This window comes from Macrobrachium rosenbergii, chromosome 28, assembly GCF_040412425.1.
Source record: "Macrobrachium rosenbergii isolate ZJJX-2024 chromosome 28, ASM4041242v1, whole genome shotgun sequence".
Lineage (NCBI taxonomy): Eukaryota > Metazoa > Arthropoda > Malacostraca > Decapoda > Palaemonidae > Macrobrachium > Macrobrachium rosenbergii.
In genome coordinates this window covers 27,451,587-27,523,675 of record NC_089768.1, presented here as the reverse complement: position 1 = coordinate 27,523,675, position 72,089 = coordinate 27,451,587, and the positions used below count along the sequence as shown (strand labels likewise).

Sequence of the window (72,089 nt, the reverse complement as noted above, 5' to 3'; positions counted from 1 at the left end):
AAATTCTGAGGCATGTCATATAGATTAATATTACAAATTGGATATCCAGAAGCAGCACGTTGGACCAAAATTTGACTCTTAAATGACTCTCATTATTAGTAATTTCTCAAGTTTCTGAAAATGTTTAGTAAGAATTGGCTGCTTTATTCATAAATTATGCAGATGAAATAAGCTACTCTATGTATATCATTCAGATCACAGATCAAAGAAGGTTTTTATAACCAGCAACACTGGTCATGTTTTCAAACAAATTTTGTTTTGTACATTTCTGTTTTACTGTAAGTTTCTTTTATAACATCCAGACCATATCTATAGGAGGAGACATACAGTTTTCATTGGCTCAGTACCAGATTACAGTTCTAGTTCATTCAGAAATAATTCTATACTGCAAGTCATCCACACTTCATTGTTTAAGATATTGTTATTGTATTCTCCTAATGATGGTCGAAAGATGTGAAAATTTAAGTTTGTATTTAAACAGTAATTACAGTACCATTAAAAATTCATATAAAAAATATTTTCAAAGTACAGTATTTTCAATTGCTATTTCTTCTGTTTTGAAAATTTATTATTTGGAATTTAAATATATATATATTTATTATGTATAAGTCATATTAAGGGTTTTGTCTCTGCCTTGAATACTCTGGCTCATGCAAAATCCTCAAACCAGGTTCATTACATTATCAGTTTTTGATAGGGTTTCTGTAACACAATCAGAAACATAAAGACAAAATGATTAGTGGAGGGAAGCATAAATGGCATCGTGATAACTGAATACGGTAGTTTGTAACTGTCGAGCGTGTGACTAAACTTAAAAATATATATCAAAAACACTTCTTAGAATTCATTTAAACTAATGTTGCCAGTGAATAATTTGATAACTTTGAGCCTCAGTTCCTGAAGTCAATTACTGTACTGTGCTACTCACACTGCATTAAAATAGTTTTTTTTCTCACTTATTTTCTTTATTGAGTATTCAGTTAGCTTTGACTGTACAGTAAATGATGATGATAAAATCACCTATACATGTTACTCTGGAAGTACAAAGTTACTAAAATGGATAACTTTTACCAAATATTGAAGTATATAATTATTGATTGGTTTATCAAATCATGATATATGGCATCACAATATTTTACTGTCAAAGCGCTATAGTATAGTATTAAAAAGTAACTTCTCTCAGTAATTGTAAATGCTGCTGGTGGTTACAGAAAAACAAGCTTTAGGGTAGCTGAGGACTCAGAACAGTAACATGTGACAAAAGCATTTTGTTTACTATTAGTTTGTCTCATACAAGGATTTTCAGGCATTTTTTTTTATTTTTGAAAACACAGAGCATCTCATCATCACCCATTCAAATTTTTCTATCATTTTACAGATAATTTTGTGAAACAATCCACCAACTAACATGCCAGATGAATATTGGACATAAAATACTACCTCTCAAAACAATAAATTTCTTGTAAACAAAGCAAAAAGAATATAGGAAACTTACTAAGTGTTACCAAAGAATGAAAAATCGATGGAAAATTTCACATGATAGTAAGGGTGACAATGATGTCTGATTACTGCATTAGGTTTTAATATTGCAAATAGGTTACTTTTCATACTTTATTCCTTCACCTAAATGGGCAAACTTCAAGATGATATGCATTTCATTATATATGAAATTCAATATGCGGTAATTGTTTAGATGGCCATTTATATATTCCCATCTCATTGATACAGTGCATAAGTTTACATGAAAATTTCTGGAAAGCTAAACTTCACCAGTTAGTCACAGAAACTTGTACTGTTAAATGTTCTGTACAGTACACCATATGAAAACTATCTAAATTGAGTCACAAATATTTCAATAGCTATAGAGCTTCTTCTCTCCTTTTGAATAAGACTGCAATATGAGCAAAAATATATTTACAGGCTTTGAGGAAGATAAAAATAATTACTCTGTCACACGGCGTAGTGATGTCTATCAGCTACCAATTGGTGAGTAATATGACAATGAATTACGACTGTGCACTGCTAGAACCTGTTTGCTTTTCAAAATCACTTTTAGCACTTTTTTTAAAACATGAATTGAAAGTCTTTGCAAGAGGTTTGTGAGTACAGGTATATCACACACAAGGGAGTTCAGTGATGAAGATCCTATCTGAAAAAATTAGGATGAATAAGCAAAACTCTTTCAAAACTTGTTTTTGAAAATTTTTGCTACCTTATTGTGGAAATATTTATTAAAAATTCATTGAAATAGTGTTTCAGATACAATTAACTGCTCAAACTCACCTATGACAGCATTTCTAATCATGAAAAACTATTCCAAGCTTACTTAATGCAGGTACTACTACCTGTGTTCAAAAATATACACTTCAATACTAGGTATGAAAAAATATGCATTTCATTTCTTAGGCGCCATCTTCTGATTATACTGCCACTACACACACACACACACACACACACACACAATGTATTCATTTTTTTATGATTAATATATAATGGATGTTTAATATGAAGCTACTAACTTTCAACTGACAATATAATAATCTCACTTAATTACCACTGCCCAGAACACATAGAGAGGAAATGTTGCTAAAGTTACTGCTGTGCATACTATCAATGGGTAAATGTTTTCATAAGTGTGTATTAATACTCCTCACAAAACAGTCATGGTGCATTCAATGTTATTACTAAGTAAATGACAAAGGTATATTGTACTGTGATAATTTTCATGTTTTTAAATATAACGTACTTTGGCAATCACAGATGAATACACTAGAACACTGACTGGGCAAAAAAATTTTTTTTATAAAAACTTAGTATACATAGCTTTTCAAACTTTTGGGGTTACTGCACAATATACGAAAAGGGCAACAATGGTAATAAAATACCAAGTCAGTATAGTCACCCATCATCCCTAACTTTTACTCTTACAACAAATTTGCTTCAGATAAGGTATTGAACAGAAAATAAATAAATCTGTTATCTGTGATAACAGCCATTTGTGATGTGTCAAACTTGTAATACTGCAATGTTTATAGTACTGTTATAGAAAAAAAATCAACTTGATACATACAACAACAGAAACAATTTTGCACTAGACTGACATTTTGCAAAGGATATTATAATATGTATACCATAGTAACTTATCACTAATGATATTAGAGCTACTTGAAGAAGGGGAGCTAAAATTCTGTGGATTAAAGCAAAGAATTATCTTCCTCTGATTTTTAACACCTGAGAATTAGCTGATATATATTACTAGGCTGATCAAGCTCATATATAGGTATGCATATCACTGTGTGTGTGTGTGTGTGTGTGTATTTTATATATATATATATATATATATATATATATATATATATATATATATATATATATATATATATATATATTATATATATATATATATATATATATATATATATATATATATATATATATATATATATATATATATATATATATATATATATATATATATATATATATATATATATATATATATATATATATATATATATATATTATATACAGTATATGTGTGTAAATGATATGGCAGTTCTATTTAAATTTAAATGATACTAGACCATGGAAATGGTGACATTAAATGAAATACTAGCAAACTCTGAGAAAATATGTCTGTATTTAATCTAACTTTTGTGAATTCATGCTTTTAAGAGTTCTCGGTGGAATCTGACAACTGTGATATTGCATAAACACAGTTCTTTTAAACTACTGGCACAAACTGGCTTTTTCTTTTGTGATGCACCAAACACACTGAATCTGTGTGGTGATGATGTTTTGCTTGGTTGTTTTGCACTGGTTGTGGAAGTTAAAACCCGCTCATATTTGGCACACCCAATACAGCTGAATACAAGTCTCTCTAGCACTGAACTGGCTTCAGGTTTCTAACCATATTTTTTGATACTGTATTCATATACAGTAATATGCAAATTTTTTCTGATAGCACATAAAGCATGTAATGAATGTAATGATTAGGGATTTGTAGAGCTAACAGGAGCACATTTGAAAACTCATGATTCCATTTCCACCTAGATTTACAAGTAACCAAGTGAAAAAGTCAGCAGTGCCAAACCAAATAGTATTACACCCCTGATAACCAACTTCCAATAATCAGTAAATTCAGTACGATATCAACTGTGTACCGTACCTTATGGAAACAAAGACAGAAATTTTTTTATGTCAGCCATCAAGTGAAAATCCTAAGATACAAGTTCCTTACTACATTTCATGAGATTCTTACAACGCTTTCAAATAAGTCAGAAATTCATACTTCCTAAGCAAAAAGCTGATTCACTGAGCTTGTAGGAACTTATATTTCTGCCTCAGTTGTCTCTTGAACTACGTTATTATAATCTCATAATGGTGCTGCTAACCACTGGAACTAAAGCAACAGCAACATTACAACCTTTGATTTGATTTGATTTATGAAAGTTTGGTCTGAAGACCTGGCATTTTAATAGTTTGGTTATTCAGTGACGTAATGAGATTGGATAAAATATAAAATTATAAAATTAATTACTATTAACTAAGCAGCTGATAAAAATAATTAAGTATGGAAAAATGTTAATTCCCCTTTTACAAAGTCCATGACATTATTTACATCAATGTCATTATGTAAAACTTCTGCAGAATCTGAAATACTTAGCATAGCCCACCAATATGTGCTTCACAGTAAAGAGAAGATCACAAAAATCACACATTGGTGGTCCATCACCCTGAACCTATGGCTTAAATGAGTATGACCTATCCTCAGTCTACTCAACCTAGCCTTTGGCCTGTTATGAAGATGCCAAAAGCCCACAGATGATTTTCTAATATTTTAAGTTCTTGTCAGAGAAAAAATTTCATTTATTTTTCCCTCTGTGTTTATGGCTGTACTGACCATTTCATATTAGTATAAGGAATAACATCTGCCTGTTCGTTATATCTGGTGCCAACTGGGTTGGCAACCAACAAAATTCGATCAATTTGCAATAGAATGCTAGCCAGCAGAGCCATCCATGGATTTTATAAATAGTTGGATTACAAGGGCTAAATTGCCTGCAGGCAGGAAGAGCACTGTAGGAATCCGAATAAAACGTGAAAATTTGTTCATAGTGGCTTTGTTTTCCAAGCTCCACAAATTTTATTATCACTGTCAATTCAGCTGTAGAAGTTGAAACATTACTGGATAATATAGCTCTAAGAGACTCATCATTATAGACAAAGGCAATGCCAGAACCATTTTGGGTCTTCAATCTACCTATGCAGAATTTGGAGTACCTGTGAATTTCATTAAGGGTTACGAAACTCCTGTAATGATTAACCATCATTGTAGCAAAGTTTGAACATTGTATATTTATAATCTACTGTCCCTTCAAGGAACAATGTTCCACCTTTTCACTGATAATTATATAGAAGGGTTTACTTGGTTTAAGGGTTCCAAAATGACTTGATACTCTCCAAGCACATATTCACTAGGTTAGATGATGAGCTGTTTGGCCGTTCACTGATAAATATATGGACATTTACATAAACACTTTGATATATGGATACAGTATTGTATTTTACAACCTAAAATTATTCCAAACTTTGCATCATCACTTCATTTTACATTACAGTACTCCACATCTGTTAAACCTTCACCATTAAATAAGTTGAACAAAATTTACATTATATAAAGATGTAAATATTCTATTAGTGTTCAAGAGCTTTCGCATTCAGTGTGTCTCTTCAGCTTATGATTCTTAAGCTGAAGAGAAACTTTTGTAAAAAGTGCTACAGCTCTTTGGGACTAGCAATATATGGACATCTACATATAAGGATCCTTTTTTAGTTGCTTATATCTACCAAATTTATTTTATTGTTAGATATTATAGCTTAATGAAATCATTTTAATTTTGTGAACTTAATTTATGAAACCAGTGATTCTTAACTTTCAAGCTTCAAGAAAAATGATACAGTTTGAGGTACATAAAGCTGGCAACATTAGATGGTGTTCTTGAAAGGTGAATAAACTTTTAGATAGAGGCTATCACAGATAAGTAAAACTCTTTTATAAACATATCCTACATACACACCAGGTACTAGTCCTCAAAAGTCACAGTTATATTTAGGATATCTTTAAAACTGGCAAAGTTACTCTGATAGCTTTCCCATTCTGCATGCTAACCCACATTGTAAATAATGAAACAACATAAGCAAGGTGCATTTTAAGTAGTTTACAACAGGTTTTGTTATTCTTTGGATCATTTCTGTCCAATTCATTAATTCATTTTTTTGGGGGGAGGAGCATTTATTGAACTTTCTGGACTAAATTTTCAGATGTAGCAAATTTACTATACCTCGGTATGTGGTCTATGGGAACTACCTGGAGGTTATTGTATATAAATATGTACATATACTTAATGGCTGTACAAAAGGGAATATTGACACGTAGTTGCGTATGCATTTGCATAAATGCAGGTAAATAGTTCAGTGAGGCAAAACTTATTTCAAGTTTTCCAATCTAATTTTAAATACTGTACTTATATTATTTTATTTTGTTTCTGGGATAAAATTCTATTATGAAAATCAGAGAGAGAGAGAGAGAGAGAGAGAGAGAGAGAGAGAGAGAGTCTTATTACAGCAACAAATAAGCATTTGTCTTAAACTTGGTATAAATTTTACCCCACTTCTAAAGTAGAAAATAACAATAAGAGAGAGAGAGAGAGAGAGAGAGAGAGAGAGAGAGAGAGAGAGAGAGAATTTTTTATGTTACTACAGTAAAAAAGCTCACATCAGTTTTTAGACATGACTTCTGAAGCGTGCAATGATAACTGTGTAAAATAAATACAGTTTCTGTGTAAATGGTGCAAAGGATGAATAGCTGTTGATGAATAAATATTAAAATATACATAATCTGATTACTATATATATTAAGGGATGCTGTGCATTTCAATTTCCACCAAATTAAGGGCAATTTCAATATTTCCAGGGAAATGTTTGTACCTGTCTGGCTTAATTCCGGAACCTCTCACATCTGAGGATGACTTCAGGCTCCTAGAACATGGAATTGGTTTTACCAATATTGTTGCCAGAACTACAAGAGGTTCAGCTGACTTAACAAGGAAGGAAATAAAAGAAGGTAAATATTTCTAAATGGCAAACTCCACTTCTGTTAAATGAGTCTTGTAATGGTATACAGATAACAAAAACTTTGTAAATTTCAAAGAACAAACCCTATCCAATTGAACACTTATCTGACTGCCAGTTTTTTAACTGAATGTTACAAAATTTTTGGAAATAAAGTTAAAATTTTAGTAATTCCATTATTAATTCATTAATTTCTTCAAATACATCAGGTGGACAGATACTTCTATCAAAACTTCAGCGATTCCAGCCCAGAATTGCAGTCTTTAACGGAAAAGGAATCTATGAAATCTTCTCTGGAAAGAAAGAATTTACTTTTGGAAGACAACCAGAAAAAATTGAAGGAACTCGCACTGTGAGTAAAATTATCTAAGAAAATTATAAAAAACCACTTGTATAATGTCTGCATAAGAGTCATCTAAAAAGAAATATACTTTGTTGAGAAGCCATGCAAACTGAGTGGTAGAATAATTACTGAATCCCATACAAGAGAAAATTTATTTGTTAACTTAAATGATTCATAGCCTAAGCAAAAAATCATTCATTTTCTAATTTCAAAGACAGCTATCCTTATTACCTACTGAATTAGAGTGAGATATGACTCATTTGTAAATTATAGTTTTAAGCTTTAGACTATGTTCCCACAAAATTATTTCTTGAAATCTTTGCAATTTGGAATACAGTTACAGTAATACTAAAATTCTTAGTAACATACAAAATTAGTGAATAGCAAGAAATCCAATTTAAACTAAGCCTTAAAAGGGAATACAATATGTATTGTACACCAGTATACTAAAAAAACTCAAGTATGTGATAGTGATAGCTATGATTATTATGTAATGCAATAAACTTGAATAAAACAAACCAAGAACCCATTTATGCAGTACTGTAGTTTAACATTCTGGTTCCTACACCCAGCCAATTCAATTTGATCTGCAGTACACAGACTTCTTAATATTAAACATTTTAACCTTTGCAAATGTCATACTGAAACTTTGCTGGAACTGGACTTGTGTTAAACATTTAAGAAAACATTAATATAGAACTACCTTTGGAAGGCTGAAAATATCTAGTACAGTATATGCTTGTGATTGGTCTCCTTTTTGTGCAAACATATAAATGTTTGAAAACATGCTTATGAGATTAATCTTTCCTCACAGACAGGCATGCAATCTTTTTTGCAACTGTTAAATCTATTAATAAACTTTTCAAAAGTAGAAATGCCTCATCAACTTTCACCGTTAACCATGGAATGATTTTGGAATGTTCAAGGAATACTAATACTGTAAAAACATTACTAAAACTGTCTTTGGACTATAAAAAGTTTAAATTCATGTGTTTACCAGTACTGTAGTAAGGTTAAAGCCTTCCAAAAAAAAAAATACTTATGTAATTGACAAGGAAAACCCTTTGAAAAATCTATTTTAATGATGAAGCTTCACAACAACATTCATAACAAACATAGTGTTTATAGAAGGAGATAGAAGGGTATATTCTAATACCTCATTATGCCACTTATGGTAATGATCACTTTCTTTCTTGCAGCATGTGTGGGTGATGCCATCATCATCGGCACGGTGTGCACAGCTTCCACGGGCACTAGATAAGGTACCCTTCTACACTGCTCTGCGGAAATTCCGAGACTTTATAAAAGGCAACCTTGACGAACTGAATGAGGAGGAAATTACTTTTGTTAATGGAAAAGCAAAGTCCTTCAAAACAGAAGGCTGTGAAAAGATGGAACTTGGCTGTGAAGGTCAACCTGGAGAATTGTGTCCTCCTCCAGACATGTGTCAACCAAGAGAACTTTGCCCCCCAAGAGACATGTGTCCACCACCACCAGACCACAGAGAATCTCCACATATTGGGGAAGAATTGCTTAGTATTAAGGAGGAACCAGATGTTTCGACCAAGCTCAGTGATGATATGGAAGAAGACGACCTTGGCAAAGAAATGCCTCGTACATTATATAACTTGAATGGGATGACAAGAGAACAGCTTGAAGGATTGGACTGTCCGACAATACCAATCAGAAAAAAGAGAGGCAGACCTAAAAAGACACCTGATGATCCAAATGCCCCTCCCCGTCCTCGGCCTCGGCCACAAAGCTTTGATCCACTTATGTGCAATGGTGAAGAGCCCATTAAGAAAAAGAGAGGGCGACCAAAGAAAGTACTTGAAGATGGTACAATACCACCTCCTAAGAAACCTGGTCGGAAACCAAGAGCACTAAAAGAAATGCTGCTGGCTCAGCAACAGCAGCAGCAGCAAGGAGGACCAGTGCATCAGCCCCATCAACCTCATCAAACTCATCCACATCATCCACAGCATCATTTACAACAGCAACAACTAAGTCAGCAACAACAGCTAAGTCAACAGCAACCACTGGGTCAGCAGCCATCGCTGACTCAACAACCACCATTAAGTCAACAGCCACCACCACCACAGTCTGTGGGAATGTCACACATGAATGGAATGATGTCTCCTAGAGGATTTAGTCCTAACCCTGGTGCTCAGACGTTCTCTCCCCAGTATGGAGGTCATACTCCAGTACATGGTGGCGGGAGCCTCACCCCTAATCATAATGCAGGCAATCAGACCCCTGGCCATACTGCTGCAATGGTTCCTAGAGGACCAACTCCACAGCAGTTTGGCCAGTCTCCGGGATATTCTCCTGGTCCTGTCAACAATCAACCCCCACAAAGAACAACACCATACAGTCAACAGGCTGATACCCCAACTGACCTGAAGGTGGAAGAAGACCATCATTTATTAGCGTCACCCCCAGCTTCTCCAATGATGGCTCAGCCAGACTTCGAACCTCCAAGTAGTATGCCTGAGGGAGATATGTCCATTGGTGCTTCAGATACTCAGAGTTCAGCAGCTCTCACCCCAAGTCATCAACATCAAGAGGATGGCAAGGCATCTGTACCACTAACCTCCAGGGACCAGCCTCAGCTCACCCCTACGATGCCAGGCCAGTTCTCTAACCCAACCACTCCAGTAGATGGCAGCTCATACCAGAATTATCCTTCGTATCCTTCCAATGCTTCTCATTCTCCATCTATGGTGAAACCTCCCATACATCCTGGGCAGTCACCAACTGTTACAAATAAGGGAGATGTAGCATCTAAGAGCTTGTCAGGTCTTGAGTCATTAGTGGACCAGATACCAAGCTTGAATGAGCACGAGACAAGTAGCCAGCATTCTGCTCACTCTAATTCTGCCCCTTGCTCTAATCCTACTACTCCTGGCCCTCCTACGGGATCAGCGCCCTTCAGTCCTGGTCATGTTCCGCCCACCTCCACCTATCAGAGCTACCCAGGGGGGAGCAGCTCAGGAGCCTCGGCTTACCCAACTTCCCACTATGGCTCCCCACAATCTTCACATCCATATTCCCCTCACTACAGCTCTAACAGTACAAACCTCAGTACAAATTTCAGTGTGAGCTCACTGGCAAATAGCAGCATTAGTACCACTATGTCATACAGTAGTGCTTACGATCTAGGTTCACCACAGGCATCAACAAGCTCATTTAGTGTGTCGTCATTGACTAGCAGTGCTCCTGCCCCTTCCCCCTCCATGTACAGCACCTCATACTCCCCAGCACCTCCTCCAACTGCTCCTGGGCCGCCACCTCCACACTCCTCATATCCAGATATCATGAGTCCCTCTATGTTAGCTGCCACGCCTCCAATGGGTTCGTCTTTTATGGGTTCTCCCAGCCTGATGAGCTCACCAACACCCATGAGCTCAAGTATGAGTGGGTCCTCAATGGGTCCAATGGGTGCTCTACACTCTTCGATGGGTATGACATACCCATATTCACAGTATAGTGATGCTACTCCCAGTTACCCTCCACCTGGTCACTCAACGTTTCCCTATCCACCCACTACACCTGGGTTCCATGTACCCTCTCCACGTTTCCCTTACCCGTCCCCTTACGCAAATTCCCCCTACACTCAAGGTTACTCCCAAAATGCCATGCTGGAGCGCATCAAGCAAACCAGTATGGGAATGGGTTTTGGGGGATTTTAAGGTGCAAGGATAGTAAAAGATAGAAGTACTCTGGTGTAGCGTACTAGCCATGTAAAGGAAATAGTTGTCACTGTTTCCCATGCTCACTGTATTGTCTCAGTGTCAGTTCCTTGTTTTAGCTTTTTTATATATTTGTTACCCTAGAGCACCTGGTAAGCTCCACTTCCATGTCTTCACTGTCAAGTGATAAGGTGAAGGAGAGTAGTGGTACAGTACTTTCAGTGACTAATTGTTTGTAAACTGTTCTTTGTGTGTGGAGAAGGGAGTGTTAGCCATATATGACAGGGTAATAATAATTGCTAAGCATTGTGATGCACCAGTGCAGCACTCCTTCCCCCAGTGAACAGTGTTAACTGTTGCATCACCATTCCTGCATTGTGCACCAATATTGGCCAGTGATCTCATGAGCCGTGTAAGAGGCCGACTGATGTTACCGCTGGGAGCGGAATCAACACAGCTCACAAATGATAGGAACCACTCTGGTTAAACAGGCAGGAAAGGGTTACTTCCTCCCAAGTAGTAAAACTGGAGACAATGAAGATGATTAAGTTGTAACAGTGATTTGGGGGCATAGTCCTCTACAGTGAATTGGTGGCTGGAAATCCATAGAACTGTGAACAATAATACTGGAAGGTCCTGCCAATAATGAATTGAGCTTACCCACTGTGAAATTATCATGACAGACATTAAGTCAGATAAACTTGTGATGCAGAAATGTGTGATTGTGTGTGTGTTGAAAGCAGAGTCCAGTTTAGTGTCCACAAGGAAAAAATGAGAAAGTTATGGCAGACAATGGAGAAGACACTTGAAGAAGGAGAAGAGTGTGTGAGACAGTTCCTTCCAACAGATAATGTAAAGTCTAGTATTAAGAAGCCAGACCCTTTTATATGGACAGCACAATACTCTTTTGGTGCAATATAGTCATCAATCATTCATGCGCACAGTGTTGACAGATGTTTTTTGAAATGATATTAACACACTTGTTTATATCAACCACCCACATTTGCAGTTTAATAATTTGTAGTTAAACCCCCTTAATACAAAATTGTCACAGACTATTTGATACAGTTTGTTAAGCCATGAAATATCTCAAGGGTACTTTCTATGTCATAGTAGGCACTTATATGAGTAGGTCTAAAGCAGGAGGCACACTTAAGTCAATTGGCACCTTTGCCTGGCTCATATTACCAGCACATGCACTCAAAGTGTATTGTGATGTCACTTGAACTTTATTCACATGCTCGCTGAATATGTGCACCAACTTTTTTGTTCACTAGTTTGTCCAATTATTCAGCAAATAGTAAAGTATAAAAATGGCACCATAATGTATGTTAAGTTCATCTGCTGGTAGCTTTATATTGTTAGTGAATAAATTGACTTAAGTGCAACTCTTGAATGTAGACCTCAGAATCTCATTATGATAGTTTCAAGGACTTCTGATTGCTCAGATTATAATATTGACTGTGTTGAATTAATTAATTACTTTGATATTGACAAATAATTATATAATTCTGAATGCCATGGCTTTGCATCTGGCGTCTGTATCCACTTCTTGATTGATACGTAACTCTTGTATCCACTGTCTGAGAGAGCTGGTGTCTGCCCACAAGCAGGAGACAGTCAGGGTAAGGTGCCGAGCTGTATTAACCACATCATATTGTATCATGAATCTGGTTTGTAATCTCTTTTTGTGTATCCAGAGGTATTTCTCATTTTTGACAGTTATCAAGGAAATCATTTTGCTCTTTTCATTGTTTAAATTGAAATTAAAATCTTCAAAATTGCCTGTTGATAAATATCAAGCCGTATTTTACAATATGATGCAAGGTATGTGTCAGCACTGTCTATAAGCTGGGTAGCCATAGGTCGTATGTTAGGGAAACTGGACATGTTATTTTGTCAAATACAGCAGAGAGCGGCGCATTAGGTAGTGTCTACTGTAACTGTTTTTTTATGGTACAGTAGTAGTTTCAGCAGGGAAAAATGTATAGTTTATAGTGTGAATGTGATGTGTTATGAGGGATAGAAGTACTGTTTATGTTGCTTGGGTGGGTTGTTGTTGTGGGGCCTTGAAGGGATGGTATGACAGAGTATGGTTGTCATTAATGTTGGTTGTATGTATGATCTTTGTTATTTACAAGAATATATATTGTTAGATGTTTCTTGGTTATGTTAACTAACCAGATGTAAATTTGTAATATGTCTTTGGGGAAGGGAGAATTTGGGAGATTACATAATTTTATCTATAGTGAATAGTTTTTTCCAAATAATTTTTATGAACGAATTATACTTCAAAGGACCATCAAATCCTTCAAATCCAGATACTTTTCCAGGGTTAACTTTTTATGCATTTCTGCAGTTTTATCTGTATGTTGTTTGTTTACATCGAGGTTATAGTTGTAACAGTTTCAGACCGTGCTGACATTATTCCATAGTAGCTCAGGCTGGGAACATGAGAAAACATAACATACTGGTGCAGCTCAGGCAGCTAAATATTATTCAAGGTGTTTGCCAGATAAGTGACAAGCACTGAGGAAATGCTAAAGTCTTGTAGTAGCTTCCCTAGTAAGCTTGTCAGTATTATGGCTAATAATAGTGCTTCAATGTTGCCGTGACCCTGACAAACATATCAGACCACCTGCTTGATGGCAAACATGATAACTGTTTTTAGGAGAAATTAAAATCAAAACGAGTGTAATCTATGCAAGTTATAATGTTTTGGCATAAATGTTTTCGCCTCAATAATATGTGAAAGTCAATAGCTCATCCACACTTCAGATGATGATGACATTGAATACATTTTCAGCTGTGGCTCCTTTTTTTGACTTACTAAGCAATAAGAAGAGAGAACCAGTAGTAGTGTGCATATTTTAGTGTTGACAACTCCTCTAGGTGGTTGGTGTGTAGGGGTGGTGGTGCTGGGTGCTGACCTTAGCTACACTACCACCCCTTCTCTTGGCCCCATGGCTACCACATACCATGTCTGCAGCTCATTTACTACCATAGGCACCACTTCTGATTGATGAATGCTGTGTACACAAGGTGCCACTGGTGCAAGGGTGTGACTGTGTTTACTGTGAATGTATCATAAGTGTGCCATGGGTGTGGTGGTCTAGTGTTAGAGTGAGCGTATCGGGGTACCGTGGGAAGGGTCGGTGTGCCGCATGATCTCATTGTTAATGTGTTGTCCCCCCGTGGCTCCAGGCCCCCCCACCCTTTCCCCCTCCCAGTCTTTCCCATGGTGCGTGTGGTGGTGGGTGCAGTGGCAGTGGTGATGGTGAGCCAGTGTTAATGGTGACGGTGGTGGTTGTGGTAGTGGTGGTAGCAATAAGATACCGCTATCTACATCAATGACATCTCCTCACCTTCCCCCTACCCTACCCCCAGCTGGCAGTCTCACCCAACCTCTCCCAGTACCTAACGTGTCTTGTTCCAATCATTTTTATATTAGAAATGTTCTTATGTTATTAATTAATGTGAATTATTTATTCTCACTTTTATTTTTTGTTAATACACTTTTAGATAGTGTAGCTACGTTTCTCACCTTCGGCTAGGGTCGGGGTGCAAGCGCTGTCGCTGGTGACGTGTGTGGCACCGTATTCCATCCATGACTAGTTTACCTCACGTTCCTCTCCGTATTTATAGCTTATATTTTGAGAGCATTTTGTGTGTACATAGCTTTTCTCCTTCACCTTCTTGAAACTCCCTTATGAGAGAGAAGAATCTCAAACCCCTCCACCCTCACCCTGCCTCCCCAGACAGCTTCCCATGACCATAGGCTCGTGGCCAGCTTCTTTACAGTCCGCTATAATTTTTTTTTAATGTATAAAGTGAAACCATAGGTTTAGGCTTCCGCCTGGGTGGTGCTCTGAGCTACCTAGGACTTGATGACACTTTTTTTACCAGCCTATGTTTGACGTCAGTGCAGTTTTAGTTTCTGTATGTTGAGATAAAAATGAGGATAGTCGTATGTTGCTCTGAAGGTAGGCAGGTATCCATGTGGGTAGAATACATAAATAAGTTTTGTAATTTATACCAGATGTTTCATATATTTTTAAAATATTTATTGCCGTTACTGCACTTTTTCCGTTATGGGCACGGAAGGTCTCTCTGCTTCTCGCTGTTGAGCTTTAATGAATCCATTGTTGCAGCCTGAGAGGCATGGATTGTTAGTCCTAAAAGAAAGACTAATAACCCATGCCCGCATTCCCATGCCTACATACAAACCCCGTTGTCACAAGAAGGCTGACAGATCTGCTGCCTGCCTGCCTGCCAGCAGAATGACAACCTCATGTCCGGGGATGTTAGTACTCAGTTCTTTTGGTATTGTTTTAAATACCTGGCATGTCAATAATGAATATTGTTATTACTGTGGGTATGGGGGTGCAGCTGACTTGTGACTAATGATGTGGGTGTGACGTCCACTGTGCTCACCCATACAATGAGCTAGGTCGCCCCTCACCTCAAGCAGTCACCCTTCACCCCTCATTCGAACGCTCTGGGCAGGTGCCCTTTTTTCCCATTGGGCAGCCCTTCCCTCACTCCCCCCTCTCGCAACTGATACCTGTGTTTTTATTTGAACGAGTCTGTACAGTTCTTGTGTAATGATTAGAAATATTACTGAGGATACTGAAATAATATACATGTGTTGTGATTTCTCAAACAAAATAAATAGTGTGAATTGTGTTCCTAAGCATTTGTATTAATTTCCCTTTAAACCTGCAAATTTCTTGGCAGTCATTTAAAAAATAATCATTACAAGATAAAGTATAATCACCAACATAATTCTTTACAATATTTCTTCCATGACTTTTTCTTACAATACAATCCATATCCAATAATGCACAAAGGTGAAAATTTCCATGCCATTTTCTATATTTACTGAAAATTTATTGTATTACAGCACAGTATTATGTATCGTATCTTTGCCTATGACAATGCACTGCAGTACTGTACAGTAATAATATAATTATTGCATGTATACAGCATATGCTTTAGTTGATAATATGACTGATAATAGTAACTGAATTATGGCATTTTGAATGAAGAAAACAAAAAAAGAAAACTTTGATTATCATAGGCCTGTAACAATCATGTGTAGAGAGCCTGCAATCAACAACAGGCAAATATATGGTTTTCTTTTCAATAAGAAACTGAGGCCACGTAGATCTTTTTCCATGTCTGTTGAAGCATGGTAAAGCTGTTAATTTTATCCCTAACTGTAGAATACTTCATTGCAGAATCTAACTTTTGCAATCTTTGTAAAACATCTGTTCATTTGAGCATTATCACTTCATTATAAAGTGTAAAACTCGTTTTGCTTTCTGGACAGTAAAGTTGAAATGTGAATCTGTGAGTGAATTCTAATGACATGGAGCAACTTAAAAGAATGATTTTCTTTTGACAACATGAAGGGTTGTGGAGAGAGTTCTGGAATTTTCATAAACATAGAACAGCTGTTGATGTAAAAACAAAATAAATTTTAAATTTCTGATAGGGACATAAGCCAAGTACATGGAAACTGCTGTGTGGAACACAAAATAAACATTTAGTAATTGCTTTAATGCTCCTACAGTACTTAGTGTGATGCATGTACAATCCTTGTATGAGTACATCCTGCCATTAATCAATTTTTTTGAATGACACACTCTATGGTTTTTACCGGATAGGAGATCTGCTGTTAAATTATCATTACATAACTCATATTTTATATGTGTATTATACTACGATTAATACCAGTCTTACATGACTTTCAGTAATGGGACTTGTGAATATGGCTGACAATACAAGAGCAGCTGTTGAAATCAAACTTGGTTGTTAGCTGGAACTACCCATAGGTGGTATGTAGTCAAAGTGAGCAGTGTTCTTCATTTTCTTGTAAAAATGAAGGTCCATCTTTAAGCATGCTGAATAACATCATGAAGATAGAATGAAATGAACCATCAAGTTGCTCTATCAGTTGCTTGTTACTTTAAGACATGAAAAATAAAAAATAATGACTAATAATAATTGATGTGGTTACCACATTAATAAATTTTACTGTTTGTCCTAAGCATAATTATAAACATTAATGCTGTAAATATATAATTTGGGCAAGAAAGGTAGGCTATTTAGAAAAAGACTTTAATAAAAAAATTTTCCATGGAAACATTCAATCCTAATAAATACTCTCCTCACATCCCTACGAAAAAAATTTATAAAACTTCACTACTAACTATAAATAAAGAGCCACTTTCCTCCAAAAACTTAAAACCTACTTGAAAATCTTGGAGAGAAAGTAATCATCACTGATTTTATCACTGTTATAAATATATGAGGCCTTACAAACAATATTTAACTTTTGTGTGGCATTTGCTGAAACTTTCATCAGATGTTTCTCAAAAGTAAGATGAAAGTCAAAAGTTGCATCTAGAATAGTTAAAGCTTCAGACTCATTTAGCAAAGTCCCATCCACCTGAAGGGGAGGATGGGGTGGAAAATCTGAATGAGATCTGTTAATTGATAGTGTTTTTGTTTTACTGGAGTTCATCCTCACACCCCACTGACAACGCCATTCACTGATCCAGTCCATGTCCCAGTTGAGGCCAGGGGCCACTTCATTTCTCATAAGTGGAGACTACTACACCCACAAGTGTTGCATCATTGGCATACTGAACAATCTTGTTTTCCAGGCCAACAACCTTATTGCTTGTTACACTAAAAATAATAGTGGACCAAGAACACTACCCTGCAGAACTCCGGACACAATAGGTCTTGGTTCACTAAAGATCCCACCAACAGCAACTCGCTGCTGCCTACCTGTATGGATATCTTGAAGTAATCTTAAAACACATCCACCCACTCCAAGATTCTGAAGTTTATAAATAAATGCTTTGTGATTTACTATATGGAAAACAGCATTAAAATCTATTTTAATTACTCTGCAATCAAAACCCCTATCAAGGTTCCCTTGCAAATGGCATGTCAAGTCTAAAAGAACATTGCAGGTACCTAACTGCTTTCTATATGAATATTGACTATCTGCTAACAATCCTTTAGATTCCACATACTTATAGTGTGGCTTAAAAAGGGATTTTGACAAAGGAAAAATCTATTTCTGGGGGAAGACCTGTGACACCCAGTGAAATGGTTCCAATAGCACTCATTTCTAGGCATAAATATTGCTAAATATACCAGAGAAAAAAGCTATCCACACTGCCAGGGTTACTACCCCCGGAGCGAACACCATAACGGTGTCGGTATGCACTAGGGGTGAGCGGATTCCACTATCACAGGCCTTCGTCCGATAGATCTCTCTATTCCCAAATTCCCAAATTGGGTGAGCCGCAACAAAGACACAGGTCGAGCCCAGAAAACAAGTTTTTCAGCAATTTTGGAGAGCACAGGAAGAACAGAAATTGGCATGTAGTTACTGCAGTCTGCAGATATGCTTCTCTTTGGAACAAGCACTGTATTATTAAGCTTGCACTCATCAACAAAGATACTACGTCAACATAAAAATCTATAGAATCTATTAATCTTGGGAGACAACACACCAGAAACTTTTTTTTCAATATTTGGGTTATATGCAGAGTGATGACATACTACTCTGGACAATGAATATTCTGAGCTACCTGTTGTCGTTTCCTGCAATGCAGTAAAAATGTAGGCAATATCAGTGAAATACAAATAGGGGAAATATCATGTACCATTATTTAAAAATGTTTCCTGTATTACTGACATCCATTGAATTAAGGAATATACAGCTCAGAAAGTATAGAATCTTTTGTATGAATGGTTCCTTTTCATGAATTTGGGACCCATTCCTTTATTATCCGGAGGTCTTGCTTGCATTTCGCTTGCAGGGCCTTGAGTGGCTCAACAACCTGCCTCCTTGGTAAGTTCAGCAAGTATCGCCATTGCTGAAGCAGTAACCATCTTTTCAGACTTCTCTACTGCATCCATGTCTCCACGGAAATAGATGACTTGGTTACTGTTGTTGTGTTTTCCAGTGGCAAATGCATATATTTTTTTTCTTAACCTTGTTAACCATGTGAGTCTCAGGAGAGGCAAAATCAACAAATGCTAGTGCTTAAAAGGACCAGATTCTGCTTGCTTCACCTTGAAAGGGATCTAGTACCAAGAGTAGTTTGTTTTTCCCTATTCAATGAAAGATGTGCCTCTACTGACTCTAAATTTGTCTAGAAGCTCTGTTCTTTCATCTTGCTTTTATTTTTGCTGAAAATTTTCTTTTGACTAGTCTGTTATGCCTTGGCAATTCAGAAGTCACTTCAGGTAATGGTCTTCTATCTAAATGTTCACCAGAGCTCTTCTTGTTTGTTGTATTATCTTTACTTTAATTCTTTAAATGTAAATTTGCAAGTATCTTTGCAGACACCATGCCAGTCTAATGTTTTTAGCTTTACTCTTCTAAAGAAAGTTCTTGTGGTGACATGTACTGCCCAAATTTCCATTTCATACAAGTGAAGTTCCATTTGTTTGATGAAGAGGGGTGTGCTTTGCCATAATGAACAATTTATATTCCCAAATACATGTGCAACATCATCTCAGCCACAATTCTTGCATAACTGCCGACTGCATTAGTGCGTCCCTGTAGTCCTGATTCCTCATCCGTCGCTGGTTCGACCCCACGGGACGGTGGACTTATTATCAACTAAAAAAAAATTCCCCTTCGGTAACATATATGAAAATATATTATTTCCGAGGTAGAGCAAATTGGATATTAAAGGACGTTTGTAGCTTTCTGATTGTATATGAATCTCGGTGATGTGATAAATAGTCATAATATGGCTACGTGTGACAAACGCACTACACGGTCAACATGGCAGAGGTGGGTGGATATCGTCTCCAAACGCAAAACACCTGAGTTCGACAGGTGAGTTGATGGGAGATGATATTCACTTATACCTCTCTTGTGGCCGACTGCGTTAGTGCGTCCCTGTAGTCCTGATTCCTCGTCCGTCGCTGGTTCGACCCCACGGGACAGTGGACTTATTATCAACTAAAAAAATTCCCCTTGGGTAACATATATGAAAATATATTATTTCCGAGGTAGAGCGAATTGGATATTAAAGGACGTTTGTAGCTTTCTGACTGTATATGAATCACGGTGATGTGATAAATAGTCATAATATGGCTACGATGCGACAAACGCACTACACGGTCAACATGGCAGAGGTGGGTGGATATCGCGTCTCCAAACGCAAAACACCTGAGTTCGACGGGTGAGTTGATGGGAGATGATATTCACTTATACCTCTCTTGTGGCCGACTGCGTTAGTGCGTCCCTGTAGTCCTGATTCCTCGTCCATCGCTGGTTCGACCCCACGGGACGGTGGACTTATTATCAACTAAAAAAATTCCCCTTGGGTAACATATATGAAAATATATTATTTCCGAGGTAGAGCGAATTGGATATTAAAGGACGTTTGTAGCTTTCTGATTGTATATGAATCACGGTGATGTGATAAATAGTCATAATATATAGAGGTGGGTGGATATATATATATACATATATATATATATATATATATATATATATATATATATCTTATATATATGATATATATATCACGGGACGGTGGACTTATTATCAACTAAAAAATTCGGTAACATATATGAAAATATATATATATATATATGATTGTATATGAATCACGGTGATATGATAAATAATCATATATGATATGATAAATATATATATATATATATATATATATATATATATATATATATATATATATATATATATATATTATTATTATGATTAGCAAGAATTCGCTAGCAAATTGCCTCCCCCTCGTTTGTTGTTGTTGGTTGTGTTGTTGTTTCATTTACTGCCAGCCGCCCGATCGATAGACCATCTGTCTATCGACTTAGCACGGTCTGAATACAAGGGTTTAAAAGATTAAAAGCCACTCCCTTCCAAACAGATCTTTCTTCAAGGCAAAAGTGATCTCTGTCTGGTGGGTTTTCTTACAGGCAAAACTCCCCTGCGGGCATCAGCTGGAAGATGATTCAACACCCCCATATGTTGGAAGTGCCCCTGCCCCATAGGAGGAGATAAAAGCAGAACACACAAGGCTTCTGTCTCACACACGCGGGGTGGAAGTCAGGGAGTGAAGAAGGACCAAGCCACCTGCCCTTGGCAGTGTCCTTAGCTAACCACGTGGCCCTTTTCCAAGTATACTTTCTCCTCGTGCCCTTCGACCGCAAGCCACGTGCTCGCTTTACCCACGCGTTGCCCTTCTTCGAGAAGTCCCATCGCCGTTCCCTTGCATCCTAACACGTGGAAGAACTCGCCCTCGGAAATAGCAAGTCATCCACGGACCACTTTCCACGTTTGTCTTACGGTAATGTGCCCTGGAAGACCGCCATTCAGTCACGCTTGGTCCTTGTAACATTTATTTGAAGTGAGCGCCATTAATCAACGAATCCCTTGTCTAATGTCCGTGCGCCTCTTGCATCGGCAGTATTAAGTCTTTATTACTCCATCGAAGTCCTTTGGCACCCTCAGTGCAGTCGAATTCATTATTCTTTTGTCTATTTTCAGTACTGGCGTATAATGTGCATATCTCTCATTTCAGAGGGACCCTATTTCGTGGAAGCTTCTCGGACTGTGTCTGGAATCCCCCAGTTTCATTCATCTCGTAGGAATCCCCTTCAGGATCAATAATCTATTTATGTTCCTCTTTCCCATACTGATGTCATTTATGTAAATACACTCCTTTAAATTTGCCCACGTGTTTTACGTAATAATTCCCTCAGTAATAAGAGCCCTACGCTCATATGAAATTCCCCTTTGTTTTCCTCTTTTTTACGTTTTCCTGGACCCACGAAGTCAGAATCACAAGGCTAAATTACCTTAAATTGTTGCTACCTGTCTCACAGAGAATATCTCAAACTAAAATCATAGGAAAAACTTAAATATATATATAGATAATATATATATATATATATATATATATATATATATATATATATATATATATATATATATATATATATATATATATATATATATATATATGCACACACACACACACACACGTGTGTCTGTGTGTGTGTAGCTGCACACCTCTGAAAAAGGATATAGCAGATGCAGTAGTACCGTAAAAATGATAACATTAACGTTATAGCGTTAGCCTAAGTAAACCGTGATTTTTAAACATTTTTTTTTAAAATGCCCTAAATTGTGAACCTTGAAACTCACCCAAGCATTGAAGTAAAAAACTTATATACTCTAATACAAATTAAGGAAAAAATTCAGCTTTCTGGTATTAACGAGTTTAACAAAACGTGGCACAATTTTATTTCTAGATATGCAATCTATGACACGGAACATGAGCATGGAATATTTTGCACGAGTCCCCCCTGAATCTGTCTAAAGAAAACGGTTATTTGACAAGCATTCCTATTTTCTATATTATTTTTTGAAAGGGGACTTAAAGAAACCAAGGTCACGCCTACTTTAGACCTTGCAGGATACCCTACCCGCTGCTTCACGGCGGCTGATTCCGTAACGAACTTCCTGTACTTGCAAGATAAATAACTAAGTTTTCCTGCTGAGATAATACAATAATCATCGCTGCAATAACAGAAGGCAGACCTACGGGTAATCTCTCTCTCTCTCTCTCTCTCTCTCTCTCTCAACGCTGTGATTTCATTGGAGTCTACCACTTCATTCTTCGTTATTATCCGTTAACTACAATAAATGGCATTAAATTTTTTTATCAACTACTACTTAGCATTATTTAAAATAAGTACGGTGAATTTCACGCGCATTCATCTTCTATTCAATGTAACAGACACACACACACACACACACACACACAATATATATATATATATATATATATATATATATATATATATATATATATATATATGTACTGTATATATATGTTACATTATATATATATATATATATATATATATATATATATATATATATATATATATATATATATATATATATATATATATATATATATATATATATATATATATATATATGCCTTTAGATTTTTTATTATATATATATATATATATATATATATATATATATATATATATATATATAGGTTCCTATTCCTCCATATGTTCTGACGTTTAATTCAGTTTAATTTCCTGCTTACTTAGAGTCAATATTTTAAAATTTTATTTCACTGTTATTTATGCTACACCATAAAATAGAAATAAAGCTTGAAATAGCAATTACATGAGACAGAATGCATCCCCCTACCAATTTAAAAATACCACTGGTATTAAACATAACTTATCCTACACTTATTAGATAAAGCAATTCAAGAGAAAATGTCCTCTAAGGCTCAGAACTGAGGTGCTCGACCAGCGAGTGCTTGACGTCAAGGTCGAACAATCTTCTTAAAAGCCTTGTTGTAACCATAAGTATTTCAAAACTATCTCCATCTTCGGTCCGAGGTCAAAAGTGTATCCTGAGACAGTGCCTAAAAACTCCAATCATTATTTATGTCTTCAGAGTAATTTTTTTTTTCTTTTTAAAAAATGTTTCCTCTTTGGCCCAGAGCTTGACTGATTTGGTTTTGAGGGCCACTGTTGCTAACTAAGAAATCGTGACGAGGCTGACAGGAGCGGGTTAAAAGAAAAATTATTTGGAGAACTGCCATGAAGTTCTATTCTCGATTAATGACAGGCGAGAGCTGTATCAACAGATGTTCACCCATGCCGTGCCCTAGAGGAACAGCATAAGTAAAACTAGTTGGGTAAAAGTAAGTATAACCCACTTGATATTCGTTGATTGATAATTTTTGTCGTCTGGCGTCACATGATTATGGTAATCGACACTGGAAATACACAGTTAGGAGTAAGAAGATATATAAAACAAATTTCGAGAAACAATCACTCAGATCATACTCATTCCTCTTCGTACTTTTACATATGCGAAACTAATAAAAATTGGCAAAACGCCGCCTTTCAACCTACGCCTGAAACCCATGGCCTAACCCTTGAGGTAATGCTCCCTCAAGCAGTATGACAGAGTGTGCCAATACCTCTCAAGTCCCAACTCTATCGGAGATTTGACACTCCCATCAAATTCCCATTATTCACTTTGAATACGAATCCTGGTATAAGCCATGGCAATTTTCCTATTTATCCAGTTACCAAATCTGGCATAACCAGAAAAATCCAGTCTGTTCAAGGAAATAAAAAAAAATGTAATTTGTAAGTCTTTATGAACTGCATGCAGGAACGAATCCCAGGTGTTCATGTACTCTAGCACTTCTTAACGGTACCCATGGAGAGAGAGAGAGAGAGAGAGAGAGAGAGAGAGAGAGAGAGAGAGAGAGAGAGAGAGAACCTGGCCACTAACATTCTGGGCACAGATTGAGCTGCTGAAGCCTATATGCTCAGAGAGACTGCAAGAGGCCGACGGGCGGTTAGTTGGCGCATGGCGCCAGGGCATACAGAGTGGTGGTACTATGCCGTGCGCCAGCTATAACTTGCTAAAGTGAAGTGATTCTGTTTATTGACTCTGTATACTATGTTACCAGTGGATTTACGGCAAAACCATGTGGGCGTTGGCACGAGAATCGTCGGTAAGTAAATAAAAGCGAAAAAGAAATATTTTGAAGAAAGCGAACAGAATGCCCAAAGAACCACAGCGGGTCTCGCCAAGAGGGTAAATAATAACGAGGGCTTGGGCAAGATGGTATAAAAACGATGGCTTCTATTTTCGAGGGACGACAACACGAGTCCCTCTTCAATTCCTCTGCGTTTGAATTATCGTCATCATTACCAAAATAGAATGCCCAAGTATGAAAAAAAAAAAAAAAACATAGCGAAGAGAAGTGTGGTATACAATGGCGATACTCTGAATAGAAACACATCAACATCCATAAAATAAAAGGAAAGTAGAGCTACAACAACAAAAAAAGGTGTAAAATACAAAAACGTATGGCTTGTACATCAGTGGAGAAACAGGTCAAAACAAGACGATATGTGCTTTGGTGTTTAATTACAGCCTTTATTACGCAGATGTGATTAAAGATCAAGCAAAATATGTCTGCGAAACTGTAGTTTTAATAAAGAATCTTAAAATATATACCACCGTCTAGAAAATATCGCTTGTCATCTGCGATTTGATTAAAGTTTTAGCACGCAAATATGATTCATCAGCTACAGAACTGCCATCTGTCAGTTTGAAGTCACGATCTGAACCTAAGATAACAAACATGAAAATTAACATTATTGGTCACGAAGATGGCTCGAGCTCAACTGGTGGTATGTCGGCAATTGAGACTGAATATATAGATTCTTTTGAATAAGTGGGTATTTCCGAACGAGATGGTGGCGTTGCCAGTGGGTACCATTTTAAGCTGTATATTACCGTTCATTCGGAAATGATGCTATTGCTTCTAGTTCTGGTCCCTCGAAGGCCAAGGATGAAGAGTCAAATATTTCGAAAGCAAATAGCAAAAAAGGGTGTTGTTTGTTAGGAATGAATGAATCGTGAAATTTAAGTTATAAAGCCATGCACTTTCACCCACTCAGTGCTAAGCAAGAAAGGGAGTTGCAGTGGCTGGTCGGCAAAATAAAGAGATCCGAAAAATAAATGAGTTGGAGTTCAAAGATCTAAAGGTGAAACTGGGAGAAAACGCCACAACTGCACTAAGAAGTTGCAGTTAGAGTGGTTAGACAGCAAGCTGGAAGAAAGAAAGTGGGAATGTTGTCTGACAAGTTCTCAGCTCTGGTACACGACATAGGAGTCCACCATGCACAATAGTTCTCCGAAGACTTCTCTAGCTTTGTAAAACTAAAAACATCAACATCAACTTCACTAGTGTTCCTGCAGTTACAGACAGCACAAAGCCATCCTGCCAGACAGCACAAAGCCATGCTACCAGACAGCACAAAGTCATAGTAACAGACAGCACAGAACCATCCTACCAGACAGCACAAAACCATCCCACCAGACAGCACAAAACCATCCTACCAGACAGCACAAAGCCATCCTACCAGACAGCACAAAGCCATATTACCAGACAGTACAAAACCAACTACCAGACAGCACAAAGCCATCCTACTAGACAGAACAAAGCCATACTACCAGACAGCACGAAACCATACTACAAGACAGCACAAAGCCATTCTACTAAACAGCGCAAAGCCATCCTACCAGACAGCACAAAGCCATTCTACCAGACAGCACAAAGCCATACTACCAGACAGCACAGAGCCATCCTACCAGACAGCACAAAACCTTTCTACCAGACGGCACAAAGCCATCCTACCAGAAAGCACAAAGCCTTCCTACCAGACAGTACAAAGCCATACTACTAGACAATGGTTGCTTTCGCAGTTAAACAACCAAGCCCTAGAGTACGCCTGGCACTGTTTAAGCCGAAGTGGAGGAGGCCATCCTGGCAATGGTCAACTTAGTAAAAGATTATCCTACGAGTATATAGAGCTTTTCTCTTTTAGTTACTGAATATTGTTTTTAGCAAATTTTACGATGATGGTTATCAAGCTATTCTCTTTATATTCCAGTGAATTTCAAAGTGATAACATTAACTCTTTTTGTTTTCCTCTCTTTTATACCCTTATCTCTCTCTTGTATTCCTAACTTAATTAAGTTTTAAGATTATGAAAGCCATAGCAGCGTCGATAGAGCCTTACATTTGAAGAACTACACTCTTAACAAGATAAAAGTCGGAAGTTCAATCTACAGTAATCTTATTATATGCCTCCGGGCCCTTTTGTGGATTTTCACAGTTCTAGTCCAACAGATTAAACTTGAGAGAACTCCCAGCTGCTCTGAACATCTTTAGTAGTTATTTCAGAATTACTTTCCTGTTTATGTAATACGTTCTGCTCCCCTTTTTTCATATGAAAATATGATATACGAAGATATTTTCCAAGTTTGATCAAAGTCAAGGATGACTAAAATTTCAAAAAGACACACTTTTCTGAATTCAACCGTAGTTTGAATAATAAAATCATTCAAGAAATACAAAGCATGATGCATTAATGCCACTTTAGTGTGATGCAATTTTTCCTGATAGTTTTGACATATCTCATATGCAATTTATTTTAAATATGTCCATCCTATACTATGGAAGCTTGCTTAGAAAGGTTATTCCCACTGAATTTCAACAAGTTGAATAATAATCAATGCCAAGAGTAAAGGCTTAATACTCAAGCTATAATTAAAATTGCATTTTAGGTATAATCCTTTCCTGTCACCCCCCCAGAATAATATATATATATATATATATATATATATATATATATATATATATATATATATATATATATAATATATAATATATATATACATATATTATAAATATATTCACTAAACATCAGCACCAGTATGCAGTGAATGTGCCTCGCTGTCGAACTTCTCAGTTCCAGAGGTCCTTTATTCCTCACACCGTTGGAATGTGGAACAGCCTCCCAGAGGATTTCGTGCAACTGGAACTTCAGAAGTTCAAGCGAGGGTTCAGTGCATTACTACCCTAGTACTATTCTCCTTGCATTTTAATACATTTTGATCTGTTTGTTAATCTATTAATTTTTTTTAATATGTGGGATCTCTTCATTCTGTATTTCCCTTTACCTCCTCTTACTTCTTCCTAATGAAAACCACATTCTTTGGAAGCTTGAATTTCAAGTCAATGAATATGAAACATTTGAATATGTTTCATCTTCTGAATAATAATAATAATAATATATATATATATATATATATATAATTATACAACTTTCAAAAAATGCTAAAATGGTTTAACATACATGTTTTTATAACAATATTTCCAACCGAGAAAGTGTGCTTCAGTGTGACAGCAACTATTTATCATGAACTCTTGCTGCCGTGGTTCGCGTGATGTACAATACGTGTATCTACGAGTGGTTATAAATTCAGAAGTACATTCTTGTCATACAGCTCTCAATTGAATGAGCGAGTTTACAGTTATTGAGACCCAGCTACTGGCAACGTTCCATCTTGTATAGGCTTCCTTTTGAACATTAAACGCTAACGCAAGGAATATTAAATTTAATAATATTGAGATTGCCTTTTTATTTCTCCCTCCTCAATACCAAATTCCTTCCCACATATATCCATCATTTGTGTGATTTAAAACAAGATGACTGTATTCACTCCATGTAACATTAATGTGACTATCAAAATGAAAGTCATTATGTGTAACACTGATGTTACCAAGAGGACGATTCATTCTATGTAAGAATCGTTTGGCCATCAGAAAGTATAAGCCATTTAATACAGTATTCGTGTAACCATCACACATACGGATATTCTGTAACCAACAGAACAAATAGCAATCTACGTAACATTCGTGTAACAAACAGAACGACAGTCATTATGTAACATTCACGTAACCAAAAGAACAAACACCATTCTATGAACAAACGGTGTAAACATTAGAACGAGTCATTCTATGTAACATCTGTGTAACCATCAGAAAGAAAGCATCTCTATGTAACACTTATGTAACCTATAGAACGAAAGCCAAGAAATGCTATCACTAAAATGAATCTCTCTCTATTTAACCAACTTCATTCGTTGACCCACGACAGGAAACAGAACTGTGCAACGGTTCAATGTAAACGACAAAGGAAAAGGAAGAGAAAGTCGGCAAGAGGAAAGAGAGGGACGAAGGAGGAGCCGAGACTTGGCACTCCTCCAGATACAGGCGGGAGAGAAGAGACTGATACAGAGAGAGAGAGAGAGAGAGAGAGAGAGAGAGAGAGAGAGAGAGAGAGAGAGAGAGGTAATCGTGGTATGCGTAGGATGGATATGTTGGGAAGGGGGGTGGTAGAGGGGACGTATTTCTAACGTCTTTGATACCTCTGTCAACTTTGTAAACCTTTCGTTGCCACTAAATATCAACAATGTTGTTAGCTTTTCCTTCGTGGCTTCTAATCCAGTTTCGGTTTCCGCCGCCAACATGTTTTCAACTAAGATCTGGAGAGATCTGGCGCACGGGGGAATTTTGAATGTTCACATTACACTCAGGACTTTTTGACTGGACGAATCGTTTTCAGAAATCACTGCAACGTTTTCGGGACAGAAATGATGCAAACCTGCTGAGCATATATTCAAGCTGATCTGAAATACTAAAACTTGACGAAAATGCCAAGTTGGTCTTCCTGTTGTTTAGACTGACCATTTTGTCCCCGTTACTGCTACCCTTTGGAATTTATCCCTAATTCCTATAATCTTCCCGTTTTCTGGAGGTAGTCCATCGAGTCTCTAGGGGTCCAGTTTTGCTTTCATTTTTCTCTCCGTCTCCCTTATTTTTATTGGAACTTCCCTCTCAATTTACATTAAGACGTAAACATTCTATCATAGCACAGAACAACTTCCTTTCACCTAATAAGTAAAAAGCAATCAGTTGTCACTTCAGCCTTTTGCCTTTCATTCGCATTCAACGTCCACATATCCATAAGGAAATGTTTTTTTCCCTTCTTACAGTTCAACCTTGTTTTCAATATGCACTTCAAGTCTCTTCCCAATCTTTTGCACAAACCCTACTGCCTTCTTTGTTCAACCCATTCTGTGACTCATCTCTTTTTCCTCTAACCATAATCCTTTATAACAGTGAAGCCACACTGAAGGTCTAGGTGTGATGTTTCTGACGTTCTAAACTGATTTAAGACAATGCAAGGATTGAACAGCCCTCAACTATTTTCCTCCAACAGTACAAGCGCCATCAAACGACTTGCTCAAAAAACGAAGATAAAAATGTCGATTCATCATAAACGTTCTCCATGACTTTGCATCAACTTAAACACCAACAGGAAATCTCATCTAATAGAAAAAAAATTTCCTTAATTTCTATCTCTACTTTATTTTAAGCCACACTCTTAATTGAATTATTTTAATTTCTGGTTCAAAACAAAAATTTTGTGGCAGCACTACTCTTGAGAGTAAGGCAAAATTCAAAAGATCAATGGAGTTGTTCACTGCAGAAGATTCTTTTGGAACGAGTTATAAATTTATTTTCAAACAAAAAACCTCTTTTTTTTATGAAAACTAAAAACCAACGAAAGGAGTCGATATATCATATCCGCAGTTTTATATATATATATATATATATATATATATATATATATATATATATATATATATTATATAAATTCATTAAGGAAGACAGTGGATGTACAGAAGGAGAATATGCGACGGATGTGCAAGATTGAACTCAGCGGGAGTGAAGGGGACAGGGGTCGAAAGGTTAATAGCCCTTGGTCTACTAAAAATCGATTGATTGTGCTTTCGTCGTGCTGTACTACATACTCCCTCTACGTCTGCCGTATGTGCTTGCGCTCAGTCCACACTACACACATACACACATACTGTATATACACACACATATATATAAGTGTGTGTGCGTTTTTGTATGTGTGTATACATATAACTATTCATAGGTACTAAGAAGCGATAAAATAGAGAAACTGAGTATCTGAACACGCGGAAAGTGAAATACCGGACTGCGAGATCTTTCACCTCTACTCTAAGGCATCTCAAGCAAAGGCATACAAAGATAAAACCAAATATCATAGACTTTGTTCAAAAAATACAATGAAGATTAAAGGATTATGATGCTATTTTATGAAGACAAAGGTATTACATTTGAACAAGGTCTACAGATGAGGGCTAACCCAAGCACTGAATTTCCCAAGGAAAACTATTATATTTGTTACCCTGCTGGTGAATTAAGGGTGGAAGATCTGGTAATATAAACCAGGTCTTCCACTGCCGTACAGTATCCTGTGAAGACGAAGAAAAACTGCCATTCGTCATTTGAGGGCTGGTAACTTTTAATGTCTGACGACTGGATAATTAAAATACGGAGAAGCGCAACTTTAATTTACTACCTTATACACGACTTGACTGGGCGAGTGGTGCTCCAAGAGGCTTTGAATGATATGCTTCAGTATTCAAGTTCCTTTCCTTATAAGAACAGAAATTTACTCATGAGTACCTGAAAGAAATGAGCTGGAAACTTTGTCATATTCAATTCGCAATGCCAAAGTCGGGCCAGTCGATTTTCCCTAAACATTTTCGACTCATCATACCTATGCATTGTAAATAAACACTGTACAATCCTAGGCAAGAAATTTTAAAAACTTATGTAAAAGATTATAAGGCCAATAATTTCCTTAGAAAAAGGAAAAACAATTAAACGTTATTCCCAATGACACCACTAACTGCCGTTCTGCAATGGCAAAGACTTTTAGATACAAGAATCAAAATTAATATTTTTTTTTTATTTTAAAGGAAGGGGTATAAATGGAAGGTGGCTGGGGTGTTAAAAAAAAATCGATGAAATAGACAGACTTTTGACCTGGAAGGATGAAATACGCCGATGGCCGACCCTGAACTGCGCAAATGGGCGGGGTATGTTACCGTCTGACAGATCTCATCTGCTATTTATCTTCGTCCTCTTTTATTCACCAAAAGTTTTCTCGATCAGAGCACTGGCAGCCCAATTTCCACTCTCCCCATCTCAAGGAGAAAACTTCAGTTTCAAAAGTTTAAAATCTTTGAGAATGTTCAAGAAAGGCTGTCATTGGGTATTTAATCTTGATCTGTGGGAAAATAGAGCCTTCGTGAAATTTCCCAAAACAGTTCTCAATGTCAGGGGTTCATCAGTATGCAGTCTTCTCACTAAGAATATTCTCGTCAATGAATGCCTATTTGATTGAAGTTCACCACTCGATTAAAACTCCTTCCGCTGTATACTGTAGTGTCAAGCAGGGATGTGTGCTGGCACCAACATTGTTTAACATAGATTCTCTCTTTTGTTTCACAATGCATTTGATGATACATGATGGTATGTTATTAAATGAACACCATCCGTGACCTCCCTATTCCATCACCAGGTGTCGTGCAAGGGTACCGGCCTCAGGTGGACTGGGGAGGTGATTCAGGATCGGCCACGATCGTCGTAGGAGGTCACAATGTCCGCGTGGCTACTTCCGGTTGGCGGAGAAGGTGCCTTTACATCCTACTGCTGGCACTCCTTGCCCTATCGGTTGTTAACCTCTCGCTCACTTTGTGGATTCTGAAGACTGTGTACTTCAACGTGGTAAGTACAAATACAATTAATTAGTACAGTTAACGGTAAAATCTTCAAACTTTTCATTTTCATTCTTAAATCTGACCCAAAAAAAATTTGTTTCGATGAAAATTCATAAATTTGGCAATTTTTCCTTTTACCCTCTGCTGCTACTACTCAAATGTCATACTTATTCATCTCAACGAGATTCAAAAGCATACATAAAATGTATGCTTATTCATAACTCTACGAGTAAAATTTATCATCTTATTCCTTATAAAGACTGAATTAAACGGATGCAGTGCTTTCACGATTATCCCCTAAAAATAGCAGATAGAGGAACGGATTTCGTGGCAGCTGTATTTAGGAATACTAAGGACTCATTTACGATCACCCTTTAGTTCAACCTATGTTCACTTTTAGTAGTTTTAACGATGACGACGAGATCAGAGTACTTCTGCATTAGGCACTGTACAACATGAAAACATCACGAATAAAACTGGAATTCGCAGTTGTAACGATCTATGTTTACCATCGAAGGGTCAAAAACTTAGCGTAATACTTGGCGTGCTGCAGATTTACCACATATCAGATACTGGTATGACTTTTACTTATTCACCTTTCACTGGGTTTCAGTTTTACGTCAATAATTCATATGGAGTTTTAGCAACCTCTGATCGACGAGGAACACGAAAAACTCACTTGACACTTATATTTGAAATTCCAAGGAAATTCAAGTAATATTTTTGCATGCTGAAAAATATTACTGGCCAAAGACAGTATTATTAACTTCATCAGCAGGAAGAATAAAATTAAGAGGAGAGAGAGAGAGAGAGAGAGAGAGAGAGAGAGAGAGAGAGAGAGAGAGAGAGAGAGAGAGAGAGAGACTTATCACAGTAACGAATAAGCCTTTGTTTTAAACTTGGCATAAATTTTACCCCAAATTCTAAAGTTAAAAAAAACAGCAATGAGAGAGAGAGAGAGAGAGAGAGAGAGAGAGAGAGAGAGAGAGAGAGAGAGAGAGAGAGAGAGAGAGAGAGAGAGAAAGTCAATAACAAGTGAACACACTTCACAAATTTAGAGATTGCCAATACCATCAGATTTACAGCCGCGCATCGGAGCAAATCACCTAGTTTCTTCTCCGACGACTCTATCCTCTTGTCATAACAGATGATCGGCTGAGCTCAACGGAATGGGGTTCGGCCGATGCGGAAGATTCCATTCCACTGCTCAGCATCGGACTGCGAGTCTTACACGAGGATGATGTCCAGACTGGGATGAAAAACACTGTTGGGACGAATCGAGGGACTTTGCAAATGATGCTAGGGATATGCTTTCTGATTTAAAATGTGCGGCATGTTCCTTATTTAAAGAACCTGATTCCATGCTGAGGTGTTAGATTTCATCATAAAAAATACATATTCACAAAATAACTATGAAGGTGCAACGATTTTCTTCCCTTCTGAATTGATGTTTCAAAAAAAAAAAACGTGCAGTTATTGTCTCTTCTCATACAAAAATTAAAAAAAAATATATGCGAGTAAGGCATACGCTTACTTTGAAATAACAGACGTGAGATATATTTACCCACACACACGGACTCAAAATAGCGCAAAACCATGCGATAGATGATAAGTTTTAAATGCAATTCTTACAATCAACAGGTTACGCATTTAACATATCTAACATAAGCAAAACCGTATCCTTTTCTCAACTGCAAAGGAAAGCAAGCTATCAACAGTAAGTTGACCCTTATATCCATTGACAGTATCAGTTTTAACACCCATTTTTTCTTTATTTGAGGGTTTTCAATCTTTTACAGTTACGTAACACTTTCGTTATGTCACATCTCACTAGGAGAATTAAAGAAGTTACTGATCATTAAGGTCTAAACAGATTACCAAATTCTTGACTCGTGTTACCCTTTCTTTCAGGATGGCATGGGACTATTGCACGTCAAGATAGGCGGCCTGGAAATGCAAGGGGTGTCAGACATCTCTCAAAAGGTGAGGAAGCATCAAGAAAAAGTAGAGATTAAGGTTGTCCAGAAACTAAGGCTGCTTCGCCATGACTGTCACTTAAAACAAAGGATTCAACGCTGCAGGAAAATTCACTGACAGATACAACTGCTAACCCCAATCACCAGACGGTAAATTTTAGGGAATTAGAAATCAACGATGAGTGTTCATGGAGTAAACCGTCAACTCTGAAGAAGTCCCAAACTGCATTCAATAACAGGCTTTGTAAATCTACAGAATCTCAATTTCACAGTCTTTAAAAAAATTTAAGTAAATCGATACAATCCTAATGGGGTCGCTTTCTTCAAAATACCAGAAAATCTTCATCTCACACATTTTAAATCTATTTTTGTGACTTCTCATCCCCCCAAACCATGCATTTACTGCTTTCCAATATTTTGATGATGATGATCATGAACATGATTATGATTATTACTTTTAATTTCTTGAATAATAATGCTTTACATGAAGCGATCTTCACAGAATTAGAAATTTTAAACGTTGTTAGAATTTTCTCCTATCAAGACAAAAAAAACGTGCTACCACCGTCTACATAAAGCCGAACAAACAAGGCTTCTTGCTTCACTGGGAAAAGTGGGTGCCCTAAAAAGTACCTGAACAGCGTAATTGATTGTCCAACTTGCAGAGCGCACCAAGAACTTGGAAACGTTTTGAAAATCCTTAATGGTAAAGCGTAAAGCACCACGACCATCAAGCAAAGAATACAAAGGCGATTGATAAATGGTATACTAGCTCTGATCAACATCATAACAAAGACACCACGAGAGATGATCAAGTTAATAAGGGAATTATGGAATGGAATATAAAATTCAGGTCATAGGCCAAACGTAGATACTCGAGATCATTCAGCACTCAAAAGGAAATTGAGAGTAAAGAAGATTTCACAGGTTTAACAGGAAGGAGACCCCGCTGTTGCACTATGAAGCAATTGTTGTTAGGAGAGGGAGGAAAGTAAGATGGGAGAAAGAAGATGTGAACGGAGGTACAGCAAAAGGAATGAAAGGGCTTGGAGCTAGGGGCCGAAAGGACGTTGCAAAGAACCTTAAGTAATGCCTTACAGAGCAACGGGCGATGGGCACTAACGGCACTACCCTCCTGCGGGTATAGGGAATTGTGCATCTCGACTATGCAAAAACTACTGCAGGTTCACAGACATTCCCAGGCCAGCAAGGATGACGCTTTGGGAAAGCCTCTCCCAAACTTACGTGGGAAAGACCAAAACAATGCGAGCTTTTTTTAACCATTTAATCAAACACCACTACTGAAGATCCATCAAAGAAGAAAGCCTTGAAGGAAACTAGGTCCTTGTTTTTCATAAGAAGGTAATTACTGAGGAAATCGTAAAAAAATTATTAACCAAAAAAAGTGCCTAAAGAGCTTTAATTTTCTCCTAAGGATAGTAAGAATTAAGACACGAAATAGACATTTTTTGTACAAAGACGACGAAAGAAAGAGCAGAAAGAAAGTGGACTTGGCGTTTACCACAAACACCCAAACTCAAAATATTATTCAATATATATATATATATATATATATATATATATATATATATATATATATATATATATTTTTTTTTTTTTTTTTACTATACTAACGCACAATGTATACCATAATATAAATCTCTTAAGGGCAAGATAATCAAAACGAGCCACATTGATTTGATTAAAAAAAAAGTGAAAATAAATCCAAGCCCAATACACTGACGTCAAAGAGGACTGGTGGAATTTAACATTTCGTTTCCTTGAACTCTCAACTAACAGCGAGAGAAGGAATAAAATATTTACCGACGTGAGTCAGAAATTTAACTTCACTAACTCCGTAGTAAAACGAATAACCAGTTGTATACCCATTGCTGAGTCCTGCATATGCGTATGACTTCCAATTGGGTGCAGTTGCTCTCAGGTTCCAACAGCTGCCCAGTGGAAAGAGCATAGGAAATGCCATAAAAATATTTCAGGTCGAACCATTTGCGAACATCAAAGCTATAAATTGACGCAGAGTGAAAATTGTGGTGCCATGTGACTTATTTATTTCCTATCATTGAAAATCTTCATGTCCAAAGCTCTCTCTCTCTCTCTCTCTCTCTCTCTCTCTCTCTCTCTCTCTCTCTCTCTCTCTCACGCTCCTGAGGTTTTACACACATATTCCACAGACACAATCAAATAAAACTGCTAAAATGATATCTTAAGTGAACTACATCTCCATATTAATTCAATACGAATTTCATGACCGAAGATCGACAGCAAAGAAATGACCAATTAGCTCACGAGGCAATATTAGGAGACAGGTCGGAATAAGAGGCAAGAGGTCAACAGTTATTCGTTTTCTCAAGCTGCTCTTCGTATACTTAATTTTTCATAACAAGCGATGCTCGAACACAAAATTCTACCGAATATTGACGTGTATGTGTGTAATCTATCATTTTATGCGCAATTTCTAGTTTCACTGTTTTTTGTTGTGCGACTTTCAGTGAAAAAGTCACATGTTACAGTTACAATTATGTTGTCCGCTGGCTCGGTGGTCGCCTATAGTTACCGTTTCTTATTGCTGAACTATCATTTTACAATTTCTATTAACACTGAATTAAGAGATTACTTAGGACAAAAGATAAGGAGCTATTTAAGGTGGGGAGCTATTTTGTTACCAAAAAAATTATAATATTTATTTAATGAAAGATTCACGGTCGAAAGTTCTGTTATTCCTTCTTTGCAAGACACTCACAAAGACAAAATCTTTCTTGTTGGAGGAAGGCAAGAGCTTCCCCTTCACGTGGGATGAATAGATTTAGGTTTACCATGAAAGGTTTATAATTCATTTTGTTATTGGAAACACTTCACAATAATTTTTGCTGTCATTTTACAGATGACGGTGGCGAGCATCATGAGCAGAAAAGGGGAAGATATTCCCATCAATGGGTATTTTAACCTGACTATTCACACGTCCGAGGAACAAGACAGTCTTACAGAAATTGAAGATGGAAATTTCACAGCCAGCGATCAATCACTAGACAACCTACCTGCATACCTACACCTTGGTAAGAGTTTTTGATTTTAAGAATACTTATTACTTGGCAATCTAACATAAAGTGTTCTAGCTGCCCCTGCAGCACTGGAAAACCTACCTGTCTACCAATATCTACATTAATGTTGTCGTTGCAATGGTGTCACTGTATAATTTACCTGCTAAACCTACACTTATGAGGGTCATATTTTATAATTCTCTCCCTCGCCCAGAAAGAATGGTAATAACTAATATCACTTGACTATGCATGAGGCTTGTTTGCCTTCGTTAATTGCAGGTGGGGCCCGCTGAAAGTCCCTAGGTGCAAGCAAATTTTCTCAAAATGAACAAAAAAAAAAAAAAAAAAAAAAAAATGGATAAACAAGGTACGATCTCCTAAGGATTCTTTGAAGGACTACTGAATTCAAGTAGGGAAGGGATAACACATGAAATCAGTTCGGTCTGGGTGTTAAAAACATTAAAAACATTAACCATTCGTCACATATTTTAATTCAAGACTTCTCACTGTTCAACAGATAACAGAGACCACGGGCATAAGAGCTGGTTCAATGAACACTATTTTAAAAGACATCTAAGGAATGACCAAATTGTCTACATGGTGGGCACAACAAATGTTAACATCAGAACCGAGGAAGATCACAGTGGATGATTCCAGGACACTACTGACTCATCTATATACTAATACACAGAGTAAGACAGGGTTCACCTCTTTGACCAAGTCAAATCATTTTAATACTTTAGTTCTCCACCTCTCAAAAACTCAAGCGAAGGGCTAGCCGTGTTTTGCTTTATGGTAAACCTACTCATTAATAGGATACAACGCACACTAAAACTGTGACAGATGAATGAAGCAATAAATATGAGAGATAAATCTGCGAGTAGGCGTTCTATTGTTCTAAGGCAATGTCCTTGTCTCATATCGAGCAGGTGGCAGTGGCAGAAGCGGGCAACATTGGCTTTCAATAGTTGCCTCATACCCCTGCTTCCACGACCCAAAGTCAGATCCAACCTTTGTGTTAACCATTTTGGAATAACAATTAAGTCTTCACTCTGTGGGGCAGTGTCTGCAGGCTCAGGATGAAACTATCCTCCGGAAAGAGATGCAATGCTTGAACATCACTGGACCAAGTTATGGAACTGCTGAAAAATAATACAAAAGCTGTTTTTCTTTTGTGATACTTTCTGGGTATAGCCCAGACGTTTCTGGATAACCCTTGTAAGAGGGACCCCTTGGTGCAATTGCATTAACGTATAAATAGCCAGCTAACCTTTCAACTGCATCTCAGTGAACTCGATATGATATTACCAGACACCCTTCCTGTCAACCAGTCCACACTTTGGACAACGTAATTGTCTTCCTATTACTAAGATTGACTGGCTTCTGTAGACTGGTGTCGGAACAAAATGGCTAACGACGACTCAAGTGTTCAATTCCAATAATAACACATCAGCTGATAACCTGCTTACTTTCCGCATCCCGGATAAAGATCTCGATATAGAGGTATGAGTATTATACATCAGTAACTATTAAAAAACTTTTATTTATCCGCAAGGTATGATTTTTCTGTCCTTATTCGCACGTAACCGTAATAACCATTTAATTTTTTCTTCAGTTTAACAATAAAACGGAAAAAGTTCACAACCGCACGATTAAACCGAAGAGATTAAAAAGAACTCTTGATCACGATATTACGAGATTAAACGTCTTGGGTCCATGGTCCCAGGGACAACCGCGTAACAAATGATTCCAAATTAAGTTGATAGCTGTGCAAGTCAGCAGCATACATCAATAACAAAGGAAATGTAATCATCATTAAGCTCATTGTTTTAATGGGAAAAGTTGTGTGTGTGTGTGTGTGTGTGTGACAGAGAGAGAGAGAGAGAGAGAGAGAGAGAGAGAGAGAGAGAGAGAGAGAGAGAGAGAGAGAGAGAGAGAGGGGATTCTCTCGTGACAGAAGCGGACAACTTTGGCTTTAAATTGCTGCCTCGTGATTTCACTGTATGACTCTAACTGAATACTTGGAGAAATTAAGAATTCCATATTTTCAGAGAGAGAGAGAGAGAGAGAGAGAGAGAGAGAGAGAGAGAGAGAGAGAGAGAGAGAGAGAGAGAGAGAGAGATTCTAATGTAAATGGCCTCTACTTAAATTACTTAAATACCTGCAGAAATTGAGGATTCCATAACTTAGAGAAAAGAGAGAGAGAGAGAGAGAGAGAGAGAGAGAGAAAGAGAGAGAGAGAGAGAGAGAGAGAGAGAGAGAGAATCTCTAGTGATTCCATGTAAATGACCTCTGACTGAATACTTGGGAAAATTAAGGATTCCATATTTTATGTGACGAGAGAGAGAGAGAGAGAGAGAGAGAGAGAGAGAGAGAGAGAGAGAGAGAGAGAGAGAGAGAGAGAGATCATATAAGTTGAAAACCACTAAATATGCATCTTCTGACATTGACAGATGTTGACAACATACTTGCTGGAACAAAGAAGTTCGTCGTACGAGACCACCATTCAGGCAAGGAGATCTTCCGCACAGATGGAAAGGGAACGTACGTTGGGTCCAAGAGGTTCACAGTTATCGGTGTGTATTTACAGTTAAGCAAACGTTCTTCTCATTTTTTTTACGCCCAGAAGCGGATATGTAGCTCTACTTGGGACTAAACTCATTTTTCTTCTTTTAAAACATATCTCATGGGCTGGGCTAACTTAGGCCGCTTGGTTGTCAATTCCATAGGCCCGTAAAAAAGTAAAAAAAAAAAAAAAATGTAATTTTATTGCTAAATAATTTATATCCAAATTACATCTACAAAATATTTTCAGGCAACGAAGGGGCAAAGTTTATGGGGTCAATGCAGACACCTAACCTCTATTCAAAAGGAGTTCATGTAATGAGGTAAGCCAAGGGATAAGTACTTCATTTTTCAATGACCTTGAAATATAAAAACAATATGCCGTGAACTGAAGAAAGAGAGCCCTTGCCCCTTGTGTTTCTTTAATGACGTGGAGACCGAGACAGGCAAATCCAGCATTTCAGATGCAGACTCAAGTCTTTTACCCAAGCTCTCAATGGGATCCTACCAAAATATATTGCTGTTTATTTCTAAGCCCAAAATGTCGATAGAAGTGTTCAGTTTGGTAAAAAATAGGAGTGGATGGCACAAGACATATTTAAGATAACAGGTCTGGAAAGCACTATAGCAAATCTAGTTTCCTCCATCCTAAGAGAATTACATAAACATATCAGAGATTGCGAAGGACATAGGCGAAAGGTAAAACGAACAAGAGTGAATAGTGAAAATATCTGCAAACTAATCCGTAGAGCAAGGGGGAACTTTAAACGTTTTGAGAGGTTTTGGCTGGAATGATTAAGTACGAAAACGGAAATTCCTCCAGCACGGGTAACTGAGAAAGCCAGCGCACAAATATTCTCAAAATGCTGATTTGGGAAAGAGCCCTTAAGAAAAGAAAAGTAACAGCTTTTACAATGCAAGGAAGGATAATTATATAGATTAATGTAATGCACAACTCGTTTCCGGTTTATAGTTAGACGCTTGTATTTCCGAAGAACATTTTCTGGCTATTAGTCCAGTGGAAACCTTCGATTTTAAAGATTAAATCAACTAAAAAAAGCCGAGCTACTTTTTATTACAACAGGACCTTTATAAATAATCAACGCAATTAATTATATAAAATGACTAACATTTAAGGAGTCTTCTTGAAGAACAACTATTACTATAGCCGTCATAAGCCTCATTTACATTTGTTTATGAATTACTAAAAGCTACTGAGGGATATTCAGACTTTTTCGCCACTACACTGTTTGTGAAGTAAGCAAGCATTATTTCTCTAAATAATGACAAGCTTTCAAGACGGATCAATAAGGACTGCATACGATAAAATTATACGCTGAAATTAACGCCGCACGATGGTCTTGCGCATACCATAACTTAATCAAACCTTTGGAGGAGAATAAAATAACATCTGTGAAAGTCAGAAACCATAATGTAAATGACAACAAAAAACTCACCGGGAGAGAGTCACCAACCAACCATCGCCTATGGAATACATCTAGAATCCCTTTGACACGAAATAATCTTATTAGTTTGAATAATTTCAAAGGGCCGCAAACGAGAGATCAAAGCGGAGGAATTTCCTCAAAGACGATTACTGAATCCTAAGCATAACAGCAGAGCAAATAAGATTAACTCTTGAATAAAGCTAAAATTTAAAGATGGATAAATTAGTTAAAAACATTCTAATGTTTCATGAAGGCCAATGCCTCCTCAGCTAGAATCACGCGCACTTTATTTAACTATAATAGTAATTATATACATATATATTGCGTATAATAGTGTGTATGTATGTATATATATACATACATATATGTATACATAATATATATATACACACACATCTATATACATACAAACATATGCATATATCCCAGTAAACATTTGTTACTTGATAACTTGTAATTACAATGGAATTCCGAATAGCACTGTTAACACATTAATGGAAATCTCGAGAGAAGAAAGGATAAAAGGAACAGGGTAAGAAAAGCCGGGTAAGAATAAAGACAAAAGACGGAGTGAGGTGGACAGGGGGCAAGCAATCTGACAGAGGTTACATGAATATCCAAAAGGAAAGAGGATACAGACTCTCGGCGCATAGGACTGACAGCAAAACAAAAGTGGTGGGAAAAAAGAAAGAGGTCAACTTACTGAAGTGACAAAAGACTTGAAGTGGGAGTGAGGATTAGGTTAACGAAATACACTGTTCTTGATTCAATTTCATCAAATAAAAGAGGAATGTGCAATGTGTGTGCAGCGCTATCTAGATACGACCATAAGAGACTAAAAGTTTTTGAAAGGTGAAAACCATCTGATGTAAATAGAGGTCAGTTATTTGAAGTTAAAATTATTATTTCTTCTTTCAAAAATTTACACGATGAATTGTTTGAAGTTAAAAGTATTATTTCTTCTTTCAAAAGTTTACAATCTTATCGGTTGTTTTTAACTTGCTTTCTCATTCATTATTTCATTCAAACGGCGTTATTACGCGTCCTTAAGAACGTTGTGTTAATGTGTTTCATTTACAAACACACTTCAGCCCAAAAATTTTCTACGCCTTAGTGAAGCAAGTCTCATAATCTTTTTAATGACGAGAACGAGGCCGAAAATGAAAATTTTCTACGTTTTCAACTGTCGCTGAAACAAAGGAAGAAATCCAGTTCTCTTCCGCATGCTGTACTTTTCCAGAGGCGTTTCCAAAATGAGGAAACTTTTCCTAGTTTCTTTGGTGACAGAATTATTTCTTCTGGTATACCAGAGGCTTTACCCTACCGAGTTCCGATTTACATAAGGGCAAGAGATTGTATATATTTTAATGATTTTAAAACTTTTTATTCGTGGTAAAACTCCCTGCAAGAAATAGGCCTACAAGGGGCAAAAGGCCTTCTCTGTTTTGGACTTAGGATTATGGGGATAAAGATGGATGCCGCTGTTCCATTTGACCCATTATTGCTCTTTACATAAAAGTGAACCTGCAAAATACTACTTTAATGTTTCTAAAATATTCATCATAAAAAAAGCACCAAACGACATTTTCATTATTACATTCCCAACATTCACAAACCTTTTCTAAGGGTTTGAACCACATAAGCCAAGGAATTGGACTTTTTCCAGCCAACATAGAACCTGAAGTCATATATAAAACTACGGCGGGTAGATAGTCAGTCACATAATGCAAAGATAGCATGCAACTGCCACTGCAGCGTTCAAAATCCTTTTGAGTAAGAAATAACTCCATCCGCTAATATCTTACATTTCAGAATTGATCCAAATACCTTTCCTTTATACAACTACGCAGCAATAAACACTAGATAGGTAAGAGTAAATCTGCATACAACCGATGTAAATTACTTTTTATATACACAAGATGCCATTTGAAGATTATCAGTAGTGCGCTAAAAACAAAGCTTTTGATGAGATGATCATGTGCTCAAATGTCAAGAGGAGATACAAAAAATGGTACAACAACTGTAGCTTATCAAGACTTCCTCCAACTCCAAGCGCTTAGACCAATGCTGCCAAGCGGGCAGACTACATAAAACCATAATGATCACGGACGCAGAATATTCATTTTGCACAAAGGGGTTTCAGACGATCTCCCACGGCAACAAAAACACAAGACATCTTCAGTGGTCTCGAACCGAGAACAATTTTGTTGCCCATTACCCAGTGAGAGTTGCAGGGCTTACCCTCGACTTGCAAGAAGATAAGAAATCCTTTCGCTTCCTTTGAAGTAGCTGCTTTCCTACTTCCGTAAGAAACAAAAACAAAAATAAAATAAAAACAAAAACTTTTTCTCACTAGAGAAAAGGAGACTTAACCAATTCCTCGCTATTGTAATGCAAATGTCCAGCCAATTTTACAGGAGTTGATGATGTTCTCATAATCATTAACCAAAAGAGAGAGAGAGAGAGAGAGAGAGAGAGAGAGAGAGAGAGAGAGAGAGAGAGAGAGAGAGAGAGAGAGAGAGAATAACGCTGGCGGAGAAGAAAGAGCTCAAGTTGAATCATAACTGTGAATCAACTTCTTTAAAACCGACCACATTTAGGCAAAAGCAACCTTTGACCTAACTTGAATTTCACGTCTGGTATTGAATAGCACTCCCTCCCACACACAGGTTAGATGTACAATAAGCCGGAGGACATGCTGGAAATGGTGGGAGGCAAGGAAATTGCTAGTACTTCGTCTTTACACAGTTACCAATTATAAAAAATAAATAAAAAACAACGAATGAACAACTTCGTAATCAAGGTTTTTGACAGTTGCGCAAGAAATATCAGTAGAATAGAAATCAGTGGATAATTCGAAAAAATTAAAATATTAAAAATCTTAATATTTTGGGAATAAAATCACGGCAGTAATTGCAATTGTACTACAATAAATTAAGAAAAATCTGTAAACATATGTCAACCGAGTTAAAACCTCGTAGCAAATAAGAATACAATACCTGTGACTGGCGCTGTCCTACGGTCACCTAGGGAGGCCTAATTTCTGAAAGAGCTCTTTCAGCAATCTTCTTACGGAAGTATAGAGTTTGGGTTGGCCATCAACAACCATAGGATTGTGGCACGAAGCAGGTGAAATTTTCGGTTTTCTTGAGAACTCATCTTGAAATTTTGCAGAACAGCACAACAACTGTTGCACGGTTGCTATAAATCTCATAACAGGGCTCTCAAAGGAAAACACAAATGTAAATCGAAAAAAGCTTTCGTTGAATTTGTGTCTGTTAAAAAAAAAAAAAACCTGTGTTTCCTTGATGAATGGAACAGACTACTGACGGTACCAACTGCCGCACAGTGGCTTGTTTGCTGAGGCAGAAACTTCACATTAAGCTAAGCCTCCTCCATCCGAGCATAATTAAAAAAATTGGTATTCCTTACACAGTGGGAAGATATGTTTGCAACATCATTATTTATGAAGAACGACAAGTTCACAGCTATAGTCTCATATATTGGTCCCAGGCATCTCTGTTACCTAATCTGAAGAGTCACATACATGTCAACAATGTATCAAGTTTTCTTGTAAATTTATGTCGTTATTACAGTACAGCTGATAACGGTTACTTGTGGTAGATAAAACAATGTATATATATATATATATATAAAATGATATGCGCTTTACTTTAGATTTACTATAAAACAGAAAATGCTTAGGCTCAGAGTTCCCCAATTATCATCCATGATAACCATATGATTACCAACTCGAAATGTGAAAATATGGATTTTAAATTTGACGAAACTCCATACTTAACTAGCTCAGTCCAAAGCAACATAATTTCACTGTAAATCCGAATGAAATTCCTATTTTAATCAAGTCCACAATCAAGCACCATTATTAACGCCCTAAGAGCACGGCATACTTTTTTTTATTAGCACTGCCGCTTCACTTTACACAGAAATGGAATCTTTTCGATGAAAGCCCTGTTATCTGAAAAGAATTTTTTTTTATACCTTCAGGTCGAATGAAATCGGAACAAAATTCTAATTTTGAACCCCACCCCGGGAAAAATAAAAATTAAAAAGTAAAAATGTACAGGGGACGATACGAGCAGAATATATCCCAGAGGAATGAGACAGACGCATCCCTTGAAAGAGAGAAGAAAGGGGAGAGCAAAAGGAAATGAGATTGCAGAGCTTAAATGCACAGGGCCAGAAATGTCAGTGTTACCCTCAAGAGTAAGGCCCTTGACACAAGTTACTTTGCAATGAAATAAAAGGATCGACGTCCACCAACTAAATTTTTTTTTTTTTTTTTTTTTTTACACACACGCATAAGCTTTCCTAACATGGTGTGAGAAAGAATACCATGAATGTAGGGAAAAGCTTGGATATTTCGTTCAAGTCACGATAGAGCTATATTATAGCATACAGCGAACTAAATTGCATTCAGAAAGCGAGAGTGCGGGCGCCTAATATCTTGGAAATGATGATTAAAGTTCGGAATAACGAAATAAGGACACGTTTAGTTTTGGGGAAAATTTACTACAACCATCAAATTGAAATGAGAATGAAGTATTTTACCAAACAGATATCGTTCAGAACAGGAAAAACAGTAAAGGAGCAACGAAAACAAGTTTCTAAAAAATATACTTGATCGACACATGGGACGACTAATTCTGTGGTGCTTTTCATTCCCAAAAAGGCCCCATTTTTCAGCACAGACGACCTAATGCAATTTAAAACAAAACATAACAATAACAAGACAGCTAGCTTCCTCCTAAACAGAAAATGCTACCAATTTAAACCGAATTTAGCTCGCCTTGGAAATTATTACCCAACTGAAAACTGCTCCTCGAAGTGGGCCTTACCTGGATCCTACTGTTAAACAGTAAAAGAAAATTCGTTTTAATCCCAAAAGAAGGTCATACCCTAAATCAGTATTTAGCAGACCGATCCTCGTGCCATTAATTTCCTTTTTTTTTTATTAGGGAAAGAGAAATCTGAATACACAGTTACTAAGTTGTAACAATTAACAGTGAACTGGAATTGAAATATAAAGGTTGGGCCAAACGCTGGGACCTGTGAGGTCATTCAGCGCTGAAAAGGAAATTGAGAGAAAGGAGGTTTTAATCAAAGGTGCATCTAGTGGCCGAAGGAACCCTGCAAAGAACCTCAAGTAATGCTTACAGTGCACAGCATGTGGTGTACCGACGGCACTGTCCCCCTACTGGGAATAACAATGAAGGATTATACATTACAATATAAAAGAGAAAACTGTTTACAAACCAGCATAGAAATGCCGGATTTAGAATCAGGGGAACAAGGTTGGAAGCATGCATCTATCAACAATGAGTTTACGCTTCTTCCAATTTTCCCGAAATTGAGTTAACCAAAAAATAATACTCTCTGCTACATATATTCTACGATGCACTAAGTATGCATGCTTACTATTTCTCAAAGGCATATCTCAATATGAACATACACTAGTATTTTTAATTACAGTACATATCTATGATAATTCAGGAAGCAAGCGTTGTTGGTAATCATTGTAGTTAGATCGAAATAAGGAACACTTTCGTTCAAAAACCTGATATCGTCTTTTGTTGGATATACACATACAATACTCTGTGGTTCTGTGCCTTAGATATTAAAGAATTACTAATATTCCCTTTCACACGTCTTACAAAATCAAAGTTCATTTGAACATGAGGGCGTGGCATTTTTCTCTTCATTTTCCTATACACACGAAAGTACGCAAAATCTGCATATCGCGTGAATTAAGTTTTTTTCGCCCTATTCTATATTCTGCCTTTTTAGGGCCCTATTCTATATTCTGCCATCATCAAAACGGCTTGCCTTTTTCCGAGGAAGCGCTTAAAATTCAGGCCTCTTTCATGAACATTTTTGCCCGTCACATGAAAGGGATCGTTAAAAGAAGAAAAACAAGCACCAGTTTCGCCGCATTTTTCAAAAAATACCTCCTTTTTTTTATCAGGGATAAGTAAGAAAATATACTTTATACATTGTATTCATAACAGAAGTATAGCTCCAGAGAGAGAGAGAGAGAGAGAGAGAGAGAGAGAGAGAAGATTATGAATTGGACGGCTACATTACCTTAACGACCCCGATATGCCGTCCCTTAAGACCACAATCCTTTTCCGTAATAGTTCCGAACTTGAAGTCCAAATCCCATTCTCTGCTCCCCTAGTGGACTCCCAAAAAAGTCGAGCCAACTATCTCTCTCTCTCTCTCTCTCTCTCTCTCTCTCTCTCTCTCTCTCTCTCTCTCTCTCTCTCACCCTTTCCCCTTCCTTGAAATGTCTTCGAGTTGTTGTGGAACATTTGAGCATTTCCGAAATAATTTCATGTGTACTTCAAATAACTACCAGAGAGAGAGAGAGAGAGAGAGAGAGAGAGAGAGAGAGAGAGAGAGAGAGAGAGAGAGAGAGTCAACAATGCGTGTACGATACATCACTTTCATATCTTTAGCTCAGGAGATATACGAAGAGAAAATAAAAAATCTTGCAAAAGGAGTTTAAAGAAGGAAAATAGGAAACGAGACATATTTAATAATGACAGACGTAAACCATACATGACAAAATGGATTTTCCGTCGTCAGGAATTAAACGCTCGACTTCCTGTTTGTGCTTCTGTTAAAAAGAAAAACAAAATAATAAATGGATCCAAAAATCATAAAGATAAAAGAAACTGAAACTGATATCAGGAAAATACATTAACATTTAATCTTTTGCCTCTTGAAAATGTTCGTAACTTAATCCACTGCTTTATTTCTAAAAAGGTTTCTTCATCAGAAAACATACAAAAATAGACACCCTGTATCACAGGTAGGTTATTGCTTAAGCTTCAGTGCTTTAGATATACTGCCACTAAATGGAAAAAACAGAACGTTCTTTTCTATGATGACATTCTTCCTGGCCTATTTGACCTTTACAAGAATAATGCTCAAATAAAACCTCATATTTACGGAAATTCACGATTCTGCAACGCTAAGAAAAAAAAAAAAGAAAATGTCGTTGCATTTCTCCTCTCTCTCAGTAAACGTAAATCGTCATAAAATTACCTGAGAATATTACCAAGCTTATATTTTATCCACTGTGCAACTCAATATATCGAGGCCAACTGCAAGACAACATTTTCTCATTTCTTTACTCAACTTTTATTTCGTCTCTCCCAGTGGTGTGACCTACTTAAAGTGTTTACTTGTAAGCAAACACATCTCAATATATATATATATATATATATATATATATATATATATATATATATATATTATATAAATATATCTATTTTATCTATATATATATATATATATATATATATATATATATATATATATATATATTACACATTACTATTACATACATATATGTATATATATATAATATATACACATATATATATATATATATATATATATATATATATATATATATATATATATATATATGTATATGTGTGTGTGTGTGTGTGTGGGTGCATACAGCTATTTACCTTAAGTATATTTCCATAATTTTACTCCCTACCTACCTGTCTATATGTCGCATCGGAAGTCGACTGCATCGTGAAACATTTGAGGACTGACACAGTGAGAACACAGATATCAATATTGGACATTAGGGGTGAAATACATTCCACAAAGTATCAGAGACATGACGCTATCTATACCGGATGACTGTAGGAACAGATTATTAAATCTTAAATCTATATACACGCTGCTAAGGACTTCGTAGGGGAGTAGTGACGTCAGTGCAACTCACGCGGTGCACTGCAGGCATTACTTCAAGTTCTTTGCAGCGTACCTTCTACCCCTAGCTGCAACCCCTTACATTGAGTTTGCTGTGCCTCCGGTCATATTGTCTTTCTTCAAATCTTACTTTCCACCCTCTCCTAATAACTGCTGCATAGTGCAACTGCGAGGTTTTCCTCTTATTACACCTTCAAAACCTCCTTTACTCTCAATTTCCTTTTCAGCGCTGAATGACCTCAAACGTCCTAGCACTTGGCATTTGGCCTAAACTTCATTTACCAATTCAAACGCTGCTAACGACCACTAGACTTCAATTATATTGACTACGAAAAGTTTTTGATAGACACGATGTCATAAAACAATTGCTTCCTGAATTTTGGACCCTAGTATTTTGCAGTAACTAACCCTAAGTCGTGATGTTTTTAATGCCATTGAGATAATCAAGATTCATATCAGGTAGATTCCCAAAAAGGAAGTGGAAACTGACAATTTTCTTGTAATTTTTTCATACCAAAACAGGCTGGACAGCGAAACACGTGACATAAAATTCCGGTGCAACGAAGAGCTGCGAATGGAGGCCCGTCACGGAGACATCAGCTCCATTTCCACGGGCGATGCCACCCTTAGGTCCAAGGAAGGAGCCATCAGATTTGACAGCCGAGAAATAGGCATGATCAATCTACACGTCGAGGGAGAGGAGGAGTTCCGAGCGATGTTTGGCACCGGAGAGGAAGAAGAAATTACACCTACACAGGTTCCACTAGGTATGTCATTAGCTGCAGGTCTTGGAGGACACCCTACACCTGTCCAGCTTCCAGTATGCAAATATTCAGCTGCAAGGCTTGAATTACAAAATACACCTACACAGACGCCTGTTTGTACTCATAAAAAGGGCTTGATGGCTTTCACAAATAATTATTTAAAGGCATGAGTGCAAAATTATTCGAGTACTTTAAGCACCTTTCAGTTTTATCTGAGCTTTGCAAATAGTGTTGCTTCCTCAGCGCTTACTGAATTATGAATAGGTACAGATTTATTTTTTAATTTCTTTCCCCTTTTCAAAAAGTTTTAATCATTACTTTTTACAAAATGAAATTATCTCTTCGTTTTCGACCCATAACAACATTGGAACCGAACGCAAAACTTACCATCACAACTCGTCAGCCGAAAAAATTAGGTAAAATAATCAATTTAATGAATTACCTCCCAAAATCTAATTCTAGTCAACAGATTCGGACCTAGTCTATGATACCTTTAACTAAATAATATCAGTCATCCAAAAATGTACCGTAAATTTTCTTGAAGATGAATTTTTTATTTGATTTCATTTATGTAAGACTGGTCTGGCGAACTGGCACTGGAACCGTTTCACTATTCAGTAGGTGTTATCAAATACTTCAATTTTCAGTGACGCTGAAGTACGTTATTGCATTCCAAACTCCTCAGGTTCCCCCTGGCTTCTTGAGGAAGCTCCGGAAGGGGGCCCATTAGTCAGACTTTACTCCCTCGGTTTCCCAACCAAGCCCGGGAGGACACCCATTGTGTGGAACAGTGGCCTCCTGAAGGCCACTGTTCTACAGAAAGGATCCCTTCGCGGGTTTAAGTGGGATACCCAAGTTTAATTGAGTGGCCCTCCTCCAGCTTCCCCAAGAAGCTGGGGAAGTTATAAGGTCTGGGAAAGGGATGGAGAACTCAAGGTTTTCGAAAAAAAAAAAAAGCACTGAACAGGTTGTCTCTGTTTAAGTAAAACTAAAATTCCTCTATCTTTGGAAATCTCATGCCTTTTGAAAAGAAGACAAAAATAATTTAGCAAATTATGCATCATCAAGATTGCACAAATCGAAATGGCAATCCACGCGTGTTTTCCTTTCATTCATATCCTTCAGGTCTTTCTCCTTCACTGTGTGCATGCGGTGGTGAAGATGGAGGTGGGGGTGTGAGACCTAAATTTTATACAGCCTTAAAAAACTAGAACTCTCGTCGATTTTGGTTTTCATCTTTGGTAAAAGTCTGATCAGTTACTATTTCTTTGTACTCTGACAGACACTCAGATCCCCAAGCCACCAACTATGGGACCACCTCCCTTTAGGGCGACACCAGCCAAGCCCACGACGACACCTATGCCCACGCCGGCAGATGATGATGGAAGTCCTGCCCCGGAGGAGGTGAAAGTGTATGAGGCAAGTGGAACAGTTTACTTTGCATGTCATTATTACAAACCTATATAAAAAGACTCCATCACAAACCAGAATTAGCCAAATCAAACTGTTAGGTAAACAGGTCATTTAAATCCTATTTATCATTTTTTACTCTCACATTCTCTTGTCTTGAGTGTGGAGGTCTTTGGCAATTACCAAAACTTCAACTCTTTATGGAGTGATTTTCCTTCTATCAATTATGCTCGTCAAATTTACACTGAGGTTGGCAGTCTTACATTTCTGGAAAAATTATATGTAAAAGCGTAAACTTTCTCTGCACAGACTCCAGAAGGGTTTGCGAAATTAAGAATACTGTATAAAAAAACTTTAATGCAACCTTTACCAGGGACTGGTGGATAACTTGTTCTGAAACCGTTTCATACAGAAACACAATTTCATGGCCAATTCGATTTTGCGGTCGTTAGTAGCTAAAACTACACGAACCTTACACAATTAATCTCCGATATTTGACATTTCCTACTCAATAAAAGAACTGATTTTTCGAATCTTTGAAATACACAAAAATCGTGTGCAGAATTAAATGCTATCTGACATTACATCATGAAACGCGAATAGTTCGTAATCCAAAGCATAGGGAAAAATAGATGCGCTCCCCAAACATAGGCAAACGGACGGACAATAACAAATCGATACCTGACTGACAGCCAAGACGAAGTAAATTGTTTGAATTCACCAGACCTTCTCACTTATTTATTAATTCCATAAATTTTTTCCATCTACCCCTAACAGGTATGTGTATGCCCAAGTGGAAAACTGTTCGCAGTTGAGGCTGCTCATGCCTGCGTACCAGATGATGTTGTATGTCGGTAGGGCCGTGTAAATGTCTTCACGGATGAAAGCCCCAGAAACTTCAGAATGGGAAAGAAGAGCTGAATTTAAATTGTTTTATTCAAGAAGTGATCGCTGCCTCTCGCTTTTTGTCTCAGAACAGAACACACACACAGACACACACATATACATATATACATATATGTATGTATGTATGTGCATTAAAACAAGGATATCTTTTACAATCCGAATGGAATAAGACTTACTCTTTTACGCTTAGCTGGCGAGACTATCCTTTCCCATTATTTTCTCTTCCTTGGTATTTAAGTAGAAAAGTGAATGTAAATGGCATATGTGCAGATTTTAGTTTTAGTTAAGTGCATTCCTATGCTTTTAAAAATGAAAGACACTTCAACTGGTGCCTTGCTAAACAAAATTTATACTATTCTTCTACGTAGGACAAAAAATAAAAAAGAAAAAACTCTTCTGCTGTGTCACTCCTCTTGCCATTTTTATTTCAACTGAGAATGAAGGTAAAACAGATAAAACTTAAAAGCTATATCGCGCTTTGGTAATGAATTGGCAAACGGTGTCACGTTAATAAAGTTCTCTGGTGATTACGAACCTTTGTTATTAATAGGCGTAAAAATGCTAGACTTCTAAAAAAAAGAGAATAACAAAACTTAAAGAACATGTAACAAAAAGAATCGGGAAGACGGGTAGGAGACAAAATGACTGGCTGAGCCATTCAAAAAGGCTGTGATGCTGCAAGATGCAAGCTACTGATAAATATTACCTGGGAGGTAATATGTCCAGGTTTCCATCATTGTCTTTTTACAATCTCTGTCTTTAAAAATAATGTACCAATGGGGAAAAGGAGAAAAACAATTCAAGAAAATTACTTTTTAACATATGAGGAAACTGTATGCTCATGAATATCGCGGCAGTACGCAGAAGCAATAATATGACAGAAGAACAGACGCTGTCGAAAACCGAGACACATACACACAAATATTATAGAAAGCTGCCAAGACTTCGAGATATGCAGAGAATTAGACCTTAGTTGTCAAGAAGCTATAGATAAATGTCCCAGACAGAAGTAAAAGAATATTATATGGCGCTTTAATCATTTCTTAACATGCTCTAAAGATAAGGAAGTTGTCGTCGGACCCTCAAAGGTAGTAGTCATTAGATAACGGTTATGTGATAGTTTTTTGTTCTGGTCGTCAAAGCACTTAAAAACACTCACGAGTATTTATAAGATGAAATAACATTCTTATCTCACGATAAAATAACGTTCACTAACACCACTTAAACATATGCATCTCGACAAAGTTCAACTAGTGATTTGATAGCTTAGTTTATACAAACATTTTTAATATTCATTATCAAAGAGTACTTGAATTTAAATCGAGTATTACAATGCTTTGAATGTGTGCAGAGCACCCCAACAAAAATGGCGAAGAAAAACTGAAAAAAACGGGATTAATATTATGATTACATTGTTTAGAAAAAAACAACGAGATCACTAGCCGTGTAAAAAAAACAACCTACGGAGCTTCGAGCCACGATTTCACCTCGTTTGCAAAACGAGGGTAATGATGAACATGTTGACTGTGCATACAGACAAGTCTGAGTGTGACAATCTGTCTTTGTACCTGACGTGACTGTAATGCCTTTAACCTATAAGAGTGAGAGACGCACTGACGTAGACCAAAAACCTACCTCTATATATATATACACACCATTGCACAACGGTCTACCCTGGCCATGTGAAGTTACGATGACACTCACGGTAAACGTCATAGACGCACCGAAACATGGAAGATGTAGTTAGGCGGACAAACTTCTTTCATGCATATGTGGGCACGAACTTTGCATAGAGTTTGATTAAAATTCCTCCCACTACGTTGAGGCTGTGATGACAAGGTAGGCCTCAGACACGAACCGGTGGGGGGATGGACGGAATTAGATTAATAACCTGGGATACTCACAAATTGCAAATAGGGTAGACGTGAATATTTTTTACCTTACATCGCAATGAATGTCGCATCGGGAACATCCATATGCACACACACACACACACATATACACACACACACACACACACACACACACACATATATATATATATATATATATATATATATATATATATATATATATATATATATATATATATATATATAAGGTAACCGTATTAAAGAATTAGAGTAGGAAAGAAAAGCACAAGAATTTATATTAAAATTTGACTAATTTTCGACTCATCCATAAACAGAAAAATGAGCGGATCCTATCTACACTGAAAAATCTACTCAAGATAAATAAACTGGAGAATAAATTTTGAACGTTTTATCTCATGCAAAGTGCTATTTAAGAAGTTAATACAGAGTCCTTTGTACATGCATTCAAATGGAAAAACAAGTCAGAGAGGCTTCATGACTGAAAATAAATTCAGCTTAACTTGAATTCACCATAAACTTGCAAAGTTTTATCTACAATAAATGAAATCGAGAAAAATTGCACCTGCACAGTACATTTAATGACACCGAACATGCAAACATCGCTGCCATAATAAAACAAAAACAAAAACAATCAACTCAACAAACAAAAGGACAACGAACTCAAAACTCTAAAACACCAACGCAGACAACCATAAGATTACGAAACATTCCTAAACTACATAGACAGCGAGACACTTGAAGCGATTCGCTGAAGATTTATTACCTTTACTCACTATACAAAAAACCTCATTGTACTGTACTTGGCATACCAAAGTGACATACAGAATATACCGGAGTGACGTACTGAATAGACATTCTTTAGGTTTAAGTATTATGTTTTGGCGATAATTCAAAGACGAGCTACAGATCTCTGACGAAGTATACGCAACACCGCAACGGTGGCATTTCCTGTCGCTCTTCCGACATCTCCAGGTCCGTGGCAGTTAATTAAACCAAATTAACCCTTTGACAGTCCCTTGTAAGCAAGTTTCCAACAGACAGCTGTGACATTAAGCAACCTTGTCGCAAAAGGGGAGGCTGACTCCCCACATCATAGTGACAAGAGAAACCTTAGTGGTAAGCCACTGTTTTATATACATTTACTTCCGCCCATCAAATAATGACATCCTAACATTAAGTAATGAGAAGAAAAGTGTAAAGTGATCAACGTGATGTCAGACTTCCTGAACAAGGAAGACCTTCTACCAGCTTCTTGACGCTCGTGTCAAAGTAGATTTAACAAAAAAAGGAGAAATTACCACCAGTAAAAAATACTGGCAGCATTGACGTGAACTAATGATTATAAAATAGTAATGTTTTGTTTAACTGAATCGCTCCCAGCGCCTAGAGATCCTTGAGTTCTTCAAAGCTCTCCATACTTACTTTTTTCTTAAGAGAAAGGACGATCAGGCAGACAGTTCTAGGCTGTATTTTTTTCTAACAGAAGGAAAACAACAACACCCATCTGCACCTGACCATCTTTCTAAGCAAACCAAGTGCTGGTATTCGCAAAGAAACAAAAAAAGTTTATCAGTATAATATGAGAAAAATACAATAGCTTCTCCCTCGTTCTTAAATAAATTTTTCTTTTTATTTTTTCCACTGGAATGTATGAGTATTTCAGCAAACCTTTATCGCCTTTTACAATATTCCAGCACTTACTGTACAGTATGTAAAAGGTAAAAAAATAAGACTAATAAATTTAGCAACAAAAAAATTCTAGGGGTTTAAGAAATAGCAATTTCACAGCAGTTTACTAAGAATTTTTCGTTAAGTCAAATAGTGTTCTCAAGAACGCTGGTTCTATTTCATTTTATGCAATAAGAAAAAATTACTTCCCATAACCAGAGGGACCAATTACTATATCACCGGGGAATTCTATCAAAGCGCATACGAATATTCATCAAATATCCTCAAATCATCTTTCTTCTCTCGACAGCCAGCATCTCACACTATCGATTATCTCTTTAATGATACCAAGATGGCATCATCACTCAAAGTATGACAACTGCCTTTGTCTCATCCTTCCTGCAAAACATAATAAATCTCTTCTAATGTTTGCTGTGACGAGGTGATAAGACAAGAGACAGTGTATCCAATTCCCCCTAGAACTTAAAACCTTTTATAGACTAGTCATTTTAGTTGGAAACATCAAAATAATTGTAAGAGAAATAAAATAAGGTATTTCAGACTTGTAATATTCCCAACAACATATCAAAAGTCTAGAAAAATCTAAATATGGGAAACCCGCCATGTTGGGCGCCATCTTGGATTTACTCTTGAAATCTATAAAATGCATATATATATATATATATATATATAAATAAATAAATAAATAATATATAATAAATAAACACACACACACACACACACACACACACACATATATATATATATATATATATATATATATATATATGTGTGTGTGTGTGTGTATATATACATATATCAAATAGAATGTTTTTTAACAAGGAATCATATAAAGACTTTATCTAAATTTGTTTCAATCATGTTTTATTTATTACAAAATGTCAATAATAGAGGTAGTTAAGTTATGAACATTATAATGATACGGTATAAGTGTTTGAAAAAACTTTGTTAAACTTGTACAAAATCGTTTAAATTACTGTACACTCTTTGAAAAAACCACAAACACAATTAAAACACTACTGTCATTTCCAACATACATCACTCTCCATCAGAAACACCATCGTCGTATACCTCTACACTGGAGTTACTGCAGAGTATACCGTAACATTCACTGCAAGCTGATGAACATTCCAATCATGTTTTCTGCACGAGCACCTTGAAGTACTACAATCTGTCTTGCATTTACATCTTATGATATCGAGCAGAACTGGTGGTGCTGGTTGAATATTGACGAAATCTTGACCTGCTTTGATAATCTTCGATCCCATTGTAACACCCTGTAAATTTCCTTTGAATGAATAGTTCCAAATGTTCTGACCATGCATGGACTGGAGGATTAGATCGCCAGCTTCTCTGGCTTTGTCAATGGTAAAAATGTGTTTGAATGGCTTAAAATAACGTTCCTGGTTAAAAAAAAAAACTTTCTATTTGATATATATTTGAAGTTAATCGGAGCATTTCGAGAGTAATTCCAAGATGGTGGCCAATATGGCGGCCTTCCCAAGCTTAGATTTTTCTACACTTCTGATATGCTGTTGGAGATATTATTCCAAATCTAAAAAACCTCACTTTATTTCTTTTACAATCAGTTTGATGTTTAACCTTTTGTTCACCTAAAATGACTGGGCTTTTATACTGACAATCATCTTTCAGCACTTATGATAATCAATTTTCAAATGATCAAATCTTTCAAGATCTAATATATTAGATAGTCTTACATACCCCAGTACCTAGGTAATAATCTAATCATTAAGACTGTGGCATGTTGCCGCTGCATTACGTTTTTATCTTTTTATTAATTTAGGTACAATGCTAATGGTAAGGCCAACCTACAGTCCCCTTCTGGCTCAAGGCCCGAAAAACAAGAAAAAAAAAAGGACAGGAGAATGGGCGGAGCTTCACAAGCAAGGAAACGACAGGGAAAACAGAAGCAAGTTGAAATTTTCAAAACCCTGGCAGCAGAAGGAGAACAGCCGCTGAAACATGAAACAGATTCTTAATCAATTCCCCTGCACACAAGATCGTCAGAGGAGAGAGAGAGAGAGAACCACATTTACTGCGGTCATTTGTCGTCAATGCTGGCGTTGAAGAAGACTGGGCACTTGGATCTGACAGTCCAATCATACTCCTACATACACCTTTAATGGTTAAACATTTATATGATGGTTACTAGGAATTTCAAAGGGGATGCCTAGGTTCAATGCTAGATACATTCACCTACGAATTCTGAAATAAATTTCCGACTTCAATTTTAAATGCACGTTATACACAGATGCATACATACACGATTACAAGCTTACCTTTCAGATAACACACACACTACACACGTGTTTAAGTGGTGCCAGCCATGCTTTGCCTTGCCTCACCGACGAATCAAAAATTTAATCCCGAATATAAATTCAGGCCGTTTGATGATAAGCCCACTGAACCTAGGCAGTGAATTTTTAGCTGGTAATAAGTCGAGTGTGGTGGGTAACTGCCAGTTTGGAAAGGGCATGAGGGTAGCAGCATTATCCCTAAATACTTGCTGAAAACAGGAAGGCTAAAGCTTCTGGAGTAACCCGTTTTAAAGGCAAAACCTACAAACACACACTATAGAGATATATATGTGTATGTATATATATATATATATATATATATATATATATATATATATATATATATATATATATATATATATATATATATATATATATATATATATATATAAATGTGTGTGTATAAAGTTTATTTCTAAGGCAAGTGTCCATATGGCTACATTTTCTGACGGATCCCCAATTGTCAGTATTTATACATCGCATTTGTTTATATGTTGATTTGTTCAGTCTGTATTTTTATCAACAGTATGTTCAGAATGCATCTCTCTTGGCGTCTATATATTTGGCTTTTCACGTAAGGGTATTCTCTTTCGTGCTGGCTTACTCCTCAGGTTACGGTCTTTTGAGTTTTCCGTGTTTATGTGTGTCCAAGTTTTTATGATATAGTCGTCAGCCTGCTTTGTCAAGACGTGTTAGAGTTGTTCCTTAAATTTAATTATCTTCATAAAGTTTTAGGTCCGAAATTAGAGGATCAGGGGGTTAATGCTTTACTAAGCCCAGTTTTTGAAAAACCTCTCGTAATCATTATGTTATATAACCTGCTGGATAGTTATGAAAGAATTATTTGCTTCCGTTACTTGTTATAGCTGTCAAGTTGCACCATTTCTCTTTACCTGGCACTTATCGCTAATAGGAGGAAATGGCAAGAAGCTTTGGTTCTGGGAGTTCCTCTGTGACATTTTCTGTACTGAATGGGAGGATGTTCCTTGTTGACAGGCTATCGAGTTAAATTCGTAATTGTTTCGTGAGTCCACTGAACGCTTTTACCTATTATTAATTTCCCTAGCAGACATGCCTTAGAGGTACACTGTATATATAAGTTGTGACAGTAATAACGAAAGAACCACACACACACCCATATATAAATATATATATATATATATATATATATATATATATATATATATATATATATATATATATATATATATATATATATATACACATACATACATATATTTGTGTGTGCGAATGGTTCTGTCGATGTACTGTCATTCTTTTTTTGTTATTCACAAATATACCTTCTAAAAATAAAAGACATGAAACGTATAAAACCATACAATAACTAAAGCCATGAGTGATTAAATAAAAACGAATAAAGTATAAAACAGAAAATCTATTAGATCAAAACACCTAACTGAACAAAATAGGGTAAAAGGGAAAGGAGAAGTCTGACAATCTGAGCGAATATAGGCGTCTGAAGCCATGGAGTGAAATGGCTGCAAGAGCACTATGCAGGTTACCAGCAGAGGGGGTTTGAGGACCGGGATAGGGGGACGGTCTGGTCGTTGGCTCCCCCTGGTGTCATCAGGTGGGACAATGACTAAGGAAGGTCTGGAACGATCAACAGGTTGATGTGGGTAAGGGGGGGAGGGGTGAGGAGGGGGGGGAGAGGTGGAGGGCGAGGGAAGATGAGGTTCAGGTGACATGTCGAACAGGTGGGCAATGTGTATCATCACCTGAAGTTGTTGGCTTGCTCCGATGATGCGGTCGTCGCTGATTCTTGAATGAAGGGAAATAGGTTGCAGCTACGCGTATTGGGGGTCTTCGTCATGCTTGGCAGAAGGGAAAACTTTGACGCTTTAGAAATTTTTTGGCGAAGGAAATTGTATCTTGTTATCTAATTGTATACTTAATCACCTAGCTGTAACGGCTTGTTTCTGAAGATATGATTTTCAATATTAAGGTCGAAATCCGTACGCAGCTTTTCTTAATCATGGAGAAAAAATGATTCTCCAACAAAAATGTTTAAATCTTGGGTAAAAACCTCAGAGTTCATTTTCATATTCTCTTCTCAGATGTAATAAACTTTCACCATTGAGTATAAAGGAATACATTTAATCTTGACCATTATGATTCTAAATTTCTGTTCTTCGACACCTTGTAAACAAATAACCAAGTTATCTATTTACAATTTACCAGTTGCTCTTGCTACCTCTTTAAAAAGGTAAAAAAGAACATGGATTCCATATTCCATCTTAATTATCTTAACTACTGTGAAAATTATGAAAATCCTACAATTTCAAGATTCACTCTTCCTTTTTCTTTTACCTGGCAGTGTTATTGCTAAGGACCTCTTCCAAAGAAAGGTCTTAATACATTTCAAATATTATTCGTAAGGATGACAGGTCTTTGTGAATGATGACTTCCGTTATGTTGGAAGACTTCAATTTTGCGTTTCATTCCAATCCACTGGGGAAAAATCCAAGCTAAACGAGGACAAATGTCCTGTTGTCGTACGCACTGATGGCGTTATGTAGATATTATTTAGGAAAATCATTCCCAGCATTTCAGCGTGTTCCAATGTTTGTTGCTCTCCATGCGCCCAGTTATTCAGAATTTGCCTAATCAGGCTCTATCCAAATATGAGAGTTGAAAGGGGAAAAAACCTGTATGTGGCATATACGGACCTAAAAATTTTTTTACAGAACTGATAAGGAGGGTGTTAAGGATATATGGTAAAGAACGTAAGTTGCTAGAAGTTAAGTTGCCAACAGTAATAACAAGATTTCATGTTGCAGTGAGGTATTAGTCAAAATTTGCAGGTGTGAGAGTTACTGGTTAGGTATATAAATAAGGCTGAGACAAAAGCGTGTTATGACACTAATGCTGTTTAATATGTTTATGGATGGACTGATGTGTGAAGCCAGACACATAACAGCAGGTGAAGGTGCAAAGTTGTGGGACAAGAAAATGGGCTGATGTTTGAATATAATATGATACAGATTGTAGACAGTACAGAGAAACTGCAAAAACTACTGAAAGAATTTACATGCGTTTCCAACAAGAGAAAGCCGAGAGCAAAGCCGAGAGCAAATGTGGGCAAGACTAAGGTATTGGGGGTAATTGGAAACCAGGAAGATGGAGCAATGAATGTTTGTAATGGGAATAGGATGCGAGTCACAGATTGCTGAAGGTAGCACAGGCGCGCCAAAGATGGCGAAGAGGCTTGGAGAGTGTATGAAGGAACAGTTGGGTCAACTACTTTTTATGGGAGTGAAGTGAGGAGGTTGAGTACAAATGAAAGAATAAAAGGTTGAAACTGTGGAACTGAACTGAAAACGTAGACATGTGGCATAAGAAGAACTCAAATGGTGAGAAATGTGGGGATACTGAGTAGTAGTGGTAAAAAGGTCAGCGCAGGTGCTTAGTGTCGTCTGAGATGGTTCGATCATGTGGAAAAAACGGAGGATGATAGGTTGGTGAAGAAAATATGGGTATTTCAGAAGTGTTCAGAGAAGGGAGGAGATTGAGACCTAGAAAGGATTCATACGTGTTGAAGGAGTACAGAAAAGGAAGGGGCTGAAAATACAATATATAAGCGAGCGTGGGCGTGATGAACAAATGGTTTATGGCATAGTGTGTGTAGGTGTGTGGAAGGGGGCGGCCGGTTGAGCGCCTGTATGTATCAGGAATCGGCAAAACTGCTGATAAGCCTTCTGTAGCGTTATATGAAACAGCCAGTGTTATGGAAGTTTTCGCCCCCGGCTGTTCATCAGATCATTTTCTTGTATTTTCTCGAAACCAACCATAGTTGGGAGAAAAGGCTTATATATATATATATATATATATATATATATATATATATATATATATATATATATATATATATATATATATATATATATATATATATATATATATATATATATATAGAGAGAGAGAGAGAGAGAGAGAGAGAGAGAGAGAGAGAGAGAGAGAGAGAGAGAGAGAGAGAGATGAATGATTTGAAGAAATAAAATACCATTAAGCGTACTGTATACAACGCCCCCGTTGCATAAGAGAGAAAATAAGTTAAACACAAATAAATTATTAGTATTCGTCATACACAAAGAAAGGGGAATGTTTCATTGCCGTAAGCGATGAAAAAAGACTGCACGAACCGGAGATAGAAACATATATCAGAGGTAAAAAGTTAGGAAAAAATAAGCTCGAAAAAGGCAAATTCAACCTTTACAGAGGTAATGTGTATCTTTACTCGGAAAACACGATATCATTTCTTTTCACCACATAGTATTCACAATGTCCGTAAAACTCAATAAAAAAAAAACTCGCAAAAGTTGAATTAAAACGTTATGTATGTTTGTATCTTGGAAACAAGACATGGTCTCTTTTTAACGTCAACATATTCACAAAACCGTCAAAATTGATTAAGTCCCTTATCTAAAGATCGTAAGAAGAGTACACACGAAACCCAAATAAACTCATGAGTATCAAACAGCCGGCTGATAAGCATCAGTGTGAGAATGGTTATTTTTACTTTTTCATGGCAGTGAGCTGAATTGGCCATGTATTCAATATCCTTTTCGGAACCGAACTCCGACACCGCTCTGTATTTCAATTCGAAAGCCTCAATACCTCGCTGAATGCGGGCATTGATACCGGGAATTCCTGTCTTTCATTCATCATTCCTGGTTTTACGCTTTTTGGTTACCATCCTCCCTTTGCCGGGTGGTAAATAAAAAAAAACAGGATCTGTCACTGATTGCTGTTACGTTTCATTAACATCGCAAAATATTGCAACCGGCACTCACCTTTTTTTTACGGCTATTCAAATCGAAGATTACAGCAAGCAAAACTTCGGAACAACCGCTAAAGTTTTACCAGCACTATAATTAAGGTTCATCAAGCTGCTGAACAGATAAATCTCTTGACAAGAGGTACACTAGAGCTTACCTCGATGCGTACTGGGAAAAAAATTCAAAGTGATACTTTCAATGGTATTTTCCTGGAGAGCAAGTTGTTTTATGCTATTTTTCCTGTGTGTGTTAATATATTTATACGGCTCCCCTTTTACAAACACATACGTGTATATATATACATACACACATTTCATCATATATATATATATATATATATATATATATATATATATATATATATATATATATATATATATATATATATATAGAGAGAGAGAGAGAGAGAGAGAGAGAGAGAGAGAGAGAGAGAGAGAGAGAGAGAGAGAGAATGCTAATATATGGAGCATTTTTAAATTTTGCCTCGTAATAAAATTCTACTGAAAAGAGAAAGTCCACAAAAAAAGAGAGAAAACTTTATTACAACAGTTCAGCCTGGATGGCGGGAAAAACCCTCAAGCACAGGACGAGTTATTGCGCCATAATATTTTCATACTAAAAAAAAAAAGTAAAAAAAGTACACATCATTTACCAAATAATATTTTCTAGTAAAATAACAGGAAGCGGCCCTCCCATGCAAAATGCATCATTGAATTAAGAAACGGACGGACGTAATTACAACTAAAGCTTTGATAACGTCCCCAGAAAGCAAATGTAAATTGTAAATTACGTTATTTAACAAATAAATGGTCAGCAAAAATACAAAAACTTTGTGTCATACAACCTCGAGTTAACCATCACTATGATCTATTTCCTTGGCATAAGTCTTTCAGACACCATTTACCAATATGAAACCTCGTCTTAACAGGAGCATATTATAATGAAAATTAGTGCGCTGAATCATATAAAACCCAAGCAACTCTTAGAGTACCATTTGCAAAGTTCAACTAACATTATCAAAATGCATCACTAGCTTTTTAGCTACAAGTCCACAATTATTACACATATAGTATTATGATCCAAGCATATATTAACAACCATCTCCTGACATGAATACTGCATGAAAGGTGCATGTTCTGACCACAACATTCATCGTTCAAGCGCCTCCTCTCGCTCTTCAGATAGCTCAAATTTATAGCACATAAATTCTTCATTGCAAATGAAGAACGTTTAACTTTAGGTCGAACAAAAATTTGATGGAAAATACATACGCATTCCCTCTCACCGTTTATGACTCGAACAGGTATCTCGAACTTAGTTTCAAATATGTTCTATCTTAGTATTTACCACAGATGTACGAGCCAAATACGTCAATGGATAGCTTTACAAACTTTAAAATAAATGTTACCTACCCAGAACCTAAGGTTTACGAATATTATGATAGTCCTGAAATAAGAAGGATCTAACATAAAAATTTCGTTTATAATAAAATGAATTTTTAATAAAATGTGTCATTTTTCAGCAATGAAGCAAAAAATACCTTAGGAAATAATATGCTTCCAATACAGAATAATGAATCAATAAAATGGCCAATGCAGCTTTCAGTTTTATTTTCATTCTTACATTGAACAAGGAAACACAGCAAGACACTTAGGTCGTAACTTCATTGATATATAGATCGAGGTGTTTGTCTAGGAACCATGGCACTTCATGGCAGTGGCTCGGTTCACAAACAAACACCCCAATCAATATATCAATGAAATTACACTAAATAAAGCGATATATCTGCAGACACATCCTTAAGTGTGAACTTGCAAACAGTTACCGGTGTCAGTCTTTATTCTTCTTCCTTTATGAGTTATTATTCCTCTGCCTCCCAAGAAGACTCTGTAATTATTCCTGTATTTTCAAAGATTTTAAGATCTGTTCTCCTGATAATCTCAGGCACAGAGACAACCTACGTCGTTATAATTTTCATCGACGTTAAACCATCCCAGACAACATTACTTTCCGGTACACTTTCGTTTTCTAAATTCTTAAAATTTTCCACTAAAGGCTGGTCGGTCATTACCAAAGGGGAAAATTCTACATGCAATGATTTGTCCGGTTTTCTTTCTCAAGCCCAGCATATAGACTGAGATAACTGTAAAATCTTATTTATTTTATGCATGCATTTCTACTTACGTATTATACAATATGTAAATCACCTCTTACTCAAATGCAAATCCTAGCTAAAAACTAAATTAGTATTCATTTGCTTAAGATACTAATCATCTGTGTGAGACAAGCACCGTTGTACCAAAATGAATTCCTGCAATTGATAACGCTCAAGCAGATGATCTGAGTAGTTCAGGAGACTGTGATGACTGGCTTGTTTCTGTGATTTGGTTCATAACTAGACAACATGTCGGGTAAATATGACACTGGGAAGTTTGCGTCATCTTACAATAAACATTGCAAGTGGTTCGATTGGAGACAGCGTGTGCCAAGAACAGAAGGTAGAGTCACATTTAGTCAGCCTTGGAAAATAGACAAAAACTAACTGGTACTATCACTGAAGTTCAGTATTCAATGTATATAGATGCTCAAAAAGGAAGGCAGCCAGTACATTAAGAGCCTTACTGGGATTCGACACTATTTTGGCCATGTTTGTTACAGCGTAAAAGGACATTCAAGAATTCTAACGGACCATAAAACTGTCACCATAGGAAGATGATTTTTGTAAAGAACGAAGAAATAATGCGGTAAAACAAGATACATTACCACTTCATACGACTGCTACAATCATATAAATTCACGTAAATTGATAAACACTAAAATAAAATTCAAACTTACTTACTGTTAAAAAGTCTCAGGTTTAAAATCCACCACCCAGCTCAGGATCATGACCCCCAGTATCAAATTCACACTCAGCCAAAAATGCAGGCTGGATGGTAGGTTGTACATCCAGGTCTAAGGTGCCTTCTACAACAGCCAAGTTCAGTGGTTGCTTCAACAATTTTCTCCGAACCAATGGCTTTAGTATAGGGACCAGCAAACCCCATGGTAGTTTTCATGTACGTGACATATTACCTGACCAAGAAAACTCCTTCATTATTATTTCGTCAGTTGATTACTTAACCAAATGGAACCACTCTATACACAGTTTTGAAGATCCTACTAACAATACACGAACTTGTGCGATGCTGCCAAAAGGGTTAGGTCTAAGCCTAAAGAGAATGAGAAATATGCCTCGTTTAGGCTGAGCTACTTTGGAATCAAATGCAAATTATATTTCTGACCAATGCATTGAAGGTGAGCCAGATATAATTGACCATGCAAAAGACTGCTATATTGGCCATTCAATGAAGATAAACTGACTACAAATACATGAATTTAAGACTGTGGCTAAATACAGATAATGAATTTCATTTTAAGCTTCTCCAATTTTTCTTTTTTTATAGAACTGTCTCATAGTTGTGATGAGACAACATTCTCAATGGTAAAACAGCGAAAAACCAGTAGTCTAGGAAAAGTAAAGACAATATTATTTTAGAAAGGTTTTGTGGGGAGGAAACCACTTTTAGCTAGAGCTGTAATCAGACGTTAAGTAGCAGTGGCACTGCGTTGCCAAAATGTACACATTTTCCCTCCAATGAAGGAATTTGCTTGCATTTCGCGATCGAGTATAGAAGTTGCGTACTCACCCAATGGTTTGGACTGTGGATGAGTATCCCTCATATACACTAGAGCTTAATCTGTAGTAAGCCCTATTACTATTCTGTTATTTTCTTACATTCATGGGTTGATGTCGCATTTAGATGGCGTTTTTAGAGCCGAAAAGCCTCACAGATCCCATTTTTTGAATTCTGAGTCCAGTTTAAAGCTAGGTTATCCATTCCAATCATCTTTTTTTTCACTGGATTGTTTTTCCTCATATATTTTCATAAAAATCTGAATTTATACTTCCACAAGAAAGTAGGAAATGTGGGGCTGTATTATGGAGGAATTAAAAGAACTCACGTGATAGGTATTTTACTTCCTCCATAATAAAGCCCCACATTTGTTACTTTCTTTTTTACATGTTCCATACTTGGACTGGAAAAGAGCACGAGGTCGTCGGTCCCTTTAGCCTTTACACACAAACCAGACACAAAACGAACATCCGGAACACCGCTAAAGCCATACATCTCCCCTAACGATCGCCGACCAACTGCTCTCTAAGAGCGTTCCAACTGATGAAAAGCTGATGAGGACACCACGATAGTTCTTGTAAAAGTAATGGGCAACTCTCTCTCAGCAAGATGTTTTTGTGAAAACAAGGATGTCCTTGATGGCAGATATTTTTTAGTATGGTTATGGTAATGGTAATGGTAATGGTCGAGGGCATAAAGTTACTAATCTTCATGTTATCTGAATGGGCTTCAATAGGGGAATATGCAAGTCAAACATTATGAACTCTGTAACTATAAAACATTTCCAAAAAGCTATACCCACGGTCAAGTTGTGTACAAACTCTACGGAATTTAGAACCACATCTTCACCATTCATCCACGACTTGACATAACAAACAAAGAATGACAAACACTGAAGGACGGACAGACAAGACGGATTATGTCCCCTCAGGTGCATCTATGAATGAAGAGCCATCTTTGAACCAAGTTTAACTGGAATAATTTCACCTTCGTACGATACGATGCGATGACAAAGTATGATAGACACACTGGTGACAGACCACTCTCCTTCCATGTACGTCTAAGCATGATAGCCTATTTATGAGCCAGCTTAACTGCAATCCTTCAACTGTACGGCATAGGTAACGATAACAAGTTAACAGACAGACCGGCAGTAAAAGAGACACGTCTATGCAGTGTTCTAACTTTGTACCAAGTTTAACTGAAATCTATCCGAGTAGGAGTTGCAATGATAAAGGAACAGTGACAAAGGGAAAGACGGACAGGCAGAAACACTGACAGAGACAGGGAGGAATTAATAAAAACACAAACAATCATTCTGTTTTAGCATAAGAATCAGCGACTATGACTCAGGTGGAGATTTGATTCTTTCTGATCCAAAGTTGTAATATTCATGAATATTATGCAAATACAGAAAAGTCTTGCTACATTAGCCCATTAAATCATACCAGGTATTTATATAGGCTTGAGCAGCTGTTTTTACAACTCCCAGAGTACAATTATCATTCCTATACTGCTCCAAACTTTGATCTTGAATAACATCAAAACTGGCAAACCAGTAAGAACATCAGGAACGAAAGTTCCACAGCACAGTCTATACCATTACAGAATAAAAAAAAAAACTCTCTTTACCCAAATAGTGGATGAATTGCTTTTAAACTTTGCTCACGCTGATTTATAGCGTATATGATACAGCAAGCCCAATGACTGAACAGCAAAATATAATTGTTTAAAAAAAAGCAATTATTGAAGCTAGATTGAACTTTTCCTTACTAAATATCCGTAAATAATGAAAGAGTAACACTAACAAATCTTCTCTAGTTACTATCTTAGTATCAGCAAGGAATTATAGATAGACATACAAAGAGAAAGAAACATCATATTACGAATTATAACACAGAAAACGTGAACCCCGTCTTGCATACTCCAAAATGCAAACCTGTCCACCTAATTCTTGTCAAGAAGAGTTTTTTCCAGTGGGTGTGTGTGTCTAAGTGTTGCAATGCGGTTGCAGTCTCAAGAGCAGAGTGGAGGAGCTCTATGGCATCGGGTCTAAAATGAATTCAACAGGTCATACTCTCCAGGACAATCCTACAGGGGCTCTCAAACTGCAGGGGTGTAATTAATCCTGTGTTCGTATCCTCGTCAAATATACTCCCTTGGGTAAATTGTTCGAGGAGGAGGAGGAGGAGGAGGAGGAGGAGGAGGGAGCTAAGCAGGACTCCTCAACCCCCTTCCTCCAAAAACCCCCATCCCCCATCCTTTCCTTTCCCCATCTCTCCAGACACCTGATGGGTTATGCGATGACAAGGAATTTCACACGATGCCATCAGCTATTCCGACCATTCCGGATGCGTACATCAGTGCCCTTGCATTCGAGGCATGGCATCACATACCTTCCTTTTCACAAGACGTCGATGCACTATAAGAGGTAGAGCTAAATGCTGTATCATTAAACAAACGAGTGTGTGTCCCACAGGCGTGTAGCTCGTCGAATCCGTAGGGCGCTGTGTCAGAGCTACTGGGGAAGGAGGATGGGGGAGGCATCCAGTGGCGCAGGTCGATACTAGCGGGAGATACGAGAGAGAGAGAGAGAGAGAGAGAGAGAGAGAGAGAGAGAGAGAGAGACGGTAGTAGGGGTCTACAGCAGGAGGGATGCCTCTTAGGAGCACTGGTTGTAGGGGAGAGGAGGGGAATCATACCAGGGAGGAGGCTGAGTAAGAGAGAGAAAGAGAAAGAGAAAGAGAGAGAGAGAAAGAGAGAGAGAGAGAGACCGGGAGGGAGGGGGTTAGAGAGTGAGTGAGTGAGAGAGAGAAAGGGAAAGAGAGAAAGACCCCATGCGCCCACACCACTCACACATCTGCCCTCAGTCTGCTGCTTGTACCGCTGCTGCACCCTACAGCCTCGGTGGGCTGTTGTTCAGAAAAGAAAAAAAAAGGAAAGATCAAATAAGACCGCGTCTCACATCATTGTCCACCCCAGCAGTCGTTACTAGAACTTTCTAAAATTCCATTATGATCCACACTACCCCGTCCTTCCAAAAATAATCATAGCACTTGATTAATAAAAAAAAAAAAAAGCTATGTAAAATGTTACAAATCCTATTCATTTTGACTTGAGTAATCCCCTGAAAACCGGGTCCTTCGTAATACACGACTACACAAAGGACCATCCTATTGCTTAACATCTAATGTGTTGTGTCTACCAAGTGTTTCTCAATTGAGTGTCCACGAGCTTTGTGAAAAGAGAGAGAGAGAGAGAGAGAGCGAGAGAGCGCGCGCGAGAACGAAAGGGATAAAAAGAGAACTTTTCAGAACACATTTTTTCTACGACCTGTACAAAAAATTACTTTTTCCTCTTAGGCATAGCGTGAGTGTACATCAATTACTCTCTATCATCCGGTGCTTAAGATTACACGCAACCGAATTGTTGGCCCTAGTGCCACTCAAGACCGTCAACTGGGCTACACACGCATAAGGCCAACACACACACATCCTCGAATGGTAAAGCTTCAGCTGTTACTGCCATTGGTAAGTAAGACTGTTTGACGTCCCCGTTTACACTTGCGAAATTAACAATTTATGAAGGAGTCATGCCATAGTAGCAAAACTAAAAAAAAAATATATTCTTAAGACCTCGTAATATACCGTATATATATATATATATATATATATATATATATATATATATATATGAATTTCATAAAGTACATGATTTGGTGGTTTGGTCTGCATGTTAGCAGAATTAATCAAGAAAGAATCCACATGTTATTTATTGAGTAAATTATTGAAATTCTCCCTGAGTGTTGATGCCAGTTCGAATAATTAATCTCACAGTACAGAAAACGAATAAAAAAATATAAACAACTTAATGGCTTTAAAAATCATAATCGTGTCTATTAAGGGATTCTACTATACTGGTTTCAAATGGTTTTTTTTTTATTGTCAATTAATTTTTGCACTACTATTTTCTGCATGTGACATTTCAGTTATGCCTTCAGTCTTATGTATCAGGAGTTTTGACTAGAAATTTTCTGAATTTCAACCCTATAAACAACTGGAATGCTTGTCAGCTGCTGCATGAACACAAGTCAATGACAGTTCACCATTTGATTTTAGTCAAGATGGATAGATACACCGAAAGATTTAGATAAAAAAGCAATAAAACTACATTAGCCAACATATACGCTACCGCTCCATAAAAACTGTAATAACGACACCAATAATAAGAGCGATCATAATCAAGTTCTCGATATCATAATACTAGCTTAACAATTTGATTATGCTATGTTGGCGGCAAAAAAAAAAAAAATAAAATAAAATTCAATATACTGTACCCATGATGGTAAGTTTCCATACGTGAATTATAGGAAATGAACTTTGTTTTCCGGGTAGATTCCAGTGAGTTTGCCTCGTAAATATCAGGTGTATAATTTTTTTTTTTAACCGAGGCTGGAGGCACAGCTGAACTGACGAAACGGTTTGAGCACAAATTATTATTATTATTATTATTATTATTATTATTATTATTATTATTATTATTATTATTATATATATATATATATATATATATATATATATATATATATATATATATATATTATATATTTTCCTGTCTCCCAATGACAGGGATGGTCCCATAATAAAAAAGAAGACACTGATAACTACCTAACGCAAACGTCAGTTTTATTAACGTGGCTGAACCTCAGTTTTCCAATAAGCAGCTTTGTTTTATACGTGATCCTTTAATTGCTTAATATATAATGTTTACGTGCTGCAAACTCTCTCTCTCTCATATATATATATATATATACATATATATATATATATATATATATATATATATATATATATATATATATATATATATATATATATATATATATATTATAATCTACTGTATATATCTACATATATATATATATATATATATATATATATATATATATATATATATATATATATATATATATATATATATATATATATATATATATATATATATACATATACATATATATGTGTGTGTGTGTGTGTATGTGTGTGTGTGTATAAAACGATAGGGGCGATGAAGGATCCCAATAAAAAGTCTGGTCTCAAAAAAAAATCCTGGTTAACTACTTCATCCTCTCTAGTAACACTTGTCTTAGTAAAACATATATATTTGTAAACAGAGAATCATCTCTCTCTCTCCCTTTCTCATATATATAAATATGCTTATATAAATATATATCTATATATGTGTGTGTACACAACAGAAACGCCGTTTCTATGAACAGGTATTGGCTTAAAGAAAAAAAAAAATAGAGGCCAGGGTTACATCAACATAACTACTAGAACAACAGAATCTGGGATGAACTCCCTTATACAAAACTTCCACACCAGGAGTTGCTTTGTAAACCTATACAGGAGGCTCAACAACAGCGCGTTGAATCCTGACACACACACACACACTTTAACCTTCATCTTCTACGTTTTCTCGGAACTCGTAGAGATTAAGACTCTTTAATTCTGGTACTTCTTCCACACCATTTTTCCAAAATTTCCTACTTATTCCTTCCATCTTTCCTCACGACACCACAGAATTATACAGTAT

The 72,089-nt window shown here is 36.8% G+C and overlaps 3 protein-coding genes across 20 annotated transcripts in view; all 3 read left to right on the top strand.

The window, feature by feature from the left end:
• The window catches only part of LOC136854161 (uncharacterized), a 307,624-nt gene extending 291,762 nt beyond the window's left edge, over window positions 1-15,862 (top strand). For all 17 annotated transcript variants that reach the window (XM_067130411.1, XM_067130410.1, XM_067130413.1 and 14 more), the window contains 3 exons: window positions 6,977-7,126; window positions 7,344-7,486; window positions 8,677-15,862. In XM_067130411.1, coding sequence (XP_066986512.1) covers window positions 6,977-7,126; window positions 7,344-7,486; window positions 8,677-11,169 — 2,786 coding nt within the window. In that variant the 3' untranslated portion in view covers window positions 11,170-15,862. The remainder of the gene's footprint in view (window positions 1-6,976; window positions 7,127-7,343; window positions 7,487-8,676) is intronic.
• Window positions 15,863-24,513: 8,651 nt separating this feature from the next.
• On the top strand, window positions 24,514-52,534 carry LOC136854154 (delta-sarcoglycan-like). The gene is made up of 9 exons (XM_067130401.1): window positions 24,514-24,746; window positions 32,059-32,264; window positions 34,169-34,240; window positions 37,136-37,307; window positions 39,746-39,868; window positions 40,108-40,180; window positions 49,583-49,827; window positions 51,107-51,243; window positions 52,012-52,534. Exons 1-9 carry the CDS (start codon window positions 24,692-24,694, stop codon window positions 52,090-52,092), a joined length of 1,164 nt encoding a protein of 387 aa, XP_066986502.1. The 5' UTR covers window positions 24,514-24,691; the 3' UTR covers window positions 52,093-52,534.
• A 16,828-nt stretch (window positions 52,535-69,362) lies between these two features.
• The window catches only part of Pde6 (phosphodiesterase 6), a 370,807-nt gene continuing 368,080 nt past the window's right edge, over window positions 69,363-72,089 (top strand). For both annotated transcript variants that reach the window (XM_067130407.1, XM_067130406.1), the window contains exon 1: window positions 69,363-70,024. The gene's annotated coding sequence lies outside the window, so the exon portion shown is untranslated. The remainder of the gene's footprint in view (window positions 70,025-72,089) is intronic.

Coding starts and splice junctions, on each gene's coding strand:
- LOC136854154 (XM_067130401.1), top strand. CDS start 24,692: ATGTTACCAGTGGATTTACGGCAAAACCATGTGGGCGTTGGCACGAGA. Junction 40,181..49,582: donor AAAGGAGTTCATGTAATGAG/GTAAGCCAAGGG, acceptor ATACCAAAACAG/GCTGGACAGCGAAACACGTG. Junction 51,244..52,011: donor AGGAGGTGAAAGTGTATGAG/GCAAGTGGAACA, acceptor TACCCCTAACAG/GTATGTGTATGCCCAAGTGG.